This window comes from Cryptomeria japonica, chromosome 11 (assembly GCF_030272615.1).
Source record: "Cryptomeria japonica chromosome 11, Sugi_1.0, whole genome shotgun sequence".
Lineage (NCBI taxonomy): Eukaryota > Viridiplantae > Streptophyta > Pinopsida > Cupressales > Cupressaceae > Cryptomeria > Cryptomeria japonica.
This window is the reverse complement of record NC_081415.1, coordinates 125574612-125646700: the sequence shown is the minus strand read 5'-3', so window position 1 is coordinate 125646700 and position 72089 is coordinate 125574612.

The following is a 72089-nucleotide window of genomic DNA, read 5'->3' as shown; positions in this document are numbered from 1 at the left end:
TTGGAGCAGAGAGAAAGATAGTAAAGTTAGAAGAGAGATTAGAGAGAGAGAGAGCACTTTAGAGCAGAGATTGAAGGAAAATAGATAGGTGGTTAGAAGAAGATCTGATAGAGAACTCTTGAGCCATCAAGGAAGAAGTAGGCCGATTTAGAGGAGGCACGAAAGAGTTCATTCCAAGCCAATATCAAAGCGTACGGAGGTAGGATCCTCATTTTGTTTTGGTTATTTTGCACTAAGAAATGATAGTGAAATAGAGCTATGGTTGTAGCATAAGATTTCATTTATGATATTCCATGTCTTTATTTAATTTGTTTTATTATTCCTTGAATAGACATAGAGGGAAAACATTAGGTGGTACATATATTAAAATAGCTAAGTAATGCAATTATATTGTTTAAGAATGGTAAATAATGCTAATGGGTTAGGATAGGTATTAATTTAAAGAATGTGTACTCAAATTTAACTCATTTATATGAAAAGAATCATACTTGTGTTACACCTTCTTCTTACTTGTACTTATTTTATTTATTTGATGAATATATGTTTGCTTATCAAAATTGCGAAATTGTTATTCGACGAAAGATTGTTTTCAATTAGGTGAAAGTAATGAAATAGTGCTTAATTTATGAAAGTGTTAGGAAAGATGTTAGTTCTATTAGTCAAAAGATTGTATTCTTTATGGAAATGTATTCTTGTTTTATGAGAACCAAGCTAGATAGGCTTGTGTATGGAAAGTTAACTTCGGGGACAGGTGCCGAATATGGAATCTTAGAGAGAATAGTTACTTTTTCCAACTATTTATTTTTGCTATGCATTGCATTATACTTGGATGAGTAATGAATTGAATTATCCATTGAAATAGATGAAATTCTTTTATTTATGCTCTCTACCATATCCTTGATTGATATTGCTTGTTTCTTAAAAGAATTAGAAAAATGAAAATGCTTATATCATCTAGGCACGCACCAGATTCCATCTTGTCTTTCGAATTCTTTTGTTAAAGAAATTCGTGCAGGGTTGGGTATTCTTGATTGACCAATAATTTTGGGGAAGTGTAAGCTTCAAGGCTGGGCAGAAAAAGCATCTGAATCTTATTCTCGTCTTCATTCGATGGACTGAAAGGAAGTGACTCAGATTGGAGATCGACAGATGTATCGCACTTTCTTTATGATTGTTTTAAACTTAAGGCATTAGAAAGCCTAAGTATGATATAATGATATGTAATGAGAAATTTGTACCTTCCATTGTATATGAAAATTTTATTTAAATCCTTGATATATATGATTGTTTTATCAATTATTTAAACTTGTTTTATATTATGTACGAAATAGACTTCTTAATTGATTTATGAGTTTATTTATGAATAAAGAGTAGATTATGTCATATTGTGATGTCCCCGATATAATTAAATAATAAATCTAATTACTCTATTGTAAGGCCCCCTTTTGAGCCCTTTTATTTAATTAGTTTAGGCAAGTCTTGGTTGGTCATGTCGGCCCATTTGTAACCCTTCGGGAAGTTTCCCGGAGCCTATATATGGCCATGTTAGTCATTGTTGTAGGCATGTGAATTTGATATTTTGTTCTCTCCTATGCGAATTCCTGTTCGAGTTCTAGTATCCGCCATTTCGGAGGTGAAAGATGCTCCCTATTTGGTATTTGCAGTTTCAGTGAGATTCACCCCTCACCCTATTCTGTTTATTTGTACTCGTTCCGGATTTGGAAAATCTTGAATCTCATCATTGTTTATCACTCTAGTTGCATATTTGTTAATCTGATACATTCAAAATTTATTGCTTACGGAAGATCAACCCTTCACCACACATTCATTGGAGCACACCATATGCCATACCTCCCACTGTACACCATTCCTCCACTGTACGCTCACCGTATGCCCACCGTATGCCTTACCTCCCACCGTATGCCATTCCTCCAACGTATGTCCATCGTATGCCTTAACTCCCACCATACGCCCATCGTATGCCCTACCTCCCATCGTATGCCATTCCTCCACTGTATGCCTTACCTCCCACCATACGCCCATCGTACACCTTACTTCCCATTGTATGCCATTCCTTCACTGTATGCCCACTGTATGCCTTACCTCCCATCATACGCCATACCTCCACCGTATGCCTTACCCCCACCGTACGCCATTCCTCCACCGTACGCCTACCATACGCCTTACCTCCCACCGTACACCCATCGTATGCCTTACCTCCACCGTATGCCCTCACCTTCACCGTACTATCACACACACATGCTCTCAATATTGTCATACATTAGCAAGGGAACATTACACATATAGAGTAATTTACATCTTTACAAATGCTCTCATGCACTCCTTGAAAGATAAACAAGAGAGTTGTTTAATCCTTCTTTCTATTTTCCTTGAGCTAATATATTTCTTCTTGATTTAGAGCATTGTATGATGTTGCATGCGTTGGTTCTCGGTAACCATTTTCAACAAGCTCCCATAAATCTTGTGAACAAAACAATGCCTTCATTGTAATTGTGCAGTAGTCATAATTTTTGCCATTAAACCAAGGAATCTATTTGTCAAACTTGTGATTGGAGTTGCCATGGTTGACTATGAATCATTTGTTGGAAAAACCATTTGTTGCTTCAAAAATATTTAAAAAATATTCAATCAACACCTTCAACTTCGATATTATTGATGAAAAAAGATGGAGAATAAATAGAAATGAAACAAAGAGCAAAAAGAATAATAGAGAAAATAGATTTTTCTACTACAAATATTTATAATCATATATTAAAAATATAATCTAATTTACAAAATAGAATTGTTGCTTTTTTATCAAACAGGGTTCCCTATTTCAGACTATAATATGTTGTTGCTATATCTAGACACACTAACTTCTACTCTGTCTTTTTTTGAGACCCCAACATAGACAAGATTGTCCTTGTTTTGGCTATTAATTTGTGATGCAGCAAAAAGTTTCTAAACTCTTCTTTTTATTTAATATACATTTTATTCAAAAACCTACCTCTCAGATATTTGTGTGCACAATAAGACTAAGGACAACTGCGAAACCAAAAGCATTAAATATGATATGTATAGTAAATCTACAGTTAAAATTACAAGTAAATTTTATATTAAACAACTGTCCTAGTTTTAAACAAAGTTCATATGTATGGGATAATGGAGAGCTACTGATAGTGAGGAAGAAGAAAATGGTTTATGGAAAACTAAAAGAGGTATTTGGTGATTACTTCTAACATATTTTGCATCATTTTGTATATTGCACATAAGGAAAGATTCATGGGTGTAAATGTCAAAGGATAGTGGTTCTTGGATGGCTTATATCTGTTGTTTGCATAGATCCAGGTGAGATAAAAGATCAAGTAAGCATGATACAGTTGTTGCATGGAGAGCGTCCAACTCATTATTCATACTGATCAAAGAGAAAGAAACAAAAAAAAGTGGAAACAACTTTGGTGAGTTATCTCTATCTCACAATATAGTTTTTTTTTTAAATTTAGTTTTTTTTGAGAGGAAAGGCGATATCAAGTCATGAAACCTATTACTGCAACGGAAGTGTTAAATTACGAAATCTTTGCTATTTATCATTTTAAGGTACAGTACCTGTGAAAATGTATTTTATTGGAGCTCACAATTTTAACAGACTCGTATTAATTTTTTTTTTTCTAATATCTGCCACCATACCTTAATAGTTGTGCATTCTGTGATTTTGAAATCTCTGAGAGGAACTGCAAGCTCCCTTCCAGAAATGATAAGCCCATGGAAGTTAGACATGATAAATTTTTTATTACAATTAATTAAAATTTGAGCAAGTTGTCATAGTACATTTAGAAAAGGAAATTTAGACGAGAAAAACTGTATGTTTCATTGACTGTCTGATAATAGTTTAATCACTACTTAACGTAGCAGGAACTAAAAATTAAATTATTATAAAAAAAGATAATACACTAAAAATTAAATTATTATAAAAAAAGATAATACACTGAAACTAAGCACTCATTCGAACTTTGCCAATGATCCCTTTCTCAAATGGAGTTTTATTCTAAGAAATAGATGCTCCAACTTCTCAAGCTAAGAGACACCATACAGTAACCACGGCTACAATGAATTTTCATGGAGGTTATTTTGGTTTCCATTTTCTTTTAAATTGTGAACCACATGTTCAGCAACCTGGGCAACAACTCCAGCGGCCTGACACGCTGTACCAACGATTTGGCCAGCATCTCCGCTTACGACTTCTCGAACACCAGCACCAACACAAGGTACGCAAATTCCGAGAAGGCGGAGAACAGTGAGTGTGGTAACACGTATCACATTGCTAATATCTCTGCGTGTCTTTGGAATTCCGTAGATTTCACGTTTTGCGCAATGCAAATCCACTACAAACTCACATGTATTGTTCTCACATTCATATCTCCAAACCCGATTTCTCAGCTTGTTGCAATGCAAGCAAGTGTAGCGTCCTCTTGCAGAAGAAAGAACCAACGGATGAGGATGAGCTGGAGAATCAACCTGTGAAGGAAGCTTTATACAGAGAGGATGTAGCCTCATATGGGGAAGATCACTCTCTCTGTAAAATCAATCATTTATGGGCTTCACACAGGATGTGCAAGTATACATTTCGCGCTCAGATTTTGCTTGTAATGAAAATTTACGTGGGCTGTAAACAGGGGCCAACAAGATGTTAGAGAGTTGGGCACACCCTCGGTGTAGAACAAACTGGCAGTTTGTGTTATTTGTCTTGTTGCACTTAAATCCATAGTTGGCCCCATATTCTCTGCATCGCCTGCATTCGTACAATGGAAGGCCTCTGTACAAGAGGAACTTCTGCTGGTTTCCTGCACGCCTTTCCATTAGTTCATTCAGCTTACAAGTTCATGAGTAATCCTTCCATTTATAGCAAACTAAAGGGTATAAACTCACTTAGCATTTTACGTCATGGAGAGCTTCCAAACGAGTTAAAAGGTGAAGATTCCCACTGTTCTTGGAATGCTTCCGAGGAAATTGATGGGCATCGTTATAGAAATTATACAAACGGCAGAATTTGTTTTGATTGAACAAACGGCTATGGATAGTTTGAAGATACTTCAAATTATAGTTTAGAAAAGAAGATTCACCATCCAACCGATTGAAATTTCACCATCCAACGCATTGAAATTTCCAACCATAGATGGCAACTGGTGTTTGATTTATACCCAAGAAAAATAATAATACTTTGGTATATCCACGAACCTTGAGTTTATAAGGTGAAAAATATATTTGTTTAACATTTAGATGCGCACTGAATAGGAAGCATCGTATCCCGAATACAATTATCCTTTTTATATCTTTACCTTCTCAACGTACAGGTCGACCATTGTTATGATATATAATATGTGAAGAGTGGTTTCTTAGAAGCTATATCACCATGCTGCATATAGTATGAGACATATATCACCATGCAGCATGGTGGTTTCTTAGAAGCTATATCACCAATCAAAATTCAAAAAAATTAATGTTTTTGTTTTTTATATAGTAATTTTTTATTTTTTGTTGTTAGTGGCATGGTGTGATAGTTAAATTGTGTTGTTGTATTCTTATCATCGATGTTCAAATTTAGTTAGGGTGCTATTGTTGAACGTTTATATGGAGATAAGGTCCCCTATTTGTTACCTCACATCAAAAAGTGTTTACCCTTTGTTAAAAAAGAATTCATTAACATTTTGTCTTGAATATTGGAGCAACCTTGATCACAATAAGTTTTGTATTGACTCTATATTTGTTTATTTACAAGATATTTATATTGAAAGATTATAAAGTTTTCTTTGCTGGGTATATGAAGCCCAACAATCACATGGCTATTTGTCTTCCCTAGAAGACTCTTCATTTCATATCTGAGATGTCTATTTAAATGACTAAGTGCAGTCATGTATGCATGTGTATTTGGATATTTGGTTAATAAGATAATTCCTTGCATTTCTGGTGGATGTAGCCACTTAGTGGTGAACCATGTTAAACCTTGTGTTGTGTGTGTTTTCTTTTCTGTTGTTTTGTTTTTGATTCTCTACTCATTTTAATCTTTACAATTGGTATCAAAGCCATGTTGGCTTGAGCAGAGATGGAGGAAGAAGGAGAAGGTAAAATTTATAACTTCTATGACAGTTATACGTTCCATGTAAAACTATGCTTCAAGCACCGCATACATTGGTGGGATGGCTGGAAGAAAGAGGGGAACTCGGTTGAAGAGGAGAATCCAGCGAAAGAGAAGGATGTTGGGATTCTCATCTGCTCTCCTTTTGAGCTAGTTTTGGCACTTATCGTCCAAACTGTTAATGGTCAGGAAGTTATTGACATTCGTGTGGTGAAGGTTGAATGTCATGATGCCTTGGTTGGAATTTCTTGGCAGAAAGATGCTGGGAAAGAAACCATTGTTGAAGAAGATGAACTCAAAAGATTTCGGGAGGAAGAGAATATGCCATTGGAGACCCAAGTTGAATCTGCTATTGATTTTCCCTCCCAGAGTGAAGAGGATGTAGATTGGAATGAGGTAGCAGAGCAGAGCTCTGCAGATGGCATGGCCTTGGAGAAGATGACAAGGCACTCCCATGACAATGTAAGAGTCTTCCAGATTAGTAACTTGGATGCTTCGTGTTCGCTTACAATTTGCCAAGAAAATGGTCTGACAGTTTAATCTATTGCCCGGTTTGGGGACGAGGAGGCCACACAAGACGATAGCTCTTAAAAAGAGCCTATCGGTGTTTCTACTCGGGATGACAAGAATGTGAGGCGTTGCGAGGATTCTGAATTTGAACAGTTGGAAGAAAATATGGTGACAAACTGCTTTAGTAGAACGGATGTCGAGGGGAACTCTTATGCTGGCGGAATTTAGTGCAGCGGGAGGAAATGTCAGCATGGTGGTGAGGCGGATAATGGAGAAGTTGTTGCTTCCTCCTTCGTAGGGAGAATGTGGTCTCTGTTGTTCGCAGGATCGCCAGGTTTTCCACATTCTCAGGGCCGATGGAATCACCTTCCTCTGTATGGCCAATGACACCTTCGACAGATGAGTCCAACACCCTCCCTTGCTGATAGGGAGGATGTGTTGAACAAACCAAATCTGCAGGGTGAAGTACCTAAGAGAAGAGTTGATGAGGAGGGGCGCTTGACTAACCCGAGCACACAGAAGGGTGGGGTCTGCACACACTGCCTTGATATGCAATCCCCTCATGACATCCACACTCATCCTCACGTCTCACATGAACATCGTGTCCACACTATCTCTCCCGATGCACACTTTCCCCTCTCGTCAGAACATGGGATAATGTTTAATGTTTTCGACAAAGGCCAGGGAAAACACATGGCTCCTCCCATCGCCAGGGCAGAGGCTGGGATAATGTTTAATGTTTTCCTTCCATTCCAAGGTTGAAGATTGTTGTCTTGGTCAACACGTGTTTTTTGAGAGAAAATTCGAGGTTGGGTGCAAGGCAAATGAACATAAATGTTATAATTTTAAGAAGGATGCAAAGGAGATGAATCCTTTTGGTTTGGATAAATTCCTAATAGAGGTGAAGAAAGGGATGAAAGTAGCATATGATGGTTTGATTGCCACTGATAGAGACGGATGTCGGATTGCGGATGTGGAAGGACCCCCAGCAGGGCTTCTATTTCGGACGAATAATCCAATGGTGAAGATAATCATCAGCATAAGGCACCGAAGTTTGGAAGACAAGATATGGGACACTTGCTCTCAAGAGGTGGTGGAATTAGAGACATCTTTGGAATGGAGTTTGTTGTTGTTGCCCGGAGTATCTGTCAATTGTGGGAGGCATCACAATACAGACTTTCTCCTCGCGGTGAAGGAGGGAGACCTGGAGCACGTGAAGGCATTATGGAATGGCTGTGTTGATTTGGAAAACCTGGAGTACATTGATTTAGGTATCAAACGTGATTCTAGTCTGGCTGAGTTATCGGTTGAAGCTTGAGGACAAAGAGGTGGTTTTACTTCTGATCATGGATTTATGGGTGATTTTGCACCTATAAAAGTTTTAAGAGAAGACATCTTTGATTCTGATTCAATTTGGAGAAAATTAATCCACACTGTTCATGAAAATGAGTTTGCGAAGTTAAAATCTTGCAGATTGGGTGCAATGTGGGTTTAGAAAAGGAAACAGGGATGTTTCACTATATGACTTTTCCGGTTGGACTTCACAGGGGAGATTGTTGGGTATAAGAAGCCGAACAATCACATGGCTGTTTGTCTTCCTCAGAAGTCTCTTCATTTCATATCTAAGATGTCTATATAAATGACTGAGTGTGGTCATGTATGCATGTGTATTTGGATATTTGGTTAATAAGACAATTCCCTGCGTTTCTAGTGGACATAGCCACTTAGTGGTGAACCACATTAAACCTTGTGTTGCATGTGTTTTCTTTTCTGTTCTTTTGTTTTCGATTCTCTGCTCGTTTTAATTTTTACAGTCTCGGTTTAATATATAAATTATTTGTATTTATTATATATCTTGATTTTATTTTTGAAAATGAAACATTCTTTTTTGTGTTGTCATTATTTGTCTTGTGTCAAATATTTTGGGAGGTGTGTAAGAGGTTGTAAGAACATCTAGTGTCATTTGTTATGTCCCTCATTTCTAACATTGGATTTATATTTAATTATGTATTTTTGATTGGCTAATCAATGCCATTTGATTTTGTTTTCATATTTGGATGAGTACTCTTATTAACTAGAATATTGAATATGAAAGTTTTTCTAATATTGTTGTTTCCAATTATTTGGATAATAAGAAGACAAGATTAGTCTAATTGATTTTTATGTAACCAAGTGGATGCAGGATACGTGACGCCCTCAGGGAGAGAGAGAGTATGATCAAGGAGAGGATTAAAAACTTTTGAAAAGATCAATTTACCATCAAACTTTGAGCCTAGAGATAAGTTGCTCTAGTAGTCAGTTGACACCTTGACTTAAGGGATGGTCTTCTATCTTGTTAGTTGATAGATTTTTAGTCTATCCTCTATGATCCTTGTAAATTGAGTTTGTGCATTGTCTCTTCTAGTTTATTATTATTTATAAAAATAATTGAATCATAATTATCTTTAAAGGATTATCTAATTATATATATATATATATAAATAAAGAGTGTATATGGCATATACATATCAATGTATGATGGGATATAACATTTCGTGGTAAATTGTTTATTTAATTATGAGCTTTGTTTCACCCTTCATAAAGATGATAGTAGCTAGAAGCCGAAGATATTGTTTTATTTGTTGGATCGGTGGAAGGGATGTAACCCGTTGACCACCCTACATTATGTGTTGTAAGAACCACCTTTCTTGCGGCAATTATATTTCCTTCAGCGATCGTTAAAAGAAAGGCTTTTGTGTTAAAATAGGCTATTCATTCATTAATACGTAAGCTCTTGTAAATTTAAGAAGAATGGTTGTTTTTGTTCTCTTGGCAAAACGGATTTAAGCTCTCTATCTCTACTAGCTGAATACATTTGCATAGTGCTATCTTGTTGCTAGTCCTTGGGATCGAGTTGTTGTTATTTTTGAAGATATATTGTCAGAGATCAGAGGGGAACGCTAGTGGATACTGACTGTGTTGTGTCATCTAGAAGCAATATCATATTTTGTGATAATTATTTCAGGCATGTTTTACTTCTTTCGATCATTATTTTTTTCATATTATTTAATGATTGCTAGATAAACTTGAAGCTCAAATCAAAGTGCAAGAATGTTAATGTTTGGGTTCATTAAAGAAATTCTGTGAGATGATAATAAGGTCTGAAATGATTACTTAACTGCCTACATTCCCCGATTATGGTATGATAGCGTTGTGCTTGGAGACTATATTTAATTATACTCAACATGTGAATGTATTATACCAGTATGACTATTTTCTTGCATGCTATTATATAACAAGCCATATTATTGGACTATCTAAAAGAATCATTACGAAATGTTCAGATCAGGGGTTGGTAAATTCTTAGGGAAAGGTTGTTTGTAATAAATTTGCACTGATTATGTAGCAATTTCGTAGTTGTCTTGTTCTAATTTTTTAATATATCACTATCATGGAAATACTTAACTGATTCCATTATTTAAAGAGTTTGTTTGTTAAAGATAATACATACTTGTAAGTTGTTGGGTATGAGACAAATTCCAACAGTAAGCTGAGAAGTATCATATCATAATCTCATGAAGGTCATTAGAGACCATTAGTGTTATTGGTCATGTGACTAGAGAAATCTTAATTGGTTAGCTCAGTGGTATTTTAAGAAGTTAAATATTTGAGAGTTAGTTGATCTCTATTGAGTACAAGCTGACTAAAGGTGGTGAATATTGACAACCCTTTATTGTGTATGTTATATGAAACCTTGGCCAAGGTGGTGCTGCTTAAGCATGCAATCATCATTTCATATGAACCAGATACACCAATAGTTTGAAGGCTCACACTAGTTAGGAGGTAGCTATAGAGTGTGACCAAATAGTTTGTGTAGGTTTTAAACACTAGGGTTAGATGGAAAGATGGTAATTAGGTCTTGTCCTTAGTTTGCACCCTCATTCAAGGTCGAGCCACTTCCAATAGGAAGGTGTGAGAGAGACTACCAAGTCTATGGTTGGGTGGAAAAGCCCTTGATGATGCTCTCCCTCTCCTAGACTATGTAAAAACTGGTCTTTAGAGGTATTTCAGTTGGTAAGCTTATAGACTGTAATTTATAAACCCATATCTCTAGATTAAAAAAAAAGTTAAATTTATGTTCTATGCTCTTTTCATATAGAAGTAGAATTTTCTTTGATTAATGTTATTTCTTTTCACAATGAAGCAATATTTAATCATTCCTTCTAAGTGCAGAACTAAGCAATAACTATTTCTTTTTGAATTAAAGTAGTTAGTTTCCCTAACTACATGAAAGCATCAATTAGCTAATCAATAAAATTTTATTTTTAGCTGAAGTAGTTAAGTTCTTTGAAGATACTTGTTAAGAATTAGCTATTTCCCTCTTCTTTTTCCTTTAGTATGATATGTGGTTGTTACATATGGTATCAAAGCTACTAGGTTCAAAACTGAACCTCAAACTTGCCACATAAAAACATTTAGCTAAAAATTTGAAACTAGATCATTGTGCTTCATAGTATGTGGATCTGATGAACACCTCAGAAAAAGGTCCATAACCTAGTGAGCATCCATCTTTGAAAAATCTTACTCAAACATGATTACTCATATAATTGTTCATTACTTTTTGATATGGCGACTATGGCTAACTTAATTCAAGGACTTAAAAAGAAAGACGGAAATGGACAATTGCCAACAAGGCAGTAGCTAAACCATCCATTCTGAAAGAATTTGAGTTGAAAACAAAACCTAAGACAAATAATCCTTTAGTGAAGGAGGTTGAGCTACGAAAGCCCAAGTATCATTGACTATCCCTCTAGGATATAGACTTGTTGCCTATTCTCAATTTAGTGATTGAAAAGAACCTATTATAGGAAGTGATAGTGATTCTTAAATAGAGAACTATTTATTTTTGTAATTATTAAGACTATAAAATATTTTTGGATTGAGAAATAAAAGCCAATTTTTGGATTGTTTATGCATTTATTAAATCTAAAATTTCTTATCTTGCGTTGCAAATGTATAATTAATTTAAACAAATCTAAAAGAATAATCCTAATTATAACAAGAAAACAAGCTAAGATAATAGATAATTCTAGGAATGACCTAGGAGGTTGTAAGGGTATCAATGACCATATGGCTATGACAAAAGAACTTCTGGATGCCATGAATAGAACTTAGGCAAAGCTTGACAATTTGGAAAAAATATATGTAGAGGAACAAGAATAAAGAGATAAGAAATCTAAAACCTAGTCTAGGGGAAATTTGAATAAAACAAGAGAAAATTAGGCTATGTGAACAACAAGAAGAATATTCTGAAGCTCTAAACATGAACCATAAGAAAAACCAGTTAGTTAATGAGCTCTCTAACAACATGAGAAAGATTAAACCACCAAAATTTGAGGGCTCAAGAATCGAAGGTGCCCTTTAAGGTGTGGTTAACTAAAATGGAAAATTATTATTAAATTCAAAATTATTCTAACAATTAAAAAGAAGCCTATGGATCTTATCAACTATTAGGAGAGGTAGCTACCTAGTGGGAGAACAAGAATATTGAGCTGAAATAAAAAATAATTGAGGTCTTGTAGGACCATTTTTTTGAGATCTTTAAACAAAGATGGCTTCCATAGTTGTTTTATGACTAAAAATTGTTATTTTTTCAAAAATTTGAGATAAGGAGAGTTGTTTGTTCATTAATATTGGGAAAACTTTAGAACATTTCTTAACTATGTACTCCAATTCTAGCAAGATGAAAAATTTCATATTCAAAAGTTTATTATGGGGCTTAACAATAGAATTAGAGGGGCAAAATTGATGTATTGGAATCTCAAACCATGTAAATAATGCCCACCAAAATACCCTAGAGATATACAACTATCTAACATACAAATAGAGATATGTTTTTTTTTTAAAGCATCTACTATGACAACATATTAAACTACCATTACATCAAAAGAATTAATTAACATCTACAAGATTATATGAAATATATTTAACATCATAAATATGCAAGCTAAATATAACACAACATCTACCATTTCCTAGCATACTGCCATAACATAAATAACTCTAACACATAAACACATCTCCACCTATGATACCATTCAACATTCATTACATTCATTTCCTAATCAATTACTTTATTTCTTAGCATGAGAATCACTATTCAAAAAATGCATATCCTATCAATATCTCATTGACCATTTGATTCATTTTAAAACACCAAACCAAATGTTCCTAATCCCTTTCTAAACCTTCTAACATGTCATGTTATCATGAATTATCAATTAGGAATCAAGTAATGCAATCTAGTTCATTTCCTTAAGTAGAACCATAAATCCTACAAGCTACTCATTCTTATTCATATTCTAGAGATATCCATTAACCAAGACTAACATCATTTCCATTAACTACATTCACTTAATGCCAACATGCACATCACTCAATCATTTGGTTCCCTCTAATCTAGAATTACATACATAAAGATTATCCAATTACAACATAGAAAATTATAATGATTTTCAATAATCATAATCTATTAAAATACATCATGATCTCAATCTACTACAAATCCCATTACATACAATTACAAGATACAAGTACATAATCCTCCTTTATAATTATATCTTCCTCATGATACAAGATATATAATTTCAATCTCAAATACATAGAATATACTCCAAGAATCCATTTACATGAAGAGAAGATATGAATCCATATCCATGCACAAGAGCTTCCAACGAAAAACATCCTAATGGAAGAAGGCATTAAACCACCCAACCATGTGGAACCACCCCCCGTGCTAGGAGATGACACAAGATCCCACTCACACTCTAGATCTAGGCAAACACCTAACAACCAAAGAGGTAAAATAACTTCAGGACCACAAAACATCCAGAGGCTAACCAATGACATAGCATAAGGAGCTAGGACCATCCTATAGGGAATTTTGTCATCACATGCTATTATCAATAAGGATATCCTATAACTCATCCTGACATCCATGATACACATGCCAAACCATCTCAACCTTTGAGGAAATCAAGGGAGTTTGGCTTATCTAGTTACCAGATCTGCCTACCTCATTCTAGTCTCAAAGCCATGAGATGGGGTACCACATACACATTTCTTATCTTATTAAGATGAGTTACTACTACCCAACCCACTTATGATTAATTTATTATGTTATCATTTCATTAAACAATAAAATTCAAAATGAGCTATCCAAATGGTTTAGACCTCGACTCGTAACCATAAGAAATCCTAGAAGTCCATTCCTCATGACCTCGACAGACTCATGGAAGCCCACTCTCCCTAATCATGCACCAAGACCTTAGGGTAACAACATACTCAAATACAAGAACAAGGGCTCTTAGATGCATCATAACTTGAATAACCAAGGTTATACATCAAATAATAATCCCCAAGAACAAGAACAACATATGCCAATATCACAGTCTTACAAAGGCAACCAAGAATCCTTAAACATCAAGAATCTCATTATAAAAAATATTCAACATGAACCCAAAGAATAAAGGCAAGACATTTCTCATATTTCTCAATACAATAGTGAAATCAATCATCTCATAGAACATCATAGGGATAGACTCATTCACAATAATGCACAAGCATGGGAGTTAAAATACCAAAATTCCCAATAACCAAAATCAAGAATAAAATCCCAATGAATACATTAAACATCTATTTTTCACAAACATGAAGAATACAATCTTTTCAAATAAAATTGCATAAGAAGAATTTAAAATCCCCAACCCGGAAAATAGAAATTATGGAATGCAAACTTGTTGTAGAAGCGACAAGCCAAATCTTCAATCCACCATCAAAAAATCACAACCTCAAGAAAATCCAAGACAAGCTTGAAATCCAAATCAATAATTCTCAAAAAATTCTCTAGCCAAGCCACACACACAATAGACTCAAATCTCCCAATAAATAGAAATTGATCAAAAACTATACAACTTCTCCAACCAATTAAAATATTCCAAAATATAATATTTCATACTATTGAGGTAGACCAATATAAAATAATATTATTTAACTTACCCAAATATCTTAACCAATAATAAAATAGGGTAGGTAGGGTAAGTAATTAAATAATATATAAATAATTAAATCAACATAATATATTTCTTACCAACCCTCTCCAGAATTAAAACAACAATAATACAAAATAATATTAGTACAATCTCCAAACTCACAACCAACAATGGGAGAGGGTAGGTAAGATAAATAATAATAAATAAATAGATAGGTAAAATAAACAATAATAAATAATAAATAATCCCAATAACCAATAAATAAAATAGAAAGGGCTAATATAAAATAAATAAATCAAATGCCCAATAAATGTTAAATCAACAAAATAATATAAATACATAAATAAGCAATTAAATAATAATATCTTCACAACCACAACTCCCAAGAGGGCCAATCATAATAAGGATTAAGTAAAGAAATAATAACTAATAAATAAATAGATAGATAATAAATAATAAAGAAAACAAACAAACAAACAAATAAATAAAATAATAAATAATTAAATAATTAATAAATAACCCAACAATAAATAAATGGATAAATAAATAAATAAAATAATAAACAAATAATTAAATGTACAGATACATATAAATGCTCTAGCCAATAATAATTTAAACTCAATGCCATTAATATCTCTCACATACGTACATAATATAATAGTAAATAAATAATATTTCATGCATAATTATAAATGCCAAATATTATAATCCACAAAATAAGATTAATAAATAATAACCTTCAATAGTTAAATCAAAATTTATATTTAAATATTAATGTCATTGATTAATTTAATTTAATATTAATAAATTATATAAACTAATTAATTAGTTTATAATTTAATTAATAATCACACATTAATATTAAATATTTATTGTGTAGGGGAAAAAGTAAGACTAGGCAAGCAAACCCTAATCCTACTCTTGCATACACACTCACAAAATATGAAAGAGTTTAGGTGGGTAACACGCTTTAGCTACTTCTTGTGAAGAAGAGAGAGCTGAGGATTACCCTTTAGGGTTTCAATTCCCTTGCTACAAATAAGAGATAGGAAAGATACAAATACACACTAGTAACCCTAATCTAAAAAATGTAGGATTAAGAATAATTGATATGCTGTTGGAAAGTAAAGATTAAGAAGCAAATTTAGAGGTGTACTTGCATCTAAAATCTAAGCCAAAATGTCTAGGACCAGGGTGCTACACCACTGTCCTGATTCTGCAGATCTGGAGCTGTACCTGCAAAACTAGAAACTGAGATTTGAAACCTACTGCTTTGTCAAATCTTGCTAAAAATGGGGAGGACCAAGGCGCCATGCCCTTGTCCTAGAGGTTTTTGATAAAATTTGGCCCTCAGAATAGTCCCTATGTACTTTGTCGGTCCTAAAACTTCCAGCAACGCTCGGATCCAAACTTGTACCTGTAATTGGGAAATAGGGTTTTGGGTGGCTATGTAGGGTTTTGCCTTAGTCAAACCATCATTTTGGTGATTTTCACCTCAATGAATAGCCATTTTGTAAAGTAAAATAGTATGTGCAAGAACCTTGTGTGTGTGCAAGATCCTAGGATGAGAGAAAACAATCTAGAGAAACCCTAAAGAGTAAACCCTAATTGCTTATAATTGACAATAGAAATTCCCTAAATCAATGATGCAAAGTGATATAAAGTTTGAATGTGAATTAAATGGATATAATGAAGCTCATACAAAGACATCGAAACAACATGAAACCATACCAAACCCCAAGGGAGAGGTACAAGCCAATCTTTAGTTGGTGATCTCCTATTGCTTTCCTACATCTTCAAAAGCCACCAATTGATGGAATAAAGCTTGATGAATGTTTGATTAATGATTGTTGAATTTTGTTGAAGACTTCAAATATCTACTCTTTCGCTGCATAGAAGACCCTTTATGCTCCAAAAAAAGCTACTCCCAGATTCTTAGAAATACCCCTTCAAATGAAGAAAGAGAGCTCTTATGTATGAAACCATATATCTTAATTTCATCTTTAAGCTGACCTAGGATTTCAATTTCCCACCAATATTTTGGGGTTAAGCATTATAGTATCATAGGATTATGCTCCCGAAATTTCGGGAAAAATGTTGGGGACCGTGTGCAAAGTGCACATGGTCCAACCAAATTTTCACCAAATTTTTATGGCCATTAGATATGATGATATTAGAGTGAATCCCAAAGTTGCAGCTGATTTCAAGATGTTTTGATATGCGAAATTGGGCCTTAAAGGTCAAAATAGAACATAATTAAGGTTTATGATTTAATGATTTATTGGAGGAATAAAATGAAAAAGGGCACACTTAGGGTAAAGGGCCCAACTTTACAATATGTGAAGAGGTGAAATGTGAATTTAGATTTAATTAAGTTAATTAATTAAATGCTTAAAGAAGATGAGAAAAGCAAGATGCAAAACACACTAAGGCGGGTGCTAAACTAAGCGTGTAATTGTACCACTCTAGCAAGAGTGTACAATTTATGACACTACATTTAGCCACCACTTTTGTGGTCATATGACACTACGTGCATATGCAAGATAAAGTACAAAAAAGTAAAAATCATTTGAAAAAGGATATATCTGTAAGTTGTCAGATGAAGCCCCCCACGATATCTACACTACACAATTAGGAACCACACCCTACAAAACCACATGTTAGATCACAAAATCACCTAATTCTTATTAAAGGAAGTGATTTAATTCACGGGTAGCTATATGCCCCCCTGTTTCAGCTTTCTTATTAGTGATGTGAAACAAGGTATAATGTTTACCACAACGAATTGTGATGAAAAGCTTGATGAAACATGTTCACAACAAGGCTCACTAGTACATCCAAGTGCTTTATGGAATGAATGTGGATAAAGAGAGGGAATTCATGATTCCAATGCCATTGATGGAATGAAAATCGCATCTCCCTAGCTCAAGTTATGATAGATTGAGTGAAAAGGGTGAAATTAGGGTTTATAGCTTAAAATCAGAAAAATGAAAAAGTGCATACCTAATAAATATGATAGCGACACTTTCATTTGTCACTTTTTGACTTTCAACACTATTCACTGCAAAGGAGCCCACTTATTAGTTATCATTCCTCAACGTTGACCCGAGTGACCTACACAGATGGAGATATTGCATTGAGTCATTTTGACTGGTGGACCACTTGACGAGGTGAGTTGACTTTCCATTGACTCTTCTTTGACTTTCTTGATTGCATTGATTTCCAAAATTGATGATGTCATCACCTAGATTTTGCATGTGCCCCCTGTTCAGGCCCCTCAAGCCCTAGGGCGCCCTAGTCCTCCCTGGGTGCCCTAGTCCCAAGGGGGTGCCCTAGTCCTCCTAGGGTGCCTTGGTCCCAAAGGGGTGCCCTAGTCCACTCAAGGCACCCTAGTCCCAACTCAGAGCAACTAGAGGTCACATGGGATCAAGTGTCAGATAGTTAGGATAGATTGATGATACTTTTTGTTAGATGATTGTGATTGATTAAGCAATTATTGATGATTTCATGGTTATAATTTTTCAGATTCTTCCATATATCCACAAGCATGTTGCCAGTCACACCTTCTAGAGCCTGCGAAGTTAGATTCCAATGCTCTCACTAGATGATAGAGAGTTGCTTCATGCAGTAGGATTGTGCTACATGCTGACCATGCCTACCATCAAGTTCCATCTAGTGATGTTGATGTCATTGATGGAAAGATGGGACGTGGATACCTCCACTTTTCTACTACTCGTGGGAGAGATGACGGTGACACTCGAGGATGGATACTACATACTCAATATTCTCATCAAGGGAGAGATAGTGAGATGCCAAGCTAATCGCACTGCTACCAGTTATAGGAGGGAGCAGGTCTACTGTATCAAGAGAGAGATGCCCAGTGAGATGAGGGGCCGCATCATGATCAGTTGGCTCCTACATCCCACTGGTGAGGTTTCGCTAGTGAGACAACTGATTATTGTGACCATTGCATTAGTTTTGTGCTCTAATAGGCATGACACTCATATGCATGGCAGTCTCACTTACGTAGTTAGAGACATGGAGAGACATCAGAGTGTATTCTCCTAGGGTCAGAGCATGCTAGCCCACCTCTACCATGACCTAGGAGAGTACGTGTTCAGACACGAATGCAACCTAATGACCTACACACTTCTATAGATATGGATATTTGAGCACATTACATGCACTAGACCCACTAGGGTACCCTTTGACTTGGTTCTAGAGTAGCCTAGAGTGTTCACATATCCACTTATCCGTGAGTGGTGGTTCGGGGATCTGCTGCATTGGAGGATGAGTTTTGACAGATTGACAATAGAGGTTATTAAATGGATATTATACCTTAGGATGTACATGTGGGTGGGGATACATAGGCAGTTGTTCTGCATGCAGCGGAGCCATCTACTAGTGGGATGATACAACAATATTGTTGTCTCATTCTACTTTAACTAAGTCTAGCAGTAGTTTGGGTTTGAGCAGTGTGTTCCTACATATGTGCTTGTCTATATCTGGCACTCACGTGTGACTCCTAGTCTAGGAGCCATTATGAGGCCTACTAGCAATGAGATTGACATCACAATTGATTATAGAGATGACATGGGCACATACCTATGATATATTACATGGTGGGGTAGGACATAACCTAGAGCCATCTTTCTAGAAGACTATCCTAGAGGGAACCCTGGGCCATAGAGACACACAGGTGACCATGAGGAGCCTGACACATCCGAGGATCCTGGTGAGGAGGGTATAGATGATCAGGATGATGATGTAGGGTAGTGGGAGGCTAATAGTGCAGGAAAGGGAGGTCAGGACAGTCATGATGAGGATGATGGAGAGGAGGAGGATGAAAAGGATGAGGAGGGAGAGGATGAGGAGGATGAGGAGGATGAGGAGGAAGAGGAGGAAGAGGAGGATGTCGAGGAGGAGGGTGAGGAGGATGAGTCAGATGTAGTTCCTCATCACTTATGGGATGACACCATAGCCCTAAATCCACTAAGCATACTATCATGAGTGGAGAAGGACCCTATAAGGGGTCCTGATTCTAGTCCCCACTATCCTATACCCACCATGTAGAGACACTACAAGCGTGGAGAGCCTAGCAGGTCTCAATCATAGGAGGTCCCTTTAAATAACCCCTATTGGCGAGAGGGAGATCCAAGTAAAATGTTTTGTGATTTTTTTAATTTCTGCATCTTAATATTTAAATTTGATGATATAGAATGTTATTGATGAAAATATCTCTCTATCTCTGCAGTTGGTGTCTAGGAGTGGCACTCCCTGATCCAGAACGTAGTGACAGATCTCATCATGACTGTACACATCCTCAGCTTCTCACAGATAGTGCATAGACCACAAGGGAATACGGGGTGACATGAGGACCTATTCACCCCTATTCAGCTCGAGATGGAGGTCTAGAGAGAAATGGCGAGATCCTTGCTGGAGAGACTACAACAAACAACATGATCTAGCAGCATCTCAGGAAAAGGCAACAACATATTGAGGGATCATGATGGAGAGTGGTCATAGGAACTCCTCACAGAGTCACGTTCCACATCATGATACACACCCATGGGCCCACCCCCATGACCAGATTAGGAGGGGACATCTAGTCACCATCCTCCAACTACTAGTCCTCGAGATAGGAGATGATCATGATATGATATTTTTGATGTACAGTGATATACATGTTATGACATTTTATTAATGTGTATCTATTTATGCTCAAACATGCTATTTAAATTCATGAAACAATGTATGCATTTCTTTGATTAAAAGTAACATATTTGGTAATGAACATGTATGTCTAATTTAATTTCCATGTGATTATTTCTTAATGCTTCATGATTAAATTGATACATGTGTCAGTTAATTAAATAACTAAGTATTTAATTAAATGCTACTTTGGTGATGTAGGAGGAAAAATGTGTTAAGCTTAAGAATTATATGACTAATGTGATTTATTAACTCTAATTAAACACAATGTGATATAACCCTACTTTAACACATAAGAAATTGTATAACATGCTAGCACATATAAAATGTAAATCTATTACAATTTACATAAACGAATCCAAGACAAACAATAAAGTGAAGAAACATGCTTGTCAAGAATGAAGTAATGTAGACTAAACAATACAATATCATTTAATACCACATACTTTAATGAAGATATTCTAATATATTATCCAATTTTGAAGAAAGAAAAGACACAAGGAGAGAGAGATAATAAAATAGAAGGAGAAAGATAGAGAGAGAAACTAAGCGTAGTATCTACAAAGGTGCATAGCATTTATGGGTTCCTCAAGAGTCATACCTTCCACATCTGCTACCTTATAAGCACCTGATCCATAGAATTTGACAATAATGTAGGGTCCAAGTTAATTAGGGCTGAATTTTCCTTTTTCCTCGGGTAAGGCATTCACGTTGCACCAATTCTCATAAAGTACAAAATCACCTAGTTAAAAGGAACCTTGAATGACTTTATCATTGTAGCTTCGTTGTAGAGCTTTATGATAGGCTTGAATATGCTCAAGAGAATTTATGCGACGTTCATTGAGCATCTCAAGTTATTGAAGCTTGTGTTCTCTATAAGAAACATCATCCATTATACCCTTAAGGGAAACTATTAAAGATGGAATTTCCAACTCTAAAGGCATAATGGCATCATCACCATAACCAAGATTATAAGGAGTACATCCCATAACAATGCGTACACTTGTTCTATAAGCCCAAAGAGCGTAGATTAACTAAGTATGCCAATCCTTACCATGCTTATTCATAGTGTTACGAAGAATTTTCTCAATTATCCTATTTGAAGACTCAACTTGACCATTTGATTGAGGATAATATGGTGTAGAGAATTTATGTTGAATATGATATTTCTCGAGAAACTTCTTCACATCTTTGTTTTTAAATGATGTTCCATTATCCAAAACTAAAGCGGAAGGTATTCTAAATCGGGAAATTATGTTTTCTAGGATGAATTGACAGATTACTTCAGCGGTAGTGGATCAAAGAGGAACTACTTCTACCCATTTCATAAAGTAATCAGTTGTTGTAATGATGAAAGTATGTACTTGAAATGAAGGATGAAATATTTTACCAATGAGATCCAAACCCCATGTGGAAAAGGGCCAAGACGCCCCTTGAGATCGAAGTTCTTGGACGAGAGCATGGATGAAATTGCTATGTTGCTGATACTTATGATATTTATTAATAAATGCAAAGGAATCCTTTTCCATGGTATGCCAATAATATCCCATTTGGAGCAATCTTTGAACTAAGGAACTACCTCAAAAATACCCCCCACAAGCACCTGAATGTGCTTCCTCAAGGGAAACATGGATTTCAGCTTTGTTAAGACATCGAAGGAGAAGTCTATTATAACCCCTCCTATAAAGAACATTAGAAAGGATAATGTATCTAGCAGCCAAATTGTGAATCCTAGCCCTAGTATTCTTATTTGTAGAGTCAGGAAAGGTACCATCCTTCAAATATCTCATGATATGCCAGTACCTTTCATCAAAATCTATAACATAGCAATATGCCACATCACTAGGATTATCAACAATAGCTGAGATAGTGAGGTTGTGAATAATGAATTTGTGATCTACCAAGGGATCCTCTAAAGACATAAGAGAGGCTACACATGCCATTGCATCAGCATGTTGATTATCTTTTTGAGGGATAGGCTCTATGGTATAAGAATCAAACTTTTGCAACAAGGATATATCTAAATCTCTATATTGTGATAATTTATCCTTCTTAGTTTGATAAATTCATGTCACTTGTCTTATGATTAATTGAGAATCTCCATAGATATGTAGATGTTTCACATTTAGAGATAAGACTTCTTTGATTCCATCTATAAGAGCCTCTTATTCAACAATGTTATTGATACATAGGAAATTGAGATGATATGATAAAGGGATAGGTTTGTTGTTTTGAGAGATTCAAATCATCCCTGCTCCCGATCCTATACGACACCTAGAGCCATCGAAATATAATTCCCAAACCTCATCAATATTGGTAGAGAAAATGTATTCATTAGGAAAAGACTCCGGGTTAGGTAGGGAGAAAGGTGAAGGAGCCTCAACTATGTGATCAGTCAATGCTTGACCCTTTATTGCCTTTTGCGAGACAAACTTAAGATCAAACTCAGTCAACATCATAACCCACTTGGCTAAGCATCCTGAAAGATCAATTTTAGAGAAAGGGTGTTTTAGAGGATCAAATTTAATGATAACATGGACCTCAGCATTCAAAATGTAATACCTTTCTATCATAGAATATCAGACTTCGTAATTGAGAAGAGTATGACTTATATAATAAACCAGACATTCTCTACCATCCTTATAATGTTGTACCAATAAGGCTGCAAGAGCATGAAGGGAAGCAACTATGTATAGAAAAAAGGGTTTAGAAGGGTTAGCAGGTTGAACAATAGGAGGATTGGCCAAATATCTTTTTGGGTCTTCAAATGCTTGATAACAATCCTCATTCCATTGAAAGGTGATATTATTTTTAAGCAATTGAGTAAAGGGAAATGTTCGATCCACAAGTTGAGAAACAAACCTATGGATAGCTTGAATCTTCCCTTATAAGCTTTTTAGTTGGGAAAAGTTTTAAGGAGGTGACATATTAACAATGGCATCTATCTTTTTTGTATCCACCTAAATTCCATGATGCGCGACTATCAATCCTAATAATTTACCATTATCCACACTGAAAACACACTTTCGGGGATTCAAGCACATGTTGTACTTATGAATTCTTTCAAAGACTTTCCGAAGGATCTTAACATGATCTACACAAAGAATAGATTTAGCTAAGATGTCATCAACGTAATCTTCTAAGATCTTATGCATGTAATTATGGAAGATAAGGGTAGTAGCATGCTGATAGGTAGCGCCTGTATTTTTCAATCCAAAAGACATTATAACCCAACAAAACGTGCTCCAAGGGGTGGTGAAAATGGTTTGATATTGATCTTGAGGATTAATGAAGATTTGATTATATCCTGAGAAACCATCCATGAAGGATAACAGAGCATGACTTGCTATAGAATACACTATCATATTGATATTCTGGAGAGGGAAATCATCCTTAAAAGAGGCTTTATTAAGATCTCAAAAATTTGTAAACATCCTAATCTTGTTATCAGGTTTATCCACTGGCACAATGTTTGAAATCCATGGGGAATAATCAATAGGATGAATGAATCCAGAATCTAATAATTTTTCAATCTCAACCTTAACAAGTAATGCTACTTTAGGGTTCATCTTTCAAATCGTTTGCTTCACAGGTTTAGAATCAAGAACTAAGACAATGTTATGAGTGACAATCTTAAGATCAATACCAAGCATGTCAAAATATATCCAAGCAAATATTTCAGAGAATTCATGTAACAATGGCGGAAGTGGGAGTGGGAGCGAGGAAGGGAGCGGGAGCTCAAATTTCTAACTCTCAGCAAGGTGGGAACCCTGGTTCCAATGGCGAGATCGGCTAGATCAATGGCGCTGGTCCTATTGGCGATAAGGACAAGGCCCCAGACATCCCAGGTGATGTTGCTGACTCATAGTCTGATGGTACTCTACATTTGGGGGAAGGGTCCAATGGGGGGCCCATTCCATGAGATGACTCCATGGATAGCGGGAGGGAGAAAAAGATATGGTCTTCCCTTTTTGGAACTAGACCAACTGGTAAATCCTCCCTTCCTCCTGTTAAGAATATTTCTGACCCTTCAGGTGGTAAGTTTGCTATCTCTATCCCTGACCAGGTTCTGGATCATAATATCAATAGTATGTCAAACTCCTTGGTAGGGAAATTCATGGGTTCGCGCCCTAATATTGAAGTTGTCAGGGCCTTTGTCAAACAAAAATGGGCCCTTAAAGGAAATGTTGAAATTTCAGCACTACCCAAAGGTCTTCTATCTTTTTCCTTTTCGTGTGAAGAAGATAAGGTTAAGATTTTGTGCGAGAGCCCCTAGATGGTAGGAAAGATAGCTCTGGTTCTTAGAAAATGGCATCCAAAACTAAATATGAATGATTCTCTTCTGGCCCAAGTTCCAGTTTGGATAAAGCTTCCAGGATTGCTTCTTGAATATTGGGCAGAAAGTATCTTCTCTAGAATAGAAAATTCTTTTGGTGAGCTGCTCTCTATAGACACACTCACTGCTTCAAAAAGAAGATTAACCCATGCAAGGTTTTGTGTTGGAGTAGCCCCTGAGGTAGATATGCCAGAACAGATAGACCTAGTTTCAAAATTGGGAACCTGGAAACAACATATCGAATATGAAACTATTCCTTTCACATGCTTCCACTATAAAAAAGTAGGTCATTGGGCAAAATCCTGCCCAAACAAGAAAAAGGTGGAACCCAAGCAACTTAAACCTCAGACTAAAAGTCAAAAGTTGCCAGAGAAACGGGTATGGCAAGTTAAAAACCCAAAAAATAAGGAAGAAAATTCCAATCATTTTTCTCCTTTGGGGGAACAAAATGAAGCCTCAAACTCTATCTTCAGGCCCACAATATAGGAAGCAGAGAGAAATGAAACAACCAAAGCCAGTCCCATAAGAACAACTCTAAAAAAGGATATGAAAGATCAGAATGATACTCCAAGTGAGATAGTTGAAGTGGTTTATGACACTTATGAAAGCAAGTCAATGGAAGCAAGAGATTACCAACCTGAGGAAGGAGAGATCCCTGATCCCCAAGTGGAAAGGACTGACTCTTCTCTAGCCATGCCAAGTTTTGAAATCCAAGAAGTCCAAAAATGTGCAATTTTGGGTATGAATCTTTCGGATTCGGATCAGAGTTCTAACATTCAAGAAGCCCAAAAATGTGCAATTTTGGGTATGAATCCTTCAGATTTAGATCATAGTTCAAAAATAGTGAACAAAGTTTCAACTGACTCTAGAACTCCTAAATGGGGTTATGAAGAAGAAATCTCCAAAATCCTCATCAACCCGGAAGCGGCTCTTGTGATAGAAATGGAATGGAAGCAACCAAAAAAAGGAACAAGAAAGCAGCAACTCCCGCGACTTCTCTAATAAAGAAATCTAGTAGAATAGCTCAGGTTGATGTGGGATACATTTCCTCTTCCCTAGGATGGCCCTCTAACCACAAAGTTAGAGACAAGGAGGCCAGCAAGAACATAGTAGATGGAACTCAAAAAACTCTCAAGGAGCTAGGAATTGGTAAGTAGCTATGAAGATTATTTCTTGGAACATAAGGGGACTCAACAATCCCCATAAATATGATATTATTAGGAGTATGATAAGAGATAGCAATCTTGACATTTTTCTTATTCAAGAAACCAAAATGACAAGAGAAAAAGTTGAATCTTTGAAGTTCTTCAAAAATGGTAATGTTAGTGGGGGCAGTTCTAAGGGTGCTTCTGGAGGCATTGCTACCATCTAGAATCTTAACACTGTCAAAGGTCAAGTCATTATTCAAGAAAGTAACTTTTCTTGTATCAAATTTGATCACCTAAAAGATGGTTCTTCATGGGTTCTCACTAACATTTATGCTCCTAATACCTTAAAGGCTAGAAACTCTTTTTGGAAAAAGATTATCCAGGCTAGGGACAGCTTCAAAAATATTAGTTGGATGGTTATGGGAGACTTTAATACACCTTTGAAAGAGGAGGAAAAATTTGGAGGCAATCCTCCTTAACTGGAAAGTAGGATGGCCCTCATGGATTTTATTAACTCCCAAGCTCTTAATGATCTAGAGGTATAGGGTTGCAATTACACTTGGACTAACAAACGAACTGGTAATGACCTTATCCAAGTGCATCTTGATAGAACTCTCATTTCTAATGATTGGTACAGTCAGTACTTCTATTGTTTGTCTACCCACATTCAGGTTGGATCCGATCATTTTCCTATCACCTTCATTGCTGACTTGATCAATAGAAGGAGAAAATTCCCCTTTAGATTTGAAACATTGTGGACCCTTCACCCTGACATCAAAAGAAATATTCAGAAATGGTGGAGTATCCAAGTTGAGGGAATGACTATGTTCAAAGTTGTTAAGAAGCTCAAAAGTGTGAAGGACAACATTCAACTCTGGAATAAAACTAGTTTTGGGAATATATTTGAGGCTAAGAGTAAAATTTAGGAAAACCTTAAAGAAATACAAGACCAGATCCAGAAGGATGGTTTCAGTACTATGTCTATTGCTGATGAAAATGAGATCCTTAAGAAATACCATGACATTATTGCCAAAGAGGAAATATTCTGGAAGCAGAGATCGAGATGTATTTGGATCAAGGAAGGGGACAAGAATACAAGATTCTTCCACATGTCGACTATCAAGCATAAAGCAGTCAATAGAATGAACAAGTTAGTTGTGGAAAGTGGGGAGTTGGTCAAGGAGGATGAAATAAGGAACGAAGCTAAGAGGTATTTCTCAGATCTTCTAAAGAAGGATCACAGTCTGGATGCTGAAGCCCAATCCTCTTTTCTTCAGAACATTCCTTGTGTCATTGATGCTCAAACTAATGCCTCCCTCTCTTCCATTCCCACTATCTTAGAAATTAAAAATGTTGTTTTCTCCTTTGATGGTAACAAAGCTCTTGGACCTGACAATTTCCCAATGTTCTTTTTTCAAGATTTTTGGGATATTATTGGTACTGATGTTGCCAATGGGGTTAAGGAATTCTTTGGGGCTAGAAAACTCTTGAAAGAAATCAATGGTACTTTTATTGCTCTTATCCCCAAGATTCAAGGTACTAACTCTTTGGACAAATTTAGACCTATTAACCTATGCAACTCTTTTTACAAGATTATTTCTAAGGTCCTAACTACTAGAGTTTTGTCTATCCTTCCTACCTTAATTAAACACAAGCAAAATGGGTTTGTTCTTGGAAGAGAAATTCTTGATTCCATTATTACAGTTCATGAGAACATTCATTCTCTTGTTAGAGCTAAGAAGTAGGGTCTCATCCTCAAGCTTGACCTCTCCAAATCCTATGACAGGGTTGACTGGTCTCTTCTTCAGAGAGTTCTCACTTCTTTTGGGTTTGCCCCTAGAGTTGTGGATCTTTTCTCCCAACTTACTACCTCTGCGTCTTTTGCTATTCTTGTCAATGGTTCTCCTTCTTCTTTTTTCCAAGCCTCAAGAGGTCTTAGGCAAGGAGATCCTATTTCCCCCATCCTTTTCATAATTTTGGCAAAATGCTTTGGTCAGACCATGGAAAATTTGGTGCAGTAAGGGTCCTTTAAGGGCCTCCAACCTTCTTCTGCTGACCTTATCTTTTCCCACCAACAATTTGTTGATGACACTATTATTATGGGGGAATCAAGTACCTCAGAAGCTAAAGTACTAAAGAGTACCCTGTGTAAATTTGCCTCTACTATGGGGCAACTTATTAACTGGGCCAAAAGTGATGTCTTTTTCATTAATACTCCAGAGAGAAGACAATAGAGGATCAAAAGAATTCTGGAGTGTAAGATTGCTGACCTTCCTGCTACCTACCTTGGACTCCCCATGGGGATTGCCCCTCCTGATTCCTTCTAGAGTTCTCTAGTTGATAAATTTCACAAAAAACTTGTAGGTTGGAAAGGGGTCCTCTTAAGTCAAGCTGGTAAGCTCCTACTCCTTAAGGCTACTCTTCAAAGTATTCCTATTTTTGCTCTTAGTCTCTTCAGAATTTCAGTCAAGTATGCTGAAGCAATTGAGAAAATTCAAAAAAGATTCCTATGGTCTGGGGTTGAGGAAAAACAAAGAATGTCCTTGGTGGCTTGGGATTAGGTCTGTAGGTTGAAAAGCAAAGGTGGTCTACGTCTCAGGAGGATTCGTACTTTAAATGAAGCTCTCTTGTCCAAACAAGCTTGGAGATGGTTTCATTCTAATTCTAAATGGTGCAAAATTTGGAGAAGTAAGTACTTTCTTATGTCTTCTTCTCTCTCTTCATTTCTTAATTCGGATCTTAGCATAAATGGATCCCATATTTGGAACTATATTTCTAAATGTAAAGATGTGATTGCTAAAGGAGTGATATGGAAACTTGGACATGGTAGAAAAGTTAGATTCTGGGAGGATCCCTAGCTTTTTGATAAACCCCTAATGGACTCCCATGAATGGGCCTCCCATGCCCCTTCTTGTATTGGCTCTTTTGGCTCCTTAGTGGTAGATTAATAGGATGGGAACAATTGGTAGAACATTGATAGTATCCACCCTAACCTTTCTAAGCTCAAGGCCCATCTATTTGCTATATGGCTGAATAATGAAGAGGACTCCCTGATTTGGAAACATGATCCCAAAGGTACTTTAACTATGTCTTCGATGTATTGTGTCCTTTCTCCCCACCCTCCTATAAATCCTTTCTGGTCAAAAGCTTGGATAAAAGGTCTCACTCCCAAAATCAATTTTTTCTTCTGGACTATCCTCCAAAATAATATCCTTACCATTGACAACATAAAAGGCAAAGGTTTTGCCCTTCCAAATAGGTGTGTGTTGTGCTTTCAAGAGGAAGAGTCTGTGGACCACCTTGCCCTCCACTATTCCTTCTCAGCTTCTATTTGGGAAAGTTTCCTCAAGAGCTTTAGTTTAGCTTGGGTGTTTCCTAGCAAATTCAATGGACTAACTCTTTTTTGAGATGTATGTGGCAGTTCTCTCTTCCTCACATTTTGTGGGGTCTTTGGAAAGAAAGAAACAACTGAATCTTCAGGGATGTCTCCCTAAATCAAGATACTATTTTCCAGAAAATTCAAAGGGCTATCTAGGAAAATATGGGAATCATGAAGGGTTCTTATTACTCAAATAACTCCCTAGAGTCAAATTCTTAAGGGCTTGGAATATGAAGATCATTGATGGTCCTAATCTCAGCTACAATAAAAGGCTTGAAGCTAAATGGCAAACCCCTCCCCAAGGCTGTCTCAAAATCAATTTTGATGGTGTAGCCAAAGGTAACCCAGGCCCTTCAAGTTGTGGAGCTATTCTTAGAGATCATAGAGGAATCTGCAAAGAGATGATTGTTGTCCCCTATTGGAACCCAAACAAATCATAAAGTGGAAGCTATGGCCGCTCTTCAAAGCATTATCCTAGCCAGAAAATGGAATTACCCCTATCTATGGATAGAAGGGGACTCAAATAATATAATAAAGTGCCTCAATGGGACTTCAAAACCCTCATGGTTGATTCACAACATAATCAATTCTACTATTGACATCATTAGAACCTTTAAAAAATGCCATATCTCCCATATCTATCAGGAGGCCAACTGTTCTTCTGATTGGGCTGCCAATGTGGCGGTTAAAAATGAGACAATTACCATGTGGATGGGTGAGAGCAGACCCCTCAAAGATGTCAGAGAAATCATAAGTGATGAACACTATAGAAGTACCCCAAAGACTCTTGATTGACAGGGTAATAATGAAAAGTACTGATGTTAGCACTTCGACTTATTTCTATAATGACAAAATCACTCATTATAACATCAGTGCCATCAATACCTGTCTTTTAATCAATTAGATCATTAAGGCCAACAACTCACATGCTTTCTGGGTATTTGTTTTAGCTTGGAAAAGCTCTCTATTTTACCAGCTTTGCAAGTTTCAAAATTTGCTTGTGAGAAGCTACATCATGGGCATAAATAGGAGACAATATGAGCCAAGTAGTTGCAATGAGTGGAAACAGAAGGAAGAGGTGTGGGGTATTTTGCAGAAGGGTGGTCTCTTGAACTTCATAGAGAGACTCCATAGCTATGATGGAATGGTAACTAGCCTCTTCTGCAAGAACTAGAAGAAGGGCATGCTAAAAATGGGTGACCAAATTGTGGAAATTGATGAAGAATTAATTGCTAAAGCTACGGATCTCAATAGGGAAGGCTGCAACTTCTACAGAGACAGGAAGGTTAGTAGGGAAGCTATTGAAAGGTACCTAGTTACTAAGAAAGAGAAAAAGCGAGTGGTAAAGTTGAGCAAAACCTATTACCCGCCTAGGGCTTTTGCCAAACCCTGGTGGGAAATTCTCTTTATTTTAATGTGGTATATTACCCTAGATGGTAGGTTTACGAAAGTCTATGGGTATCATTTTGTTCTGTTAAACCACTTTAGGCATAACGATAAGGTGAATTTTCGTTATTTCTTTCTTTTCTCAATGAATGCTTCCCTAAAAGCCTACAAAGAGAATCCTCTGAGCAACACCGCAATGCACCAAGGCCTTATGGTCCTCATTTATGACCATTTAAAGGCCAGTCAAATTAACCAGATGCAACCCTCTGTGGACTCTGAGGAAGATATGTTTGATTCTACTTTTTCAGATGAGGAGGAATCCAACAATGATTCCTCATCTGATAATGAGGATAGCTCTGGCGATTCAGAGTATGAGAGTAGTAAGAAGAGGAAATCTAGACCCTCATATTCTAAGGGAAAAAAACTTCAAAGCAAACCCTGGATCAACATCTCTTAAGAAGAAGAGGATTCAGATTATTCTGAGGAGAATAAGAACCCTAAAGGATTGCTGAAGAAGAAAAGTAAAAACCAAGCCTAGACTCAGAAAAAGCATAAGAAAAAAGAGGAGACTAGCAAGGAACCAGAAGCTGACAAGCAAGCTAGGACTCTGGAAGCCGAGCAGAGCCTAGAAAAGGAGACATTGGAAGAGACTCTCAGGGCTGCCGACACTATCTCCACCCTCCATATCCCTAAAGATGAATAGGTAACCCCTGGAAATGTGACTCTCCCCTATGGCCCTCCTCCCAAGGGCTTGAATGGTTTTATGAAAACTATGGAATGGCTCATTGATGGTTACAAGAAAGTTGTGGATGAATATAAAAAACTATGCAACAAAGTCCTGATTCTGGAGACCATAAATATAGGAGAGGGGAATACAATGGCTGACTATATCGAGGACCTAAAAAACACTATTGCTAAAGCGGAAGACATCAGACATGCTTTTAACCCCAGGTTTGAGAAGATTGAAAAGGAGATACTAGACAGAAAAAGCCTTGCGGAAACTAGTGAAAAAACACTCTTAGATACAGTCACCAAAGTGGAAAAAATTGAGGAGTGCCTTAAGAATATCATAGAGCAGAGCCTTAGTATTTTAAAAATCTTGGCCAATAATACTCATACCCTCATCAGTAAGCTTGATGATGACAAGGAAATCTAGGAAATTGACCTAGACCATGAAGGTACAGGGGAAGCTCAAGGTCCCAGAACCTACACTAGAGGCAAGAGGAAGGAAAAGAAAATGAACAAGGATCTGGAAGAGCTGAAAGCTATCGGGGCTACCTATGATGAGTTGGTGATAAAGGCAGAGGACTTGCTAAAGAAAATTGCAATGTAGCATCTCCCTGGTTTCTTTGCTGTGTTTTGCTATTTTGTTGTTCTTTCTATTTGCTGGTCTTTTGGCCAGTCATTATGTATGTGGAATTTAATTCCTTTTGCTGCTTTTTTTCTTTCCATGATGTAATGGTTTCAGGTCCTTAAAACCTATTTTTTAATCAATCAAAACAATTCAGAATATTGTTTTTGTTCTTCTTCATCATGACATTTCCCTATCTTAATGACTTTGTCTTCAACACAAGGATCCATCCTAATATAAATAGTATCACTTATGTGGAGATTAATTTGTTGAGGAGTATCTTGCAACTGAGAAAATTCTTTAACTATCTCATCGTTATCTCATTGTTATTTCTTTCTTTAAACAATAGGGAAAACCACAATTATGGTGATAACAAGGAAAGTTGTCGTAAACTCCTAGGAACTTGGCTAAGGAATCATCAGTAGGAAAAACATCCAAAGCAAAGACACTAGAAGAATCACAATCAATATACTTTGGATATTTTATTGAGAGAGAGGTAGAGATGACATTAACACTAATAGATGGTCTCTTGGAAGGTTTAGTATGCTCAAAAGGATCATAGCCAAGTCCAAATGTCATATCATGAAAGTTGTTTTCCAAGGGAACCCTTACCCCTTGTTCTTGAGTACCACATCCATTACCATTATATCCACACCTAGATAAGATGTGAAAACTAGGATCATAGGTGTTAGCCATTTCCGAAAGAGAAGGAGGATTCATAAAGAGAAGGATCAAAATCCTCTAAATCGGAAGTCAAGGGAGACGAAGTTTGAGAATCCGCCACAAAGTTATTAGTCAAAGGCCTAGATAAAGTAGATTGCTTTTTAGGTTCTTCTTATTCTTTCTTATTTTCAACCTTGGGTCCTCTAGGGGAAATTCTATATTCTCCTATAAATGTAGGAGTAAAGTCAAGAGATCCTTAATAATCTTCTACAAGAATATTTTCAGGAGAGAAGGCATCCTCAGTGGTAGAATAAGTTTGGGAAGGTTCTTCCTCAAGAACTTTAGGTTCACTTGAGGAATTATTGGTAGGAGATTAATTTGAAGAAACAGACACACTTGTGGGAGTAGAGGATTTGGAAGAATCATCTAAGAATATTAGGGAAGAACCAGTTGAAGAGGATTTAGATGCTGATGTTTGCAAACAAGCCTGGAGATTTGTTGCACTTAGCAAGGTATATGTTTTATTATTGTAAGTGAATTTAACTTGCCTATAAAATGTGGGGGGGACAACTTGCATGCTATGAATCAAAGGTCTCCCTAATAACAAGTTATACATCGAATCTACAGAAATGAAATGGATAGGAGTGGGCAAAGTAACAAGACCTACCTTAATAGACAAGGTGATGATACCTAGTGAAGATTTAACAACATTATCGAAGCCTTGGATAGTAAGAGAATCGGGCTTAATAAGCGATGTATCAACATTGATCATATGCAATAGGTTAATGCTACAAACATTAAGGCTAGAACCATTGTCTACTAATTTCCATCTTATCGCACTATCATTTATGATAACCATGATCATTAAAGGATCATATTGATGTTAGATCTCACTAGTAGGTAACTCATCTTGTGTAAACACAATCTGATCTTTAGGGGATGTGATAGAATTAATTAAAGAAGCCATATTATTAGATGTCACTGTAGATGGGACATTCAAAGTTTTCAAGGTATCTTGTAACATTATGTGATGGGTTGAGGAAGTTTGAATTAAATCCCAAAGGGATATCTTGGCAAGAGTAGCTTTAAGTTGTTCAATGAGATCATATTCCTTACCAAGAGTTTGTGAGATATGAGGTGCTTGAGGAAGAATAGGTTAAGGATCAGGAAGAGAAGCTGGAATAATCAAAGGAGGATTATGTTGCCTATTATTTCTTGTGTTATAGGTATGGGCAATTGCATGATGATTCTCCTTAGTTAATTGTTTAGCACAATTATAAGGACTCTTAGTGGGATTTCTTTCTTGCATGAAAATGATAGGTTTATTAGGAGTACTAAAGGAATCATTACTATATCCACCTTGAATAGTGAATAGAGGTTGATTAGGGAGTAGTGAACTCACAATATTGGTTCCCTCTTTTTGACCAACTTTGACACTTCGATAAATTTTTTGAAAAAAAACTTCACTTTCTGACACCTATAACTTTTAAACCATGAAGAATTTGAAGATGGTGTAAACTAGTGATTTGTAACATCTTGTTTGTAGATTCTAAATATATTTTTTTAAAATTTTTTTGAATAAAATTTTATTGATTTTTCCATCTCCCTCAAAAAGTAGTTTTTAACAACAAACAACATTTTTTAAGAGTGATTTACATTCCAAAATGCATAACCTTTTTTTATAAATGATAAAAAATTAATTCTTTTGAATTTTGGTTTGTAACATCAATATCTAAGGCATGCAGTTGGTTTGATAGTGATATGTTGAATATTTTTTATTTTATTAAGTTTTGAAGTCTGACTAATTATAATTTAGATTTATGTGTATGTTTGAACACATAACTTTGTCTATACATATCAAAATTCAATTTTATTTTTTTTGTTAGAAAGAAGATAAGTTCATAGATATTTTTCAGAATTTTTTTGAATTAGTTTACTATTTTTCTCAATGCATTGAACAAAGAAGTTCATGTTCGATGAAAAACCTACATTCATAAGAAATAAAATAAAAATATATTAATGAAATTAAATATATTAAAAATTATACTATTTGGAAAGATTATAATAAGGACTAAATACTTAAAAAAACAAACCTTCTCAATGAATTGATTTGACTCCCCAAAAGCTAATGTAAAATTGGTATTTTTATCAGCATTTGATAGATGCAAAGGAGACTCCATTGCAAGTACGATTTAGAAATAGAGAGGTTATATCTAATAAATTTTGATCTAAGAGCCTTTGATCTAATTGTATTTAATTAATTACTTCAAATGGGACCTCTTAAAGCTTAAATCATTATATTTTCTAAAAAATGTATGATTTCAACAAAAAATAGGTTATACCAAAAAGTGGGAACCATCATTGTGAGTTCACCTGGTCCAGATATGATGTTGAGGAAGGATAAGCGCCTTGGACCATAAAAAGAGGCTTTCTATGTTCATTCACATTTATCAAGTTGATTAGTCTTTTAGATGTATTGTTTTTGTTTGAAGATTTAGGCAAAGACATAAAGTCATCAAGAGCATCATCCAACAAAGCATGGTCATATTACTTGAAAGGTTTATCTCTTGATTCAAAAAGAGACATATCCTTGTAAAGGGGATTGTTGTAAACAACCATGTCACTAGATCTAGTGGAGGAGTTGATAGGAATGTACGCATGAGAGGAATCATTCAACTTATCTTTCTCATCACCACGAAATGGCATAGTAACAAGGTTGATTAGGTTTTGGCAAAATGAGGGTTTAGAAGGCTTAGGGTTCAACAACTCTTATAGAGATTCATCTAATTCATCCTTACTAAACTCATAATCAACATAATTGCATACATCATCAAAATTATGAACATTTTACAAAAAAATTGACATTTTGAAATGAAAATTGAATGAAATTTAAACACGTAATGCAAGTAAAAGGAAAGCTCTTTTTATTTATTTTTCTTTATTTTTTTTAGTTTGTTTGTAATTTTATGTTTATAAAGAAAAATAAAAAGATACTAATTCTAGATCTAACAATGCAATGAAAATGAAATTGGTTTCACGTTGGGCTCACCAAAGATGTGTATGGGAAAAAGTAAGACTAGGCAAGAAAACCCTAATCCTACTCTTGCATACACACTCACGGAATACAAAAGAGCCTAGGAGGGTAATATGCTTCAGCTACTTCTTGTGAGGAAGAGAGAGCCGAGGATTACCCTTTAGAGATTATATTCCCTTGTTGCAAATAAGAGATAGGAAAGATGCAAATACACACTAGTAACCCTAATCTAAAAATGTAGGACTGAGAATAACTAATATGCTATTGGAAAGTATAGATTAAGAAGAAAATTTAGTGGTGTACCTATGTCTAAAATCTAAGCCAAAATGTATGGGACTAGGGTACTATGCCACTGTCCTAATTCTACAGATCTGGAGTTGTACCTGCAGAACTAGAAACTGAGATCTGAAACCTGCTGCTCTATCAATTCTTGCTTAAAAGAGGGAGGACCAAGCTGCCATGCCCCTATCTTGGGTAGGACCAAGGCGCCATGCCCCTATCCCAGGAGTTTTTGATTAAATTGGGCCCTCAAAAGAGTCCTTGTGTACTCTGTCGACCCGAAAACTTCCATTGACACTCAAATCCGAACCTGTACCTATAACAGGAAAATAGGGTTTTGGGTGGCTATGTAGGGTTTTTCCTTAGTCAAACCCCCATTTTGGTGATTTCCACCTCAACGAATAGACTATTTGTAAAGTAAAATAGTGTGTGCAAGATCCTAGAATGAGAGAAAACAATCTAGAGAAACCGTAAAGACTAAACCATAATTACTTGTAATTGATAATAAAAATAACCTAAATTAATGATGTAAAGTGATCTAAAGAACGAATGTGAATCAAATTGATATAATAAAGCTCATACAAAGACATGGAAACAACATGAAACCATACCAAACCCCAAGGGAGAGGTACAAGCCAATCTTCAGTCAGTGATCTCCTATTGCTTTCCTACATCTTCAAAAGCCCCCAATTAATGGAATAAAGATTGATGAATGTTGAATGTTGTTGAAGAATTTAAAGATCTACTCTTTCATTGCATAGAAGGCTCTTTATGCTCCAAAAACCTGCTCCCAGATTCTTAGAAAATCCCCTTCAAATGAAGAAAGAGAGCTCATATATATGAAACTCTAGATCTTCATTTCATCTTTAGGCCAACCAAGGATTTGAATTTCCTACCAATCTTTTGGGTTTAAGAATTATAATATCATAGGATTATGCTCTTAAAATTTCAAGAAAAATATCGGGGGATGTGTGCAAAGAGCACATGGTCTAACCAAATTTTCACCAAATTTTCAGGGCCATTAGATATCATTATATTAGAGCGAATCCCAAAGTTACAACTGATTTCAAGATGTTTTGATATGTGAAATCGAGCCTTAAAGGTCAAAATAGGACATAATTAGGGTTTATGATTTAATGATTTATTGGAGGAATAAAATGAAAAGGGGCACACTTACGGTAAAGGGCCCAACTTTACAATATGTGATGAGGTGAAATATGAATTTAGATTTAATTAAACTAATTAATTAAATTCTTAAAGGAGATGAGAAATGCAAGATGCAAAACACACTAAGGCGGGTGCTAAACCAAGCGTGCAATTGTACCACCCTAGCAAGGGTGTACAATTTACGACGCTACATTTATATCAAATATTTTTTTTTTTTTTATTATAAACTATGTAAATCCATTAATTAAATTTAACATTATTTAACTATATAAATCGAATAGTTAACTAATAATTTAATTAATCAATAATCATAACACTTCAAAGAAATCCAACATAGGATAACTCAAGAGACCACTTGATGTTAAATAACTCACACTAAGGAACTAAACTGATAAGGGTAATCAAAATAAACCTAGAGTGTAGGATGGGGTTTTATGTTATCTCCAATCAACTTGCCATTGGGATGAAGACACACTTAGACCTGTGAATCTAGGTGGAGTCAATATCTAGTACCTGCAACCTGACATCACCAACACAAATACAACAACATATACCTTAATGTGTATTATAAAATAGGCAGACAAGTGAAAGGAAATCACAACATCATATCATGCTCAAGAATGAGTTTTATGACATCCTCCCTTATCACAAATGCAATAGAAGACACTCACAATCAAACAAGCACTATCATATTCATCATCACATCCAAAAAAATCATGAAATAGGGTTAGTACATAATAAAACACCATCAAATCATCATTAAGTAGACTAAGCTATATCGGTATGATATATTGTTGTATTGTTACCAAAATTTTCCACATGCCAAATTTACTGCCCTAATGAAGCCTTGCATTCATTCTTATTGAAAAGGCCAAATCATGAGCAAAAAATTAGAAATACATATTTTTTGTCTAACTTGTTTGCTTCATGTGCAAATACTGGAAAAGCAATGCAGCATGTGGGTTAAAATGGGCTCCCAAAGAGGTTGAGCTCAGCATGCTAATTTAATAATGCCGAATTCACTCTGCCGCCTGATGAAGTAGTGGCAAAGAAAGGCTCAAAGGTTTTCATGACTAATGCTTAGGTGCTCAAAGGTTTTCATGACTAATGCTCAGGTGCAAGCTACATAGAATAGTAGGGACCGTGAAAATAACTTATCCCACATTGGTAGTGGGGAGGAACTCTTCACTGTTTAAATATAAAGCCACACACATATCAAGCGTCAAAAGATTGAAAGCTTTTGGCAAGAGGTAGCTTGTGGCCTGGTGGACACCATGTGCACGCATGTTGAGGCATCCTAATTTTGTGACTGGTTGGCGAGAAGAGACTAAAGAGCGAGCAAGTTGAAGAAAGATCAACAGTGATGCGAGTGATCCAATGGTTGTCACTATGTCGTGATGGTTAGATGCTCGCCAGATATCAATGTGACTTAGCGATTGATGACATGGTGGAACAGAGAGTATAAGACCAAAGATAGGTGGCAGTCCAATGGCTGGTGACATGGCACGGATGGGTGACTTATCAAGTAGACCTTGGCCGCGATGAGTCCTGAAAAGGTTTCACCAAAAGCTCAGTTTCATCAACATAATAATATCGATGAAACTGCAGGTTCGATAAGACTAGTAAACAACTTGCTGAGGGAATAGTTTGGCCGAAAAAATGATATCCGACCGAACAAGATGCATGGCAAGCCTGACAGACAAGTGGTGCCCAAGTGGATCTCATGAGCTAATCAAAGGGTGACACATGTTGACATGCAGCACAAGAGACTAAATCAACCGAGGTTAAAGGTTGAGCAAGTTGAAGAAAGATCAACGGTGATGCAAGAGATCTGATGGCGGTCACTATACCACTATAGAAAGAAGCTCCCCAGTTATCATAGTGACTTGGTGACAAAGAACATGCAGAAAAGGTGAGCGGCTAATAGGTTAAAGATCAAGCAGTTTGAGGGTAGATCAACGGTTGTCGCTATACCGCAAGATGAAGATGCTCATTGGTTATATCCCGTGAGATAGTGACTGGCGAGGTGGCAGTTGAGGTGGTTGTCTAGGTGGGCTCAGAACGAATGAGGATGCACCACGTGGTAGAGAGAAGATGAAGAACCAAGGCAAACCAAGTCTAGTGGCAGGTCTAGATGGCAGACAAAGTGGACCCGCGAGAAAATCAGAGGCTGACACGTGGCAAAATTCTATAGATGAGCGAATGTCTACATTTTTTAACTGAACTTTGAACTTGAACTTTGAACTAGTTCAAAGTGGTTCAATGGTTCAAAGTTCATTATCGTTTCTCATTCCCATGGGCCCAGGATGAAGAGAGCAACAGGAGAGATAAAAGAAAACAAGCAAAGGTAAAAAGAAAGCAAGTTCTTGATAGATCAGATAGTGGTCGCCATACCACAGTGAAAAATTGCTCGATGGATAATCATGTGGGTTTGGTGACAAACGGTGGGGTGCGCTAGGAAGTAAACGAAACAATTAATGCAAGTGGCCATGGTCAATGCAGGTGATCCAGTGGCTGGCAATAATAAAAAATTGCATGGTGGACTCAGAACTGGTTGTTTGAATGGTGAAAAGACCGCCAAGAAAGGAGATGAATTTTTGCATGAAAGATTAATGCAGATGCTTATTGATTGTTTGAATATGCAAGTGTTACATACCGTTGGAAAGATCGCGAAACAGGGAGATCATTTCCACAACCATTTTTAACAGAGTTTTCAACATGAAGAGCAGTTGCCAAGGAATGCATAAGATTTTTTTAGTGGGATTTATTTTCCATACAATTATAGTTCAATTCATCATGCAACTTTCACATGGGGATAGCTATTTTTCACATTTAGACATGTAGATTTTTAAACAAGAGGTTGATTTTTTTTTCAATGGAGATATTCAGGGTGAGACTGACAATTCCATATTCAGTAATTAGGATTTATCTTCATGTAGGATCAATGGTAGTCCTTTTGAGTAGTAAAGATTATTATTTTATAGTATTATGCATGCATTAAATTCATCCCTTTCTAGGAAATGTTTATGCATCTACATGTTTAGTTGAGTTGTGAAGCAATCAAGGTTATTTGTTAAAGGTTTTGTGAGTTAAGTAGGTTGCAGATCTCAGATAAGATATTTGGCGCATCACCTTCATTAAAATAGATTTTCATTACATGCAAGCTTTCTATCCCTTTCTATCCCTTTTCTTATCAAAAGTATTTACAAGAGATTCACCAAACAAGAAGCCAACCTAATCTCTAGAGATTCACCTTCACTTTGAGCAACCCATAGGCTCGAAGGTGTTTCCATGTTTCACAGGATTTCTTGTTTTCAAACTTAGCATCACAGGTGCAATCCTCAATGACTAGATGTACAAAAAAGAAAGATGGCTCAGGGAGGGGCACTATAAGAAAGTTTTTAGATAGGAGTTGAGATTAAAAAGGGATGATTCTAACTAAAACAAAAGTTGTAAGAAGGGTAATTGGAATTAGTCTTCGCAGACTTTCAAGGGAAGCAAACCTACGTTCAAGAAAGATAGAAAAGGATTTAATAATCATAAGAAAGATGGTGACTTTGCAAACAAGGGAAGAAAAAAGAAGGAACCACCTGGAGGACGTTTCACATGTGGTGGGACCATTGTGTCAATCAGTGTCCTACTAAGACCCAAGGTGGCCAACCACAATCAAATCATTTACCCTCACAATAGACAATATTCTAATAGAGGATTGATGCAATCATAGACAATAAGCAAGTTGAATACTGGATCACACCTACGGAGACATTAGGTGTGGGATCCAAGGGTTCTTATGATCGAACCACTTAGAGTACTTTCAACATATGTAAGATATGCTTACATAACCATGAGGTTACACGATACAAGGTCCAGTGGGACCAATATGCAAAAGATAATGCCACTTGGGAAGATTATGATGAAATAATTTATAAATTTGGGCCTAGTTGCTCAAAAAATTTGAGTTATTGTGAACAAATTTACATAATTTTGTTTATATGCTTTAATTTGTATAATGGTAATCAATAATCGAGGATGATGGTTCACAAGGGGGGAATATGTTACATCCCTCCTTTCCAACATTGGATTTATATTTAATTATGCATTTGTGATTGGCTAATCAATAGCATTTAATTTAGTTTTCATATGTGGATGAATACTCTTATTGATCAAAATATTTAAAATGAAAGTTATTTTAATATTGTTGTTTCCAAGTATTTGGATAATAAGAAGACAAGATTATTCTAACTTATTTTTATGTAACCAAGTGGATAATGGATACACAATGCCCTAAGGGGGGGGAGGGAGAGTATCATCAAGGAGAGGATTGGAAACTTTGGAGAAGATCAATTTGCCATCAAACCTTGAGCTTGGAGATAAGTTGTTCATTTAATTAGTAGGCACCTTGACTTAAAGTTTCATCTTCCATCTTCTTAGTCAATAGATTGTTGATCAATCCCGTATTGTCCTTGGGAAGTGAGTTCATGTGTTGTCTCCTATGAATTATTATTATATATTAAAAATGATTTAATCATAATTTATCTTTTAAGCATTATCTCATTAGTTTTATGGCATGTATATAACACTTCGTGGTAAAGTGTTTATTTATTTAATTGTGAACTTTGTTTCACCTTTTATAAAGATGACAGTGGCTAGAAGCCAAAGATATTTATTTATTTATTGTATATGTGGAAGAGATGTAATCCCTTGACCACCCTACATTATGCGTTGCAGGAACCATGTTTCTTATGGCAATTATATTTCCTTACAAGAAAGGCTTTTGTGTTAGAGCGGGCTATTCATTGATTAATGAATAAGCTCTTGTAAATGTAACAATAATGGTTGTTTTTGTTCTCTCAGCTAAAGGGAGTGAATCTCTCTCCTATTAACATTTTGTAAGCTCTGCTAGTTGAATACATTTGCACATTTCATTCAATCTTTGTCCTCCCCATTATGTACGCTAGTGGATAGAGACGTTGTACCATCTAGAAGCAAGATCATATTGTGTGATAATTATTTCGGGCTTGTTTTAATTCTTTCGTTAATTATGTTTTTTTGTATTGTTTAATGATTGCTAGATACACTTGAACCTTGAATCAGAGCAAGAATGCTAATGCTTGGCTTCTTTAAGGAAATTCCATGAGATGAAAATAAGGTCTGGAACGATTACTTTACTACTTGCATACCCTGATCATGGTATGATAACGTGGTGTTTTGGAGACTATATATTTAATTATATTAGCATGAATGTTTTCTTACATGCTATTATAACAAGTTGTATTGATGGACTATCTAAAAGAATCGTTAAGAAATGTTCAAATCGGGGGTTAGTCAATTCTTAGGGAAAGGATTTTTTTAATAAATCTGCACTGATCATGTAGTAATGTCATAGTTGTCTCATTTTGATTTGTTAATCTGTTGTTGTCATGACAATAGTTAACTAATTCCATTATTCAAAGAGTTAGTTTGTTAAAGATAATACATAGTTGTAAGTTTTTGGGTATGAAATAGGTTTCAATAGTAAGTTGAGCAGGATCATGTCATAATCCCATGAAGGTAGTTAGAGATCATTAGTGTCATTGGTCATGTGATTAGAGAAATCGCAGTTGGTTAGTTCAGTGGTATTTTAAAAACATAACTATTTGAGAGTCAGTTGATCTCCATTGAGTATAAGTCAATTAAGGGTGGTGAATATTAACAAAACTTTATTGTGTATGTTATATGAAACCTTGGCTAAGGTGGTATTATATAAACATTCACCAACTTACCTTTTTCCCTGATGCGGATGTGTGTTGATGGTCCCATAATGACCTCAATATCATTCTTTATGTTAAGCGCCTTTTCCTTTCTCCCTTTACCATAGACTGATATGGAGGAGGAGGCATGAATAGTAGAGGGGGAGACATAAAGTGATTGGGATTTCTTGTTTAGTCTCTTAAGTCCCTCTATGGCATTTGTCATGGTTGTCCTACTAATTGCAATAACTACTCTCAAGTTTTCATTGATCTTATCCATCACCCTCTCTAGGTTCTTGATTTTCTACTCATGGTCAATTTACATCGCCTTAATTTCTAGAGAAAGCTTCTTACAAAGCTCCAATAGCTTATTTTCATTATCCAAGGAAGGGGTACTCATAGTGCTCTGTCCAAGTGCCAAATAATTGATCCTACATTTCAGCCCCAAAATCTTTGACATGAAAGATTAAAAACCCTATTTTTTCTATACACCATTTACTTCACCACTTTTGCTGCATCCCCTATACCTGTCACCAAGGATCCCATGTCCTTATCCATCAGAGGTCCCTTTTCAACATCAATTGGAATTTCAATTTAGATGTCCATGTCTTGTTCTTCTCCATCAACCATTGCTGGACCACTATTATATTTTTTTCCCTCTTGTTTCTTCTTTTTGATAGCCTTTTTGTCTTGTTTGATAATAGGAGAGAGGAAATTGAATTTCCTTTTTCCCCCTGAAACAGGGCTCTCCTCTTTTTTCTTACTCTAACCTAAGGAGCTTAGACAAACACATTATTTGTCTTTCTTAAAAGAGCTAGGGCTTAGGGTGTCAGAGACAAACTCCTTAGATGGGATGTAGTCATAATCTATCTTATCTAAATTCTCCTTGTTAGTTTCACATTATTCCAGGAAGAGTCCTTGTTAGGTTTTTTACAAGGGCCTAGGCAAAAAGAAGCCTCTTCATCAAAAGAGGCAGATTTCAACTCCGTTAACTCATCTGTATAATCCCAATGAACATTCTAAGCATATTGAATAATATTCTTTTTAAAAAATAAGGGGCGATGACTAATCGTGAGGGATTTAACATGTTCCATTATTGAAAGAATAAACCCCTCATGAAGAATAGGGGATTTTCACTTTTTCAAATGGTCTTTAGGATTATTATTCAAGAAAGAAAGTAGGTAAAACATAATAGATATACACCTAGCATGCATAAAGTGATTCAAAATAGTGAAGTGATAGGTGAAAATACTCTTAAAATGACCATTTAAGGTAGTGTACCTTATAATCACCTTAGCGACATCCACCCACAGAGACTTGAGATCCTTGTGGTTGTATCCTCCATCCTTTGTGCAGCGGAACTTATCCCTCCCTTGTCTCTAGAAGAAAATCTCAAGGTCTTCCTCTATAGCTTTCCTATCATTGTATAACTTTCTCTCATCCATGAGAATCCTAGTAACCTCTGTAATAAGGGTTTCATTAACCATAAATTTCCCTCCAAACATCTATAAGGTACCATTCTTCCAGCTCTTGATGAATTTCCTAGTAGCCCTGGGGTCATGGCCACGAAGTTTTTGAATGGAGGGGGTTATTCCTCTACCATAAACCTCATGCCACACCTCTATATTATTCCTCCATCTATCATATGAAATGGATTGCAGTCTAGTTAATTAGTTAAATTTCATTTTCAGCTGAAGTAGTTAAGTTCCTTGAAGGTTCTAGTTAAGAATTAGTTAGCTCCTTTATTCCTTTCTAGTATAGTATGTGGTTATTACATCATTACAATAAATAAGAGTATCTTATGGTATTTTAAGATGAGTGTTTCTTATGAATAGATTTATGATTCTAAAAGCATAGTTATAGGAAAGTCACAATGGAATCATGATCAATTTTATGAAAAATCATAATATATCTTTGAGTTGATTTGATTATGTCAAAATGGATTGCCTGAGTCAAGGGGTCAATCACAATAAACATTATTACAGGTTATAAAATCTATAAAGGAATCTTGTATTTTTGTTGGGAAGACTCTGACCAACATGGACATAAAAACTGAAGTCAATTGTGCTGTCATTTTGAGGACATTATTTTTACTTGTTTTAAAATACTTGTAACTTTTATGGTTTTAGTGTTTCCTATTTATTTCTTCATTAGGATGGAATATTGTATGCATTGTATGATTGACGTATTATACAAAAAAAATTCTAAATTCTCTTTTCTGAAAATTCTATTATAAATACATGGTCAAAATTTTGTTCTTGACCTCTTAGTTGCTAAACAATACAATTATTTTTACCTTGGAGAGTGATTTTTTTTTTCTCTCGAAAGGGTTGTGCTTAAGTAAAGAATTATATGATAATACAGTTTTTTTTAATGTAATCAAAAAATATTTTTTATTGTTGCATATACCTCCCCTTAAACATTAGTGTAGGAAATTATTTCACACCATTTTTTCCTTTCATTTAGTAATAAACATTAATCACCTTACAATTCAAGTTTTAGGGACAAAAGTTTTTGTAAATCTTTAATTGAATGGTATCATGCACAAAAGAAAATATTTTTAGAAGAAAAATGCAAAACAGAAATCATGATAGATATGGAGAGATTCACACTTTTATTTGAGGAAGATTTGGATAGAGGATATGGTAGTAGATATATAGATAAGTCATAGTATCTTCTAGAACTAAATCTCTTATTGTGAAATAAAGAGACTAGGACATTGGATAGAAAAGTCAATGGTTTATTATATTAATTACCACATTTAGTGTTATTAGATATGTGCAAAGAAGAAAATACATAAGCCCAATGAAATACTTAAGAAGAAATTAATCAATAAAAATATTTATTAAATAATATTTTTTTATTGAAAAATAAGTTATATATACTCAAGATGGAGCATAGTGTGCAGAAACATAGAGTAATTATACAACGAGATTTATTTTTTTATGCAATGAAATTAAATAAAATCATAGATCATAAATTAGAATAGAAATCAACCTTAAATAAGATTGAAACTATAACGTAAATATTTATGTCAAGAACACTTTGTTGCAAAAATTTTACTCAGAGACCTTAATAGAATAATTGTACAAGAGTAACTTGTGAAATAATCTAATGTTACCACCATCTAGAGACACCAATATATAGGAGATCTATGAATACAGATTACATAAATGAGATTTGAAAGAAAGTGGAAATAAAGACATCTAAAACTAGGCATCTAGATCCTCATTTGAAATCTCTTATAGTTACAAAAAAATAGTCAACATATAATTAATATTAATTAACTCATCTTATTCATTTGGTATTCATCTTTTTGTATGAAAATAAATACACATTTTTTCATATATTCAAATTGATTAGGATCCTAATCCTAAGAAATCCATAAGAAAATTTAATGAATAATGAATCTATCATAAAATCCAATAATAGAAGATCCACTTACATCTACTATGCATCTCAATTAGATCTAGTTTTTATCCCCTCAAAAGTAACTACTAACTTAATGCAACTACAATTACATATGAAAGGGTAACTAACTAATAAATAATTTTTCAGCCACATTGGAAGGCATCCATGTACACCTTCTTTATGATCCTTGGAGACAACAATTATTCACCAATTATGTTAAATAAAAGTATGAAAACTTCTTTAAGGATTTACAAGATAAATGGAACCTAATCCAAACATTCCTCCATTTGAGATTTACAATGTAATGGCATATTTAGGAAAAATAACCAATCTTGATCTCAAAGTTGACTTACCCATAACCTCTCTACACAAATATAGAAATTTTAACATTTGTTAAGCATTATGAGGCATTTTCCAGTAAAACTTAAAATATTTAATTATAGGATATTTATACTCCGAGATTATAAATTTGTTTCAATTTTATATTTTAATTATTTGTATTTATTATAAATTTTTATTTTATTATATGAAATGAGACATTCTAAATTTTGTCTTGTCATTATTTAGCCTATGTCGAATAATTTTGGAGATATGAAAGGGATTGCAAGAGAATTTGATGTCCTTAATATGCATGACTATCTTATGGTTTTGTAAGATGAAAGTCACATATGAAAAATTTATGATGCATAAAAGTGTAATCATAGGGAAGCCACATTGAAATCTTGACCAATATTATGACAAGTCATAAAATATATTTGAGTAGATTTGAATACGTCAATATGGAGTTTTTAATAAGTGTCAACTATAAAAAAAAATTATGATAGATTATAAGAACTATATTTAAGTATCTTGTATTTTTAGTTGTGAAGGAAAAGACTAACATGGGCATGAAAATTTAAGCCATTTGTGGTGTCAGGTTTAGGTCATTATTTTGACTTGTGGTTTTAATAAATCACTTGTAATTTGTGGTTATTGTTTTCTTATTTATCGGTGCTTTAAGATAGATTATTATATGCATTGTATGATTGAAGTAAATATGTCCTATTATATTTCTAGAATTGCTTTATAATTTATTAGTTGGTGATACTCTCATAAAGACATGGTCAAAGATTTGTTCTTGACCTCTTGGTTGTTAAATAATACAATTAGTTGTACTTTGGAGTGCAAATATTTTTTCTCTTGAAAGGGTTGTCCATAGGTAAATAATAATATCATGATATATATATTTTATTTAATTATACTTTTTATTTTGTATATACCTCCACTTAAATGTTAGTGTAGGAAGCACTTTTACACCATTTTTTACTTTGTTTGTTAACAAACACTAATCACCTTATGTATATGTATATGTATATGTATATGTATATGTATATGTATATGTATATACATATATATATATATACATATATGTATCTGTATATGTATATGTATATGCATATATATATGTATATGTATATGTATATATGTATATGTATATGTATATGTATATACATATACATATACATATACATATACATATACATATACATATACATATATACATATATGTATACATATGTATTCATACATATGTATGTATACATATCTATGTGTATATGTATGTATGTATATATATATACATACATATATACATACATATACATGTATATATACATACATATATACATACATATATACACATATACACACACATATATACACACAAACACACATATACATATTTTATATGGTGAAAAGTGGATAATGGAAATAACAATATTGAAAGACTAAAATGGATCCGGGTAAGTGCACAAAGATGGTGGTCAAAAAGGGGGGTATAAGTGGACAATTTTTTTTTCTGAAATCAAGTGAGCCTGAACTTGGAGGCAAAATTTGAAAGTAATCCACTCAAGGTATGAAGATAATCAAAGAACAAATATTATAGTACTCTGAATCTAGTTTCCAAAATACTAAACTTTTTCAAAATTGGATAAGATTAAGGGGGTCAAATTATTCGCACACAAAAAATAGACCCTGATTTTTTCTAAAAAATATAACATAGTGTCTGACATGCACATCAAAAACATCATAGTTAGATTTAGTATTTTGACAAATACTTTGGCAGAAAGATAGTTAAGAGTTAGCAATAGAATATGTGTATTTGTTTCTAATTTTTTATTTATTATTTTTTTTTTTGCAATCGAGCACATCCTAAAAATTAGGTACCTGTTTGTCCGTGAAACATAAGTTGCACTAAACCAATCGAAAATACAATTTTATTTTTTTTAAATTGTACATAATCAAGTGCACTATAATAATATATAAAGTTTTTTAAATTTGAATAAGTATATCAAAATTTATTAAAAAAATGGTGCACCTATGTCTATGAGAACTATGGAGACACTTGTAAAAGAAATTCAATAATAATATGTTATTTTTGTTCAAATTTTAAAAAAATTATATGGTTGGAAAGCTCATAAGATGGGTGAAAATATGGTGGCAATTTTAGAAATAATCACTTGATGAAGTGTAAACCTGATGATGACAAAGTCGAGAAACCAAGTTGATAAAATAAAAGACATCAAAAAGGAAGGAAATTGAGGGAAATCGAACTTCCAAACCATAGCTTTGTCATCCAGGCCTATTTCCAAGCCTAAACAGTCAAAAGATCGTACAGTGTACCTATGTTATAAAAAGCACGTACACACTATGTTTACTATAAACAACACATATGCACTACGTTTGTTTAAATTTTGGGAGTGTGTATAATATGATATTATATATATAATATGTGTATATACATATAATATATTATATATATATATAATATTTAATATATTAAGTATATATATACACACATATAAGTGTATTGTCTCCCCCTCTCAAGCATGTACAAGGTACCTCTCTTTCTCTCTCTCTCTCTCTCTCCCTCTCTCCCCCTCTCTCTCCCTCTCCCTATCTCTCTCCCTCCATCTCCCTCTCTCCCCTTCTCCCTTCCTCCATACCCCATCCCTCTCTATCTTCTTCTCTCACTCCCTCCCTCCATACCCTATTGCAACTGTGTCCACACTTCTATAGAAGTAACTGAATTTATTTCTTGTCTACAACTTCCTCTTTGATTTTTATCGTGTATGCTCTCCTAAGAAAATTGAATGATGGATTTGTGTGTATATATTGAATAGGAGGAAGAAGGGTCTAAAATTGAACCACGGGTGCATTACCATGATAAAAAAGGAAACTTGCAGCAATAATCTTCTTGAATGTGTTTTTAATGAGCAGAGAAGATGTGGCAAATAGTGTCAACGAAGCAAAATGAGGAGTTAGACTACCTGCAATATGTTTTTTAGAAGGAAACAACCAGTAGGAAGAGAAAGAGTGAGAGTAACACATATGATGTCACATAGAATGATAGTGGTGGGTATGCGAGAGTTCTCATGTTGTTATACAATGATTGTCATCTAAACAAATTGAAGTTTGTTGTAAGCATGGCAGTGGTAGTATATGATGATCATCTTGTCAAAAGGCGTGGAAGGGTACATACCCATGAAATAAATCAAGTTTGTAATTCCTATAGTCACAATTTAGATCAATCTTATAGCCTTGCAAATTTAAGAGCATCATATGTTTTAGAAAGGCAGTACTCTTAGGGTTAGGTCAAGCTCTTACACTTGCTTTTTAGTGAAGCCTCATTATCTGTTCATCTGGAGTCTCTCTTATGCTAACAATGGTCTAACTTAGCTATATCAAAACTAAACTATCGATGTTCTATTGTATGATGTTCTATTCATAACTTTAAATAATATATCATTTTATTAGCCTACCATATGACCCCTTAGGTGTCATTAGAAGTCATATTGTTTCCTAAGAGGTCATATGGTGTCCTATGACCCCTTAGGACACCATATGACCCCTTAAGACACCATACAACCCATAATGACACCATATGGTGTCCTAAGGGGTCATAGGGTGCCATATGACCCATAACAACACCATATGGTGTCCTATAGGGTCATATGGTGTTCTATGACCTCTTAGGACACTATTTGGTGTTTTTATAGGTCTTATGGTGTGCTTGTTAGGATTCCCACAGATACTAAGAGGGGGGGGTGAATCGCTATCTAACCAGTAATTAGATTTTCTTAACATAAAACATGTAGAGAAAATTAAAACTATGTAACGGTGAGCAGAAAATAATGCAATAAATAGAGATAGAAACAACCACATGAAAGACACACCATAACACAATATTTTAACGAGGAAACCTGGTGTGGGAAAGACCTCGGTGGGATTTGTGACCCACAATACTCACTTACTGGCCAATAAGAGAATATTACTGCTACAAGAGGGGCCTGCACATGCAGGAAGGCCAAGTTCCTAGAGCTCACTACTCAAAATAAAAGTCTCACTGACTTACAAAATGGATTATATAAATCCAATGTCTTATATTACTTCAAAATAGCATCTATTATGCCCGATCTAGTACCGTTTTATAGCTCTTCTTCTTACATAAACCCTTAACCTATAATTCGCATAATAGGTCTGCCTTATTTCGCCTAATTACATTCATCAATAATAATCCTTACATCACTTACAATGTTCTACAATGATCTCTCTTTATATAGGAGTCATTTTACATCATGCCAAGTCGGCTTCCAATGTTTTTACAATAATAAACTAAATATATTAACAACAAAATTGTTGTAGGCTTCTTGTGCTAGTATGCTTCCTTTTACTACCAGTGTCGGTGGTTTGAGTGTCGGTGTAGAGTCTGATCTTGCTGGTGGCAGTGGAATTTCTTTCCAGTGTCATAAGATTGTAAGGTTGCCATCAATGACAAAACCTTCAATCACCTACAATGTCTCATTGGAGTGTGCATATGCCAACAATCTCTCCTTTTGGCATTGATGGCAACACTCTTGAGAAAATTCAAGAAGTGTGTCCAAAAATTGAAGTCCAAAAATATGTACCAAAAATATGTGAACCAAAAATTTATAAGCTCCCCCTAAGTAGGTGAGTCCTTTAATTGATTATTTTCTCATACCACTACTCCCCCTTTGTCATCAATGACAAAGGTTGTCAAGGTGTCAATAGAGTTGTAGTTTTCTATCTCATCCTTATAACTGGGTGGTTACAATTTGAAAAAGATCCACCAAAACCAAATTTATGCTTTCCATAAAGTTCTTACTATCTTTTATTGTTGCCTCTATTCTTTGAACTATACTGGTGAGGTGTTGCATGTGCTCTGCCGGTGTTTTATATCCTTGTACTAATGCCTGAGATATTTCTTTCCTCAAGGATGCTAGATAGTCTAGTCTTGGACTTAGTCTTAGTCTCAGATTCTTAGCCTTGTTTATTATTCTCTCCTTTTCCCTTTCTAACTTAAGTAATTCTTCCTCAGAACCTATTATCTTTTGTTCAAAAACTAATAATGTATCAGGTGAGTTAACAAAATTGTCAGCAAGTTTATTGATTTCATCCTGTACTTTGCTCATTTTCTTATCTATGTCAACTATTAGAAAGTTTGTCTTGCAAATGTCTCTGTATAGAGTTTTAAATTCCTTCAATGAGTTGCATAGTTCCGGTAGAAGTGTGTCAAATTCCCTAGTACACTTCTTTATTTGATCCTCAAAGAATTTTTGCTTTTCAATTTCCAACCTATCTTTGAATGCCTCTTCCTTTATTTGTTCAACTGTCACTGTGTTGTTAGTAATGTACTTAGACAAAGTATCGAGTTGGCTCAAAGAATCCTTATTATCTATGTTGCAGTTTGGAGCTATCATCTTCAAAATTGGGATTGTGTCATCTATAGCTCTATATGCCTGTGAACTACAATCTGTTATTCTCTTAATGGAGTCCAAAAGAACTTTAGTTACATTTGTTGATTTGTAACCTGCTGAGGAGGAACCAACATTCTGAATTCTGCCAGTGGAGGAAGTAACCATGCTTGTAGTGACCTCTGGTAGGTCAGTCTGTGTTTCCATTTCCTTAAGAAAGGGTTTTTGTTTCTCTCTTGTTGTCGATGGCACTGTTTCCATATGAACCTATTCTTGTTCCGGAGCCTGTTGCTCTGCTTGTCTCTCTATCTGTTGATCTGTTTCATTCTCTGTCTATTGCTCTGTGCTATCATCTTCCACCTTTCCTTCAGTCTTATCAATGTTGTTAGTTACTAGTGGCTCACTAGCCATGTCAGTCTTACCAGTTGTGTCTTTATCTACCACAATGTTGACCTTTGGAGTATCAACATCCACTGTGTATAGTACCTCAGAATTAGGACTGGTATTCTCTTGTGATACATCCATACTATCATATGTTGGTTGGTCTTCAGTTTTTGTTATAGGAGGAGTAATCAGAGGCGATGGGGATAAGTTATCTTTTATTTTGATGCTAGGAGGTCCACCAAACTTTCCTTTCCCTTTTTCCTTATCTTTCTGATATACTTTTATTAGTTTAGGATTTCTATACTCCTCTTGTTTTTGCTTCTCCACAAGGAATATATCTGATGCATTTTTTGTATCTTCTATTACCTCATTTACTCTTCCTGCCATGAGTGCAATATGTCAGTGTGTAGTAGAGAATACTGACCGGTTGGCTTTTGCAATTAAGTCATCTATCTCCTTTGGTGAGTTTACTAGGTAAACAACAAGTAATTTTTCAATTTTAATTTTCTTATCAAGCTCTACAATAGCTTATCTTCTTGCTTCCAATCTCTTGAACACTTCATCTAGTAGTTCATCTACCACTTGCATTAAGAACTTCTTATAGATATCTAGGTGTAAAATGACACTGTTTTCAACTTTCTCTTTCTCATCTGCTGATAGTGTATCATGTAATTTTTCTATGTTCTTGAGTTTTCCTTCCTTTGTGATTTCATTCAGCAATTCATCAATTGGGGCAATGTTTTATTGAGTCATTTTCTTCTTAGGTGTTAGCTTTTTCTTTGGGGTTGTCTTCTTTACTGGAGACCTCACTGCCTGTTGTTTTTGTCTAGTTCTTCTAGGTGAGGGTGTGGATGTTGGTGAAGGATCCCTTTTCCTTACAACTCTTTTAAATGTTGCTAGCATGTCATTCTTTGAAGAAGTTGCTACCAGTGATAGGTGAGTTCAGGTTGTAATGCCTCCAACTCATCTTCAGTGATACCAGTTTGTTTCAATACATCTTCTTTGATGGCCTTTTCCTATCTTGAGCCTCTTCTCACAATTGCTTCAACTTTCTTTACTCTCTTCTTAGATTGAATTTGACTTTCAATCATTTCTGCACTGCCAAATACTTCTTCCTTGGCTTCCTTGGGTGCTTCCAAAAGGGCTTTTGCATAAGTTTTAATGATGTGATCATCGGTCTCATAACCCATCTCAGTAACCCAACCCAAATTGTTCTTGGGATCACTGCTTCCATCTAGATCTCATCCTTTTTAATTACAAAACATATGTCATCCTTGTATTTGTTAACAATTTCCCGTGACAGTCTGATTCTTTTGTTCATTCTGGCCTTTAGTGCTTGAAAATACTCATTGATATTATTTTCCTTGTTTTCACCCATGTTGTTGGATAGGTCTGATAACTGTTTCCCTACCAGTAGGTCAAATGCAAGGCTCTTGTTGCCTATACTGGGCACTTGTTTGGTTATGTGTAGCATTAAGCATACAAGTAAATTACCAAACCTAAAAGTCCCTTTCTTATCCTTCTTGATTTTTCCTAAATTATCAATCAACTCATCCTTTAGCCATTCACATACATCAATTTTCATATTGTCCTTAACCATGTCATAAGCACTCTTTATGCATAAACTAGAAATTGAGTTAAGTATGTTTGCATGAGTTGCTTTGTAACCTAGAATCATGCTAATGAATCTCACATTTATGTCAGTTACATCATTAACCCTCAATGATCTCTTGTCGGATGTTGCACCTGTTAGGTTTGTTACTAGGTCATTTGAGACCTTCTTTGTCTTGTCTGGTCTGTTACTGGTGGAAGGTAACCCTGTTACAGCTTTCACAGCTTCCTTGGTAATTTTGTGAACTGAATCAAGCCAAAAGAATGCACCATGTACACTACTCAACACTATCCTAATAACTTCTTTGGGGAAATCTGGAATGCTGAGGATTTCAGTGAATCCTAGGGTTTCAACAATTTGGTGTTCAGGTTTTACATTTCTAGAATCATCACATATAACAATTTTGTACATGTTTTTGATTTCTTCATCTCCTAGTTCTTCTATGTGGCAATGGATGTACATTCTAGGATCTTCTGCAAAAACAACTCCTTTGGGAATTTGGGAGAATGCACCAACATTGTCATCCTTTTTAGCTATCTCGAGAACTAGCTGAAATATGGGCCTAGGGCATTTGATTACCTCGACTACAGTAGGGTTTGCTATGAATTTAGGTGTAGAGGAGGATGCCATGATTATAAATACCTTTTTTTACCTTAGGAAAGATTGATTGCTGAAGTGCTTTGCCTCTTTGCTCAAAATGCCTCAGCTCTAGGAATTTGGTGCTCTTCGAATGTTTGAATGCTCAGTGAAGTAAAATGGAGCCAAAACCACTAATTTATAATGTCAATCTGCCAACTACCACATTTAATGCTTGCCAATTATTTAGTCACTTAACTTCATTTGCTGGTATAGAAGTAATTTCTTCTCTTTACCATCAACGGAGGGAATAATAGCATATGTCTCATTTGTTGCCAAACCCTCAAGTGAATTTTCTTCAATTAGATGAAGAGCTTCCTGCCGGTGGAGTACTACTTTGTTCTATTCATGGAGTGTTGATTGGTTCTATAGGTGGAGGACTATTTTCAGCATTATTTAGGTCTGACTTTTTCATCCATTGTTTTGAGAATTCTTGCTTAACCTCTTCAACTTTTTCTTTTCCTTTCAAGCTAGGACCATTGTTGTTTGTTGGTGATCCTTTACTTCTACAGAATTTTGCAATATGCCCAATCTTGTTACATGCATAGCAAGTCACATTATTATTCTGAATAGCTTTCCCATAAGCTATACCAGTTTGTGTTCTACATTGATTAGATAGGTGTCCAAATCTTCCACAAACATAACATCTAGCATTCATTATGTAATTTTCAGAGTTATGACCAATTTTGTTGCATTTTGAACATTGACCAGTGGGTGCATTGGTATTCTGATAACTTCTAGATCTACATTGATTTTCTCTATGACCATACTTATTATAGTTAAAGCATTTCCCATTGAATTTATAAGCAGTTGGTTGTCTTACTGATTTTCTATGATCCTATGTGTTTGCAGTACTAGAGCTTTCACCAACTTCAAAGCCAATTCCACAAGTGTCACCTTTGGGTTTCTGATTCTTCACCAAGTTACCAAGTTCTTCTAAGATTTTCTTGAATTTTTCTTTATGCCGATTTGCAGTATCCAGTTCTCTTTCTAAGATTTCCTTTTGCCTCATCAGTTCATTTGAGTCATTCTATGTATGCATCAGATCTGTCTTTAACAAATCATTTTCATAGCTAAGTCTGGTGTTCTCATTTGCTGCATCACTCAGTCTTTTGGTCAAATCTTCTTCATTCTTCTTTCTATCTTCTATTTCTTTACAAAATCTCATAGTCATATCCTACATCTCATTCTTTGTTGTCATGTTCTCTTGTTTTAGCTTGCATATCTGCTCATTAAGAGTTTCTTTTTCATCATCCTCAATTTGCATCTTTTCACAGAGTTCTCTTCTCTTGTTTCTTGCAATGGTAAGATTTTCATGAAGTGCTTGAATAATTTCTTGAGCTACCTTTAGATCATCTTCAAGTTTGATATTTTTCAACTTTTCTGTATCAAAATCTGAGAGAGCTACTTCTAGTTGCTTCATCAGATTTCCCATCTCTACCGGTGTCAAGATCTTCCTCAAGTTGTTAAGCTTCTGAAAATAGAGGACTAGGCTCTGATACCAATTGTTACGATTCCCACAGATACTGAGAGGGGGGGGGGTGAATCAGTATCTAACCGGTAATTAGATTTTCTTAACATAAAACATGTAGAGAAAATTAAAACTATGTACCGGTAAGCAGAAAATAATGCAATAAATAGAGATAGAAACAACCACATGAAAGACACACCATAACACAATATTTTAACAAGGAAACCCAGTGTGGGAAAAACCTCGGTGGGATTTGTGACCCATAATACTCACTTACTGGCCAATAAGAGAATATTACTGCTACAAGAGGGGCCTACACATGCAAGAAGGCCAAGTGCCTAGAGCTCATTGCTCAAAATAGAAGTCTCAATGACTTACAAAATGGATTATATAAATCCAATGTCTTGTACTACTTTAAAATAGCATCTATTATGCCAGATCCAGTATCGGTTTATAGCTCTACTTCTTACATAAGCCCTTAACCTATAATTCGCATAATAGGTCTACCTTATTTCACCTAATTACATTCATCCATAATAATCCTTACATCACTTACAATGTTCTACAATGATCTCTCTTTATATAGGAGTCATTTTACATCATGCCAAGTCGGCTTCCAATGTTTTTACAATAATAAACAAAATATATTAACAACAAAATTGTTGTCGACATCCTATGCCGATGGTCTGAGTGCCGGTGTAGAGTCTAATCTTGCTAGTGTCGGTGGAATGTCTTGTCGGTGTCATAGGATTGTAAGGTTGCCATCAATGACAAAACATTCAATCACCTACAATGTCTCATTGGAGTGTGCATATGCCAACAATGCTAAGGGATCATATAGTGTCCTATGACTCATTAGGACACCCTATGACCCCTTAGATGTTGTTAGGGGTCATATTATGTTCTAAGGGTCATCTGGTGTCCTATGACCCCTTAGGACACCATATAGTGTCGTTATGTGTCTTATGGTGTCCTATGACCCTTAGGACACCTTATGATCCCTAAGGACACCATATGGTGTCATTAGGGGTCATATGGTCTCCTATGACCCCTTAGGACACCATTTGACCCCTTAGGACTCTATGTGGTGTTGTTATGGGTCATATGGTTCCCTAAGAGGTCATATAGTGTTCTATGACCCCTTAGGACATGATTTGGTGTTATTATGGGTCATATGGTGTGCTAAGGGGTCATATGGCATCCTATGACCCGTTAGGACTCCATATGACCTCTTATGTGTTGTTATGGGTCATATGGTCTCCTGAGGAGTCATATGGTGTCCTGTGACCCCTTAGGACACATGCATGGATCTCTAGGATACCATATGACCCCTAAGAGTACCATATGACCCTAGAGAGGGAGAGAGGGGGAGGAGAGGGATGGAATGTGAGAGAGATACACCTAAGAGAGGATTAGAGTGAGATAGTTAGATAGAGACTAAGAGGGAGAGACAAGAGATAAATGAGAGAAAGAGAGATGGAGAGAGAGAGGGGCGAGACAGAGATAGAGAAAGGGAAAGGGAGGGGGAGAGAGAGATGGAGAAAGATATAGGGAAATAGTGGGAGAGATAGAGATAGAGAGAGACATAGAGAAGGGGACTCAAAGAGAGAGAGAGAGAGAGAGAGAGAGAGAGAGAGAGAGAGAGAGAGAGAGAGAGAGAGAGAGAGAGAGAGAGAGAGAGAGAGAGGGGGGGAGTGGGGAGATATAGAGAGATCTAAGAGGTGGATAGAGGGATTGGGAGAGAAAGAGAGACCTAAGAGGTGGAGGGAAGGAAGGAGAGAGCGGGTGAGAGATAGAGAGAGTTTGAGTGAGAGGAAGGGATGGAAGGAGAATACAAGAGACTAGAGAGAGAGATGTGCGAAGAGAGAGAGGGAGAGAGTGAGAAAGAGAGGAAATGAGAAAGGGAGAGAGGGAGGGGTAGGAGAGATGGAGAGAATGAGAGAGAGAGAGAGATACACCTAACAGAAGGGGAGAGTGAGATAGAGAGATAGAGGATGACAGGGAGAGACTTCAGAGATTAAGAATGGGGGAGAGAGAGAGAGAATTAAATGAAAAATAGAGACTTGATTCTCTCCCCTTCTCTCTTCCTCCATACCCCTTCTTATCTCCCTCCCTCCCCCCTCCTTATCTCTCCCTCCCCCCCTTTCTCTCTCTCTCTCTCTCTCTCTCTCTCTCACCCTCCCTCTACCCCTCTCCCCCTCTCCCCCCTTCTCCCTTCCTCTATACCCTTCTTTTCTCCCTCCCTACCTCCCCCCCTCCTTCTATCTCCCTTCCCCATCCCCCTCCTCCCTTCTCTCTCTCTCTCTCTCTCTCTCTCTCTCTCTCTCTCTCTCTCTCTCTCTCTCTCTCTCTCTCTCTCTCTCCCTCCCTCCCTCCCTTTTCCTTCACATTTTCTTTACTACAAATATCGCATATGGGTTACTGAGCCTATTAGTTCACTGCCCTGCCATAACATTTTTAAGGTGTAGGAGCACATATGCGCTACTTATTACTTGTAAGTGCATACAAGGTACTGAGCCTATTAGTTCGCTGCCCTGCCATAACATTTTTAAGGCGTTGGAGCGTGTACAAGATATTTATTACTTGTAAGTGCGTACAGGGTACTGAGCCTATTAGTTCGCTGCCCTGCCATAATTTTTTAAGGTGTAGTAGCACATATGCACTAATTACTAGTACAGGGTGGAGAAAAAATACCATTGGGCTTGCCAACATTTTAGAGACTAACAGTGGCGTGCGGTTATTAATATAGCACGTACGGGTTATTTAGACATATTTTTATTTGCCCAAGAGCCTCAATGACCTCAAAAGAAGTTTTTGAGATCGTTGAAGGCCCCACTGCAATTGTGTCTGCACTTCTATCATTATTTTATACATAGAAGTAAGTGATTTGTTTGTTTTTGCATGATTTCAAATGATTGAATTGTTGTTCTTATTAGTTTTGTCAATATTATTGTGATTGTTTAATAGTTTTGATTCAAAAAAATAATGATAAGATGCATATTTATGGTTATTTATTTGTTTATGAACTTTTGTTTAAATATATATGTAATATGATTCTATTTATCAACCATGAGAAAGAACAAGCGAGGAATGATGGAACAACAAGAGGTTGAAAAGGAAAGACAAAGGTAGCATATGAAGAAATTACGTGACATAAGAACAATGGGAGAAGAAGGTATGTCATTCTCAACATCTCAATTCGATTTACCAAATGAACATAATGCACCTAATGCAACTGATGAAGAGACATTTGATTTATCGTATGAACCTAATGCAATTGAAGAAGATACTACATTGGATAATCAATTAAATGACATGAACACACACCTTTTCTATTTGATGAATTGAATGTACACAATGCACTGATGTTAACACCTCCTAGAATCATTTGTAGGAAACCAAAGTATCTAATTGACATTGATGAGAATATATTGAAGCCAATTCTCAATAAAATGAATGAACAAACTTGTAGAAGAATGGTTAAAATAATATGGCAAAACTATTTTGAAAACTTAAATCAAACTGCACGATGTCAATTAATTATTCAAATGATTAAAAATTTAAATTTTAGAGAGACAATGAAAATTCTAGGCCTAAGATCATCTCAAAGTAATAGTGAAAGAACTATTGTGAGAAATCTATTTGATGCATATCAAGCTATTGGTTCAAAATCACATACTAAAAATTCTAATTCTACTCGATGTGTCATTACATCAACCATAATGAGCAAGAAAACAAAAGAAGACCGTTTGATAAGAAAAACAAGTAAGTCATTAAATGTTAGTAGAACAACATTAAGTAAAGCATTAGAGAGGCGAGAAAAAATAGAGGAACCTAACAATATTTCTCTTTGGGAATTCTTGGGTAGACTACCATGCAAAGACAAGGTTGTTGTTGATGTACTAAGAACATTAATTGAAATTTTTTGGCATGACAACACAAGAGTTTCACCCAACCAAAGAGATGTTGTTAGAAGGCAAATTGGGTCTATGAATCATGAGCCACGTGTCAAACACTATTTGGATATTACTCAAACAAAATTTTATGAAAGATTCCTTCAAAAGTTTCCTCAAATAAGAATTTCTCAAAGATTTTTTAAAATGTCAAAACATTTTTATATCAAGATTAATCATGTACGCACCACGTGTTGTTGTAGGATGAATATTGAATTTTCCATGCACTATGATATTTTTTGTCATATTTGTTCTACTTTGCACACTAATGATGTTTTGCAGGAATGCAATATACAAGCACCTCCTAAGTTGGTAAGATAATTTATTTCAAGTGTGCTATGTAATAGACATGATGGTTGCATTTATTATAAGATGCCTTGTTTGGAAGGTTTTTGTGCTATATGTGGTGGTTTACAACATTTACCAGGATGTGTACATTTGGAGAGCACACATGAAATTGGTAGGAAACTTGTTTCTTTTGGAAAATACAAGACAGTCACATATGTAGTTAAAGATGGAAAATATTTGAAGAGATGTGAGCTAGTGAAAAATGATATATGTGTAGCTGAATTTATGAAAATGTTTCAAGAGAAACTAGTTTATGAGTACATAATCCTTAAACATAGAGATCGATGGTTATATGAGCAATTCAAGTTATGTAAGGACACATTTCCTCTTGGCACCATTGTCTTTATCATTGATTTTTTTCAAAATTATACACTACAACCTCAAAATGAAGTGCAATCTATGTATCATCATTCTACACAAGTTTCTATTTTTGTACACATGGCATTCATGCATGCAAATGATAGCACATAGGAGGATAGAAAGGTTGTAAGAGACTATGACTTCTACATAAGTGATGATCATACTCATTCAATGGAGTTTGTACAAGGATTCTTTAAAGTTTTCTATGATAGTTTAAGGGAAAGGAACATACGATACAGCTAACACTTAATATGGTCAGATAATTGCACCGCACAATTCAAGAATGCAAGGATGTTTTATTGGTTGACAAGGATGCATATGACAAGTAGTGTAGAATATTTTTGGAATTTCACTAAGGCTAGACATGGTAAGGGAGAGCACAATGGTGTAGGAGTATGTGTAAAAGGAGCCCTAGCTAGAGAAGAATTGAAGTACGAAGGTGGTGCTAAGTTGATAGTTGCAAAAAAAATTGTGCGATGGTGTAAGTCTATGATGGGTCTAGGTAATCTAGGTACATCAATGGTTCATAGATATTTTTGGTTAATCACTAAATCTAACATTGAAAACTATCTAGATTATTGCACAATTGCAGGATCGAGTGACATGCACTCATATATGAGTTCAAATGCAAGTTCACTAGTAATTTATATGAGATAGATGGTATGTTTTTTCTCTTCATGCATGTATTGTTTGTGGGAAGAATGTGAATCACAAGAGTGGGTTGAAAAATGGTCTTGTAGACCGTTGCTTCCCATTGATACATATCAAATTCCCAAAGCACTACAATTGAGCCAGATGGAGACATCAGTGGATTTTGACCATGTATCCGACCTAGTGGATTTAGGTAATGTTTTGAGTTAAAATTTTTGCAAGTATTCATTTTGGTTCATTTTGTTGTACATCATAATTTATTTTTGGTATTAATTATCACTTTATAAAATGCAAGTCATGTGTATGCAGTTGTTGCAGAAGAGAACAATGAAGAAGGAATGAATTACTATTTGTGTCATTGTGTTGAGCCTAAAAGAAAATTGACAACCACAATCATTGACAAAGAGGGTATTGAGTACCTAATAGGGTCTATTGTCGTGATAGGAACATGGCTTAGGAGATACCCTATCAAGAATCTTGATATTTGGTTGTTTGAGGACTTTGAAACACACAGACATATTCTTCATTTCTCTAACCTTGTTGTTGCAACAAATATTCATTTTATTAAGTATCGTGGTAGATCTCATTACAAGATTTTATGGAAAGTTCATGAATCTGACCATGAGGCAATACTTGACACAATACGGGTTAGAGTCGATCCTGAAGGCTTACTTGATTGATTCTATGGTTCAGAGGAGAATGATTTGAGAATTTTGTATATATCATCGATGAATTGTTCTATATTCATTTTTTGTATATATAAATGCCCATGAAATGATTTTTACATGTTTAGGGGCATAATTTTGTATATTTAAATGGCAATGAGCTGATTTGTACATATGTAGATGCCAAATTTTGTATATTAAAATGGCGATGAGTTGAATCGCACATATTCTAATGCCAATTTTTTTATAAAATCCCACGAGATGATTTGTAAGATATATTTTTGTATATTCAAATAGCCAAGAGATGATTTGACCATATTTAGAGGACAACTTTTGAATAATATGTGACAATGTTTTGTGACTATGTTTTGAGTTTATGTGATGTGATAAGGTCAATCATGAGCATTATTTATTCTTGTATAATCATGGAGGATTATTTAAGTCATTATCCGGTCATAGGGGTCATAGATTGAGTCTAGATATAATTTGAGCAAAAATTGTCATTATTGTCAAAAAAATTGTCAAAACAATAGTCAAGCAACTTGTACATTGTGCTGGTAGGGTATGACTCAACATTTTGGCACTTTGGGATGCACAAGAGGATAATTCCTAGTGTAAAATTTCCCACCCGAATGTGCTTGTGATGTTGGTTTGTGTACATGACGAACCAAATCAATTATAGCCTATCTTGCAACTGACAATTTTTGTAGTAGGCAAAAAAATGCTACCAATTGAAAATGGCTATGAGCTGTCAAAAACTAAGATAGAACATTGTAGAGGAGCCTCACATGACCCCAAAAATTTAAACAAATCAATCATATGTGTCTTAGATTCAAAGAAACATTACGTCAAAGTTTGACAAGTTTTTGGACTCAAAGCACTTGAGAGATCGTGCCGGTAGGGTATGACTCTCAAGGTTTTAGTGTTTTGGGATGCATGAGAGGAGAATTAATAGTGTAAACCTACCCACCTAGATATTTTCATGATGTCAGTTTGTGCACATGATGAACTAAGTCAATTCTATCCTATCTTGCAACTTTGCATTGCATGCAACTAACGATTTTTTCAGCAGGTGAAAAAATGCCACCAATTGAAAATGGCTTCGATTCGTCAAAAACCAAGATAGGAAATTGTAGAGGAGCCTCACATGACCCCATAGGTTCAAATTAATTGGTCATATGTGTCCTATATTGGAAGAAATACTCTGTCAAATTTTGACAATTTTTTGGAGTCAAGGCACTTGAGAGATCGCGCAGGCAGGGTATGACTTTCGACATTCTAGTGCTTTGGGTTGCACTGGAGGAGAATGCATAGCATAAAACTACCCACCCAAATGCACTCTTGATGTCAATTTGTGCACATGATGAACCAAATCAATTTTAGCCTATCTTGCAACTTTGCATTGTATGCAACAAACAGTTTTTGCAGCAGGCGAAAAATGCTACCAATTGAAAATGGCTCCGAGTCATCAAAAATTGAGATACGCCATTGTAGAGGATCCTCACATGACCCCACAAGTTCAAAGGGATTGATCATATGTCTTGGATTGGAAGAAATAGTTCATCAAATTTTGATAATTTTTTGGACTCGGGGCACTTGAGAGATCACGCAGGTAGGGTATGACTCTTGACGTTCTGATGCTTTAGGATGCATGAGGGGAGAATTCCTAGCATAAAAAACCCACCCAAACATTCTCTTGATGTTGGTTTTTGCACACAATAAACTGAATCAATTGTAGCCTATCCTATAACTTTGCATTGCATGCAACTGACGGTTTTTGCAGTAGGAAAAAAAATGCTACCAATTGAAAATGGCTCCAAGTCATAAAAAACTGAGATAGGCCATTGTAGAGAAGCCTCAAGCGACCCCATAGATTCAAATGGATTGATCATATATGTCTTGGATTGGAAGAAATAGTCTGTCAAAGTTTGACATTTTTTTGGACTCAGGGCACTTGAGAGATCGCATTGGTAGGGTATGACTCTCGACATTTTAACGCTTTGGAATGCACGAGAGGAGAATGCCTAGTGTAAACCTGCCCACTCAGACATGCTCATGACATCGGTTTGTGCACATGATGACCAAAATTTGACCATTGCGAGCATGAGGGTGCTCTCACACCACACACATTGTTGTTTATATTCATATTGTCGATTTTTGTTGCTTATATTCATATTGTTGATTACATAGGCAAATATTCATTTAAATTTATAAAAGGGAAGCCACCAAATACAATGAATACACAATAATGAACTGAATACAAGGAGTTTTGTAGGGTTAATTTGACATTTTAGAAACTTTATCAAATCATATTCCATGATTGCAATGTTTAATATCATAGATTTTTGTTGTTTATATTCATATTATTGATTACATAGGCAAATGATCAATTAACTTTATAATAGGAAAACCACAAAATATAATGAATACACAATAATGAACTCAGTACACATTTATTGGATCGAATGTCAACATTTATATATATCAAAAAAAGGCATGTCTGCCAAGTCAATACAAGTATTACAAAAATGCGGCATATGCCATGTCCAAATCGATATACAATAAAAATATAGAATCTACATTTATTGGTCATTATATGACCACAACTAACACTATATGATCCTAAACTTATGGTGGATCATCAAAATTGAGCCTCTTTGATGTAGTACGTGACTCTGTAGATGGCTGCAAAACCACAATTCAAAAGCCAAGTTAGAATTCTTTTGTAGAAAATAGTTCACAATTAACAAAATTAATATGCATTTAACTATAATTCCTTTGCATTGAAATGTAGATTACCTCATTGGCTGATCTCGGAGCTAATGTCTTCACTCTCCTCTCCTTGTCACTCTTAGGAGTTTTCTTGAAGACAAACTTAAAAGGATCCACGTTATGTCTGTACCGCGAAGGGGTCTATTGTAGATTAATTGTACAATTAATACAATTTACTAACATAAATACATAAAAAACACTTAAAAGCTATAATATAGAGAAAAATGATGTACCTATTCTTGAGATGCTTCTCCAATTGACTGAGGATGGCTCACCATCAATGGAGAAATTGTCACTATTACCTATACAAAAATGATCAAAGATTAAATACAATTAATATAATGATAATTATTGTAGGTTAAAAATAATTAATGTAATATATTAAACAAAAGTGTAGTGGATCTTGAGATGCTTCTCCAGTGCATGAAGGAGGGCTCACCATTGATGAAGTAGCTATGGATACTTCCTGTATGAAAAAAATATAAGATTATAATATATCACAAGTTCACATGTATGTGTGCATATAATCATTAGATCAAGAAAATAAAGTAGAGATATATACCTCTGCCCTCTCTTGATCCATAGGCAAATCAGGTGCATTCAACAAATCCACATAGCTCAATGACCACTGTACATGTAAAATAGAAAAAAAACACTAATCAATCTACAAACCCCAACTAAGACTTGATTTCAACATTTTCAAAAATTTGTACAACTAAAAATGTGTTCAATTACCTTCTTCCGATGTTTTGGTATCTTTGAGGAATTCTTTTTCCTAGGATGAGGTCTAGACGTGAAGGGGATACCCTAAAAAAACAAAATTAACATGAGATATTAGTACAGATAATATATTAAACATAATTTAAAAAATCTAAAATGAAATGACTTGCATATTCCATCAAAATAATACATAAAAAAAGGTTGTACAAAATATGATACGGTATAGCCTTGTAGGCCAAAATCGATCGCTGGGAGTGTGATATCATTAATCTCGGACATTTGGTCCACTGACAACACCTACAAACCAAAAATTGGACCAAGCATTAAAGATAGTTAGTATATCTTGTAATATTTTTTAATTCAAAGTGTATTATTTTATTTTAACATGTTACAAAATTTATACCTCAGCCATCGAAGTTGCAACTGTAGTAACTACGGGAGGAGTATGGGATACCACTGCTATATCCTGAAATGCATATTATTTGTCTCAATTTAAATAGATGTATAAATGAAAATTGATTTATGTAATTAAAAATTTAAAGTGACTGATAAATAAAATGCTATGAATTCAAATCAACACACTTGTGTCTGTCGCTGGTGGGCAAACACCATGTCCATCAACTCATCTGTCAATGCCAAATCCTCAGCCATATGGGCCTGACATATACTCCCGCAAATCATGCATGAATGAGATGTGGATCCATCTGCACCAGTCGCATCATCCATCCCTGAGCATATCCCCAAGCAACTGACACACATATGTTGAGTGGACTCTATGTTGCCACCTGGAGCAACTAATGGCTCATCATCCAGTACAATAGGGTGTGCTAACAATGTCCCATGTTGGATGATAGCACCAGTCAATGTTGTGGCTACCTGAAGAGTTTGTAGCTCCATCAACTCTTTCATCTCTACTAGGATAGCTTGATGCACCTTGGTTTTGGGTGCTAGGGGGAAACGACTCTCCGAGGCTACTCACCTATGGGCTCCAAGTTTATCTTGGGTAGAGCCACCACCTCTATCATGGAACTCTCTCATGTCAAAATAGATTAGCCACAAATTGAGCACAAACTCACAGTATACTTTTCTCAAAATATACAATGGCACCTCATAATTATTACAAGGTGAATCATCAAAGACCATCCACCACCTTTGCCAAAAAAGATTTTTCATCTACACATTGGTACACTAATGTATGGGAAACCTCTTTGCATTAAGAGGTAACCACTCACCAATTTTAGGATCAACAGAAAGGGCACATATTTATTGTTTACTAATATTTTTTTTTTCACTCCCTCGTATGATAACCCATCAACATAGTATTGACGACACCTATCCCTAAAGTTTCCCCATTTTTTAATTTGTGTGAAAATAGCTATGACACCACTAGCTAATGTTTCTAGGCTAGTGGTTAGGGATTTCAGATGCTTAACTTTAGATGTTTTTTAATTTATTAATCAGTCTATTTATTTTAGACGTGTTTTTCCCTAACTAATTAATTAATTGCTCTTGTGTTTCAGGTGTGCGGTAAAAGGAGAAATTGAGGGTGTATCTTGTGGGTTTTTAGGAGGTGCATTTTGTTGTTCTTTTTGTGGATTATTAGAATCTGGTTTTTGAGACAAAAAATGAAAAAACCTAATCAAAATTAACGAAATCAAATTCAAAATGAAAAACAAATTGAATAAACGGGAAAGAAAGACAAAAATTAAGAAAAACTAACCTTGATCCATAGTGTCTAGAGGAGAAATGAGGCACCTCGTTCGTGGTTTCATGGAGGAGATGGGGAAAAAAATATGGTGGTCACGGGAAAATAAGACCCATTTTTTTTTTTTAAACTTTTTTTGACAGGTACTGCGTATGTAGTTCTTTAGGGCTTATGAGTGCATACATGCTCACTTTCTTAAAAGTAGCGTATACACAATCATTTTCCTAAAATAAGCATGTACGCTCTACCTTTTTTAGGCTCGGGAACAACGAACCTAAGCGCATATGGGGTGATTTCAAATTTTATAGCCGCATATGCGCTGCTTGTTTTTTCATGTTTTTTTGGGTGGTGTCCACTTTTCTGACCACTATCTTTGTGCACATACCCATCCAACCACCAAAACCCTAGCCTAATAATGAAGTAAATCAAATGTACACAATGGAGATACCTAAGACCATGAAAATCAACAAAAACAAATCAAATATACCATTCACATGTCTAGTAGGGTTTCAATTTCCATCTCTTCCTATCTCCATTGATCTTGTTTGATATATTTGCTCTCAGATTTTATGTCTACACAAGAGCTCAACAAAGAATGAAAATGTGGTTGATAGAAGGCTTGAATGCATAAGATCTATTAGACACCTTGATTAGATGATTAAAATTCTCATTAGGGTTAATAATGAAAGAGAGTATCCTTTTATATAGAAGACATTGTAAGAAATGAAGGGATAAGATTAAGAGGTGTAAAGATAAATGGTTGGCTAAGATTAAAAGGTAGGTAGAGGAAATAATAAAATGATAAAGGGGGGTAGGTAAGGGAAGAATTAAGAGATGAATGACATGTGTCATGGGTAGAAAAGGATAATGAATTAATTATATAAATAAAGATTTATTTAATTAATAGAATAAGTGGGATAAATTAATAAATAAAATATTTATTTAGTTTAGGAAAAGGACAATTTAAATAAATGAAAGTATTTATTTAAATGAGGAAAGGCTTAGAAGATGATTAATGAATTAATTAAATAAATAAAGTTTTATTTAATTAATAGAAGACTTAGGATAAAATAATTAAATAAATAAAAAATATTTATTTAATTAGACAGGACAATTTTAGGTGTTTACAATTTTCCCTTTTTTGAGGCAATACAACTTGTCATGTTGGCTCAAAGAAGATAAGATAAAGTGATACAAAGTTGCCCCATGATGGGAATTATATTCCCCCTCAAGATATTGGATGCAAAAAATGGAAGGGGTTGTAGAAAATCTCTCAATAAGAAAGAAAGGCTAGAAAGGATTGAGAAGATAGGGTGACAAGGTGATGCAGGAAAAAGACTGACCCAGGGAAGAAAAACTAACAGACAAGACTAAGGCTAGGGATCCTATAAGATAGGGCTACAAGGAAAACATCCTCATATGCATCCACACACCTTAGAGATCATAGTGCAAAGAAAGAGCTTAGAGCTGTCAGAGCTGTCAACGACGATGCATAGAGTTCATAGTGTATACACCTAAAAATGGTCTGATGATAATTAATTGAATAAACAATTATTTAATTAATCCTCCTTCCTAATTTAATTGAATTCATTAACAATTTGATTAAATTCTCCCACTTATCTACTTATTAAAAAATCTAAGGATTTATTTAATAGGTTCATTTCAATAATCCCCTTTGATTAATTAATTAAAATTCTCCCCCATCAAATTCATTTCTTCTAAATCCCCTAATTAATTAAAATAAATCAATTCATGAGTTTTTGAAATTAATTAGTCTTTTCCAATTATTTGAATTTTTAAATTCAAATTCTCCTACCAACCTCAATTTGTCCCCTTCATCCAACCCCTTCTCCTACCAACCAACAATTGTCCCCTTTCATCTAACCACATGTCCCCTTTCCTTAGACACTTTGCCCTCTCATGAGCAAAGCTTCTTGGAACTTGTCACCAAGTATTCCCTTTCCACCAACCTCTTCTTCAACCACCTCCAATTTAACCATTGATATCTTCAGATTCAATCTTGACCGTTGATTCCTATCACCTCACCCCTGGCCTTGGAAATCCTATAAATATCCTCAATTTGGAGCACAAAGGATTCCATCTCATTTGCATCTCATGCATTGTTACTATAGGCATAATAGCTCTTAGTTTATCATTTGAGCATTGTTATTATAGCTTAATTGCATCATTTTAGCTTATTTTCTAGCATAACCATGGAATCATGTAGCTTAATCATTATCATTACTAGCTAAAATGCACCTTTATCATTTAAATCTTCCATCTAGGTGTAGTCAAGTCTTTGGAATTGCTTATCCAGATCTAAGAGTAAATTCACACTCGCGTTTATTAGGAGGTGATAGATCACTTTGCCATGGTTTATCTTTCGTATTTGCTTTTAATTTGCTAACCATGCTTGTAATGATCGATTGAGTGTTTTGTGTTGTTGTTGTAGGTATACACTTCACAGGCATGACATTTTGGCACCCACCATGGGGCCAAAATTATTATTTTTGGCCTCTCAAGCTTCATCCACATTCATCTCTGCTCGGGATAGAATCAAAAACTCATACAAGTTCCTTTCCAATCTCGTACAAACTTCTTTGTGAGCTAGTACAAAAATTCATCTTGACTCATACAAGCCTCTAAATTTTCATACGAGCCTATTTCTATACTCGCACGAACTCAAAAAGATTATTGTATGAGCTAGTAAATTGTGTCGTATGACTTTCTACTTCTATTTTTTATAAATAAACTGCATCTTAGGGTTTCAAGTTTTAAATCCGATCATTATTAAAGCTAACCCTGATTTGTTTGTGAGATTTTTGGCAACCTATCTAGTTTTAGTAGGACTTTGTCGAAGATACGCTTGTCAAAGACTTAATTCAAACACATAAATTACTACTAATGAATTTATTTTGTTGCCTAACAAGAATTCAACAAAACTTTGTGCATTTCTTAAATATTTCTAGGCACACTTGAATTTTGCTAAAGGAATGAACAATCATGTATTTTGTGTTTTTGATGATAGGGGAGTATTCTCTCACCTTTCTTAGGTGATCAAAAAGCTAGACTCATCTTTTATTTTCATTAGTGCATATCTTTAGCAGGCCTGCCCTCTCGAGGAGCTAATAACTCTTAGCCATTAAGGATGGTGAGAGGGGAATGACCTAAGTGGGAATGACTAACGCCAAGTACTCCAACCCACTATAAAATAAAAATGATTTCATGAAAATCAAAGCAACAACAATGCTCAGGAATAGCTCTCCTTCATACCTTCGGGTATATCAAACCTTGGTTTACAAGGCTGGGAGACCTCTTAATTGAGTTTATACCTCGACGTGTAGAATGGATCCCTTAATAGCTTCGGTTAAATTGGAATCTAATCGATTCACCTCGGGAAGGGGGATAATCTTTGTGCAAGAGAGATAGTAACTCTCCCAAGACACTTGCCATATCATGCTCCCATTAGCGTTTGGAGTTAGATAATACGACATTGAGAATCCATTGCATGAGACTCAGCGGCTGTATTCTGATTAGTTATTAGGTGTGTACCTAAGTTTTCAAGAAAAGGTTTTCTCTCTCAGCCAATTTCCTTAGGGTTAGCATGCTTGGAGTCACTTATCATATCGCATGTTTGCTGTGTATTCATCCCTAAATTGACAAACCAGACATCTAAAATTGGAAAACAAAAGAAAAACATCAAACTTCAACGATACAAATTCTGCCAAATAAGCATGTTTTTATCTCCTCTATTATCTATCATATGAGTTGGGTTCTTGGTCGTACGAGCCTATTAGCATAAAATCCTTTGTCGTATTTCTTAGTATTCTCTGTCGTATGAGGAATCTCTTTTATTGTATGGTTTAGGAAGTTTGGCCATACAAGTCTCTTCTTTTTCAAAGGAAAATCCTAGTTTGTCATATGGTCTTGTATCTTTTGTTATTTGAAGATGTGTAGTCTATCGTATGAGTCTCTGTTTCTACCAGTCTAGAGTTGTGTCCTGCATGCCTTTTTTAGATCTACCATTTTTTTGCTTGATCACTTTGCCGTCATCCTAAACATCTATTATCTATCGCTTGTGCTTAAATTTTCTTCTTGGTTCACTTGATCAAGTTATCATCCATCAAAATCAGACTTTAGAAACATAAACAACTAAATATTTTCAAGTGCCCACCCTCAACAAGTTCAAGAACTAAACATCTCAAAGTGCATTATCACCCTATTTGATAAACTGATCACTCAAACATTGTTTCTCATCAGGATCTATCATCCTCTATCATGAAACTAAAATGTTTGGCCATGATAATCTTGTCCCACATCATAGGATATATCATTCCTACTAGACTTGGTTCTTATCAAATCATCTCCATTGCACTCAAAAATAGAAGATCGAAAAACTTGCAAAACTTTAAACACTTGAACCCTCTTTTCGTATCATAGCAATCTATCGTATCTAGCTTGATAGTTGGTCACTTATAAAAAATGACTTTTGGACAATTTAATTATAGCACAATATCTAACACACATGTATGCCCATTTTAACCAGAGCTCAGAGACAAAAAATCGCAGAAATGGAAATTGAAAAATTGGAAATAACTGAAGAGAATAGAACCGTGGAACATGAAGATGAAATACAAATTGAAGGAGAAATAATAGATAAAAATATTATAGACATCAAGATAGATCCTCAATTCAACAAATTTATGCAGAAATTATTGGAGGAAGAAAAAGAAAAATATTTCCTAATGTTAGCAAAATCTGGTGCTACACTCCCCCAAGATTTTGATGTGA